Consider the following 72,089-nt stretch of genomic DNA (forward strand, 5'->3'; position numbering starts at 1 on the left):
TCCGGAGCCTGTGCTCCGCAACGGGAGAGGCCACAACAGTGAGAGGCCTGCGTACCGCCAAAAAATAAAAATAAAAAAGTGTGAGGTTTTATATGTTAAATGTTTATTTACTGACAGAGGGACTCCTGATAATAGCATAGCAGTAGTGCAACAATGCCTTCCTGAAGAAATTATTAACTGCATAACCACTTGTATAGAAACCTTTGTCTGTTTTTTCAAGGCTAGTACATTTACCAGACACCACTGACAATGATTGCAAATTTTATAGAAACAGTTTGTAGGAACTCAGCAGTAAAGGACTTTTAAAAGAAAAGGAGGAAATTTGATTACATAGTTCTAAGTAATCAGAACCTGGGAATTCCCTGGCGGTCCAGTGGTTAGGACTCGGCGCTTTCACTGCCAGGGCCGAAGTTCGATCCCTGGTCAGGGAACTAAGGCCCCGCAAGCCGTGCGGCGTGGCCAAAAAAAAAAAAAAAAAAAAAATCAGAACCTTAAGTTTAAAATAGGACACAGAACAGTAAGATTCTATAACTTGATGCTCTCTGTAACTTTTTCCCATGATGAACCAATAATACAGTCTCCTTAACTAATACTAATTATTTCTAGAATAATATTGAAACTTGAAGAACTGTTGATTTGCTTTAAATCAAACATCAAGGCTTCCTGTTCATAAATGGTACTAGGCTGAATTATTTAAAGTGTGGTTTAATTTAGAATAGTTTTGTGGCTTATTTTCATAGTGTACTAGTGAATGTTTTACATATGTATATTATGCTGATAAAATTAATTAAGTTTTAGTAAGAAGAATTTACTTCACCTCTACTATTCAATCTTTGCTTGGAAGTAAGGTGAGATGCTCAGATTTGTGGACCAGAAAGATAAGAAAGAATGAATATTGCCCAAATACCAAAAAATTTCAACCCTATTTTATAAATTTACAGTATTATATTCAGCTATGATTCATAGGAATGACATTAAGTTTAAAATATTCATGTGTATCATTTTTTAAAGTTCTCCAAGAGTAAGTCATTTCCTTCTGTATTTTTGGAAAAGTGAATATTCATTTCTCCCTGGTAATATTAAATTTTGACAATCTTTGGCATTAAAATTAACCTGTCAAATTATACTCTCCAACATTTGCAGAGATATGAGAAACTTTTAAAAGTGAAAATATCAGTGATGGTTATGGACCAGACTAAAAAAATAGATACCAAAAATTATACCATTCCGTCATGAAATATTAAGAAAGAATCAAACACAACCTGAGCTTATTTTGGATCAATAATTATTATGAGTTTCTATAAATAAAAATCCTCCAGTGTTAAAAGACGTTGGATCAGCATTTCTGGAAATCTATGACTAATGCCATTATACTATCTGTCCCAGGGAGTTTTATTATGACATCATCTCTTGAGAAACTTTAAATATTAATCCATAGGTTATTCTCAGCATGGAATCCATTACTTTTTTTCCTCATTCAGAGTACTTTCTCATTTAGTGCACATAAGTTGATGTAATTCTTTTAACATGCTAAGTAGGATCAGATGATGATATTCAGGTTTGCGTTAATTTAAAGTGAATAAAAATGCTCTATGCAAAGACTATGCATTGCCAGTCCCTTATTGCCTTCACAGATTATTTCTGAAGGCATAGCATCAAAGGGCTATTATTTTTGACAAAAATTTTATAGTGTCACTCCCAGGAATATGTTCCTATAGTTTGAGTAATTTTGGAATAAATTAAATCATGATATTCATATTTTCCTTCTAAAATCACACGAATCTTTCTCTGCAAGGTAATTTCACTGTCTCCAAAATGCGATTCCCCTTCCCAGCTATGGCAGATGCTGTAGATGTGCTGTGTGTATCCCTTCCCCTTTACCACTTCCGTGCACACAGCCTAACTTCCAACTTACCAACCCCTGACCACCTTTTTTCCTCTTATTCATAAAATTATGTCTTCATATTTAATATCATCATTAGGAAGACCACTGCAATGTACCAATGGTAGACAACTTTTTAAATTTAAACCTGGGAGAATGTATTTGAGAATTGTCAGTATAGAGAGATGAAGAACCACAAAAAGAAGAGAAGAGTGGATTAAGAAAGGAATGCAAAACCTGGAGCAATAAGAAATATTGGGACCAACAGGTAAAACCGTTGCTTTTGTTTTTGTTTTGTGTGTGCTTGGCTTTTTGTTTGGTAAGCAGACTGATCTTTGTTTAGGGCATTCTGCTGCTGGTTTTTACATAGCAGGCCAGAAGTGCCAGGGAATCAGTGCCTCTCAAGAGTGACTCTAATGCAATGCCTGAAAGAACTTGGTATATAAATATCCCAGCTCCTTCTGTCTTTGGTGGAGTAACTGAGGTGTGTGTGTGCCTTACACTGGTTCTCAGAATTTCACCAGCACGATTAAGTTCCAGTCACCCATAGTGGCAATGGACTTAATAATTCACTCTATTGGCTGCCCTGCCTTCCTTGTCTTACTTTCCCAATAACTTCCTCATTCTCCTACTGAGGTGTTTGTTTGTTTGTTTTTCTACCTTCTAAATAAGCTACCTGCACTGGAATCCTTGCCTCAGGGTCAGCTTCTGGGGAAAACCAACCAAAGACCAGCCCTTACTGCTTTGGTTCATTCTATCCTCAACATTTGAATTTATTTGTCATTTCCTGGTTTTATAGTGCAATGAAGAGAACAAATATCACCTTTGTTAGGAAATGACTTTTCAGCTCCTTCTGAACATACTATCTTTTTTCTATTCTGTGTCAAGAATAGTCATTTTAATTCCTTTGCTAATCCTCCAAGGTATAGAAATCTACAATTAAATTTGGCTACCTGGAGAGAAAAAAATGGGGTCTCTGGTGTCCCTATAGTCAAATCAAGGTCCTAGTCAGTACTCGATTTCAAAGGTGCCTTCCAGCTTTAAAATTCTATGAGTTTTAGCACCAATTCTACAGAAACTCTTCCACAAAGTTGAAGAGGATGGAATGCTTCCCAACTCATTTTGAGGACAATATAATAATACCCAAACCAGATAAAATCAGCGCAAAAAGAAAACTATAGAATAATATCACGCATGAACTTAGACACAAAAATCCTCAAAAGATTTTTTAGCAAATCAAATCCTGCAATATATAAAAAGAAGTATATACACCATAATCAAGTGGGGTTTATTCCAGGATGTAAAGGTCAAATATTAAAAAATCATATGAACAGGCTAAAGTAGAATAATCACATGATAATATAATTGATGCAGAAAAAGCATTTAACAAAATTAAACACTCAGCAAATTAGGAATATAAGGGAACTTCCTCACCTGATAAAGAGCACTGAAAAAAACCCCTATAGCTAACATCATACACAACGGTAAAAAACTGAATGCTTTCTCCCTAGGATCAGGAACAAGGCAAGGATGTCCACTCTCGCCACTCTTATTCAACGCAGCACTGTGAGTCCCAGCCAGTGCAATAAAACGATAAAAGGAAATAAGATGCATACATATCAGAAAGAAAGACTGAAAACGATTCCTATTTGCAGATGGCTTGATTGTCTACATAAGAAATCCCAAGGAATCTACCACAAAAACTTATAGAACTAATGAGTTCAACAAGGTTGCAGAGTACAAGGTAAATACCCTGAAATCAGTCTATTCCTATATACTACCAAGAAACATGTGGAAACTGAAAAAGCATACCGTCTCATATCATTACCGAAGACACCCCCACCCAGGTGTAAATCTAAACAATCATGTAAAACATATGTATGCTGAAAATTTTTAAATGTGGATGAAAGAAACCAAAGATTGAAATAAATGGAGAGACATACTGTGTTCATGAATGGGCAGACAATATAGTAAAGGTGTTAATTATCTCTAAATTGATATACAGATTTAACACAATTCTTGTCAAACTCCCAGTAAGACTTTTTTGTAGATATGGAAAAGCTTATTCTAAAAGTTATATGGGACTTCCCTGGTGGCGCAGTGGTTAAGAATCCGTCTGCCAGCGCAGGGGACGTGGGTTCGAGCCCTGGTCCGGGAAGATCCCACATGCCTCGGAGCAGCTAAGCCCGTGCGCCACAACTACTGAGGCTGTGCTCTAAAGCCTGTGCTCCGCAACAGGAGAAGCCACCGCAGTGAGAAGCCCGTGCACCCCAACGAAGAGTAGCCCCCGTTTGCTGCAACTAGAGAAAGCCTGCGCACAGCAATGAAGACCCCACGCAGCCAAAAATAAATAAATAAATTTATTTTTTAAAAAATAAAAATAAAAGTTATATGGAAAGGCAAAGGAACTGAAATAGCTACATTTTGAAAAGCAGGTATAAAGTGGCAATAATCACTCTACCTGATGTTAACGTACTATATAGCTACAGTAATCAAGGCAGTGTGATATTGGTGAAGGAAAAGACACATAGATCAATAGAACAAAATAGAACCCAGAAGTAAACCAAAATAAATACACCAAATTGATTTTTTACAAACATGTAAAAGCAATTCAATAGAGGAAGAATAGTCATCTCAACAAATGGTGGTTGAACAGTTGGACGTCCATAAGCAAAAATAGAAGAACGTTACCTTGAACCTCACATCAATGTTTCCCATATTTTGAGCTTGCTTCACTCTGATTAATTTTTCATATGCCATTATTATTGCTTCCAGTTGTCTTTTCAGAAAGGGACATGACTCCTTAAATGTCTGAAATGTTTGCCTTTGCACATGAAGAATAGCTGGAACAGGGGCTGAATTATAGAGTCACATTCCTTTTCGGACAGAACTCAATTTTTTTCTATCATTTGATTCTAGACTTGAAGCTCCATGCTAGTGAAATTAATAATACTTTAATAGTATTTTGGTCAGATTGAGATGAGAGATCAACGGTGATAATGGACAAAGCAGTATGGTAAAATTTTTCAAATTTAAGTTTTATCTTTCATTTATTTCCTTCCTGACTTTACTAAAATGTTTCACATTTTAGCCAAATGTTGAAGTGCATTGATTGAAGAAGTTTAATTCTGCAAATAAAAGATGAATAATTTTCAAAGAGGAGAAAAATATCTTAGCCTTTGAATCCCTGTTTTTCTGCCTGTGATAACTAATAAATGGTGAGTGCCTGGTCAAGCATGACTATGGTTATAATCCTCACATAGAAAATTGGGCCAGGGAAAAATATTCTCAATACACAGTACAGGGACTTCCCTCATGGCGCAGTGGTTAAGAATCCGCCTGCCAGTGCAGGGGACACGGGTTCGAGCCCTGGTCCATGAAGATCCCACATGCCATGGAGCAACTAAGCCTGTGTGCCACAACTACTGAGCCTGTGCTCTAGAGCCCGCGAGCCACAACTACTGAGCCCACATGCCACAACTACTGAAGCCCACGCGCCTAGAGCCTGTGCTCTGCAACAAGAGAAGCCACAACAAGGAGAAGCCTGCGCACCACAAGGATGAGTAGTCCCCGCTTGCCGCAACTAAAGAAAGCCCGCGAGCAGCAACAAAGACCCAACGCAGCCCAAAATATTAATTAATTAATTAATTAATTTTAAAAAACTACACAGTACACAAATCTTAATTTTAAAAATTGCAACTGCTTTGTTGAGGTGTACTAGACATACAGTAAATCATACATATTGAAAGGACAATTTGAGAAGTTTTGACCTATGTATATACCCATAAAACCATCACCACAGTCAAAGTAGTGAACATGTCCTCCATCCCCATAGGTTTCTTCACGCCACTTTAGTCCCTCCCTTATGCCTTTCCCAGCCCCCATCTCCAAGCAACCACTGATGTGCTTTCTGTCAGTATAAATTCGTTTGCATTTTCTAGCGTTCTATATAAGTGGAATCAAATGACATGTGCTTTTTTTTGCCCAGCTTCTTTCACTCAACATAATTATCTTGAGATTCATCTGTGTTGTTGCACGTACTCATCTGAGTAGTATTTCATTGTTTGGATAGACCACGATTTGTTTATCCATGTTGGGTAGTTCACCTATAAATGGACATTTGAGTTGTATCCAGTTTTGGGGCTATTACAAATAAAACTACTGCTTTGAACATTTATGTACAGTCTTTGTGTGGACATAGACTTTCATTTCTCTTGACATCATCAGTCTTTTTAATTTTAGCCATTCTGATAAGTGTGAAGTGATATCTTACTGTAGTTTAATATGTATTTCCTCAAGGACTAATGATGTCGAACATCTTTTCATGTGCTTAATTGCCATTCATATATCTTCTTTGGTGAAGTATCTTGCCAAATCTTTTGCCCATATTTTTATTGGGTTGTTTTCTTATTGGATATTGAGAGTTTTTATATACTCTGGATACAAATCCTTTATCAGATATATTCTCTGAAGAGATTTTCTCCCAGTCTGTGGCTTGTCTTTTCATCACAAGTGTCTTTTGAAGACCAGTTCTTTTTTTTTTAATATTTATTTATTTGGCTGCATGGGGTCTTAGTTGTGGCACGTGGGATCTTTTGTTGCCGCACACGGGCTTCTCTCTAGTTGTGGTGCGCAGACTTAGTTGCCCTGCAGGTGTGGGATCTTAGTTCCATGACCAGGAATTGAACCTACGTCCCCTGTATTGGAAGGTGGATTCTTAATCACTGGACCACCAGGGAAGTCTCCTGAAGACCAGTTCTTAATTTTGATGGTCTAATTTATCAGTTTGGTTTTTAATGGATTATGCTTTTGTTGTCCTATCTAAGAAATCTTCACCTAACTCAAGGTCACAAAAATTTTCTCGTATGTTTTCTTATAGTTTTATAGTTATAGGTTTTACATTTAGGTATATGATCCATTTTGAATTAATTTTGGTATATGGTGAGTATATAGTGTGAGGCATGTATCCAAGTTCCTTTTGTTTTTTTGGGTTTTTTGCATGTGAATAACCAACTGTTACAGTACCATTTGTTGAAAAGGCTATTCTTTCTCCACTGCATTGCCTTTGCACCGTTGTAAAAATAAGTTGTTCATATATGTGTGGATTTATTCCTGAACTCTCTATTTTATTCCATTAATCTATTTGTCAATATTTTACCCAAAAAAGATCCTGCTAGGACTTTGGGATTGCATTCAATTTTTGATCAATGTGGGAGAGAATTAACATCTTAATATTGAGTCTTCAATATTAAGAAGACACATACCATACATTTCACCCATTTATTTTTTTTAATTAATTAATTTATTTTTGGCTGCACTGTGTCTTCGCTGTGCATGGGCTTTTTCTAGTTGCGGCGAGCGGGGGCTACTCTTCTTCACTGTGGTGTGCGGGCCTCTCATTGCGATGGCTTCTCTTGTTGTGGAGCACGGGCTCTAGGCAGAAGGGCTTCAGTAGTTGTGGCGCACGGGCTTAGTTGCTCCGCGGCATGTGGGATCTTCTGGGATGAGGGCTCGAACCCGTGTCCCCTGCATTGGCAGGCGGATTCTTAACCACTGCGCCACCAGGTAAGCCCCAATTCACCCATTTAAACTAAGTATATCTTGTCATTAATTGAGTCTTTTTAAATCTCTCTCAGCAATATTTTGTAGTTTTCAGAGTGTAGGTCTTTCACATCTTTTGGCAAGTTAATCCCCAAGTATTTAATGTTTTATGCTACTATAAATAAAATTTTTTCAAAATTTCAATTTTCAACTGTTTATTGTGAATATATAGAAGTAAAATTGATGTTTGTGTATTGTTCTTGTATCCTACTACCTTGCTAAACTCATTAGTTCTAGTAGCTTTTTTTTGTAGATTCCATCAGATTTTCTACATATATAATCTTGTACAAGACAATTTTACTTCCTTTTTCCAATCTGGATGCCTTTTTAAAACAGCTTAATTGAAATACAATTCACATACCATACAATTCACCCATTTAAAGTGTACAATTTTATGGTTATTAGTATATTCACAGAGTTGTGAAACCATCACTGCAGTCAATTCTAGAACATTTTCATACAGCAAAAGGAAATCTCATACCCGTTATCAGTCACTCTCCATTTACCCCCTACCACTGCCCCCACCCCCAGCCTTAGGCAACCACCAGTCTACTTTATGTCTCTATAGATTTGCCTATTCTGGGCATTTCATATAAATGGAATCATATAATATGTGACCTTTTATGTCTGACTTCTTTTACTTAGCATCATGTCTTCAAAGTTAATCATGTTGTAGCATGTATCAGTACTTCATTCCTTTTTCCCCCATTTTTTTTTATTGTGGTAAAATACACATAAGATAAATTTGCCATCTTAGCTACTTTGATGGTAAAGTACAGCTCAGTGGTATTAAATACATTCATATTATGCTACCATCACCACCATCCATCTCCAGAACGCTTCTCTTCTTGTAGAACTGAAGCTGTATACCCATTAAACAATATCTCCTCATTCCTCAATTCCCCCTCCCGCCCCATCCCCTGCCAAGTCCCTGGCAACCACCATTCTATTTTCTGTCTCCATGATTTTGACAACTCCAAGTATTTCATATAATTGGTATCATACAGTATTTTTCTTTCTGTGACTGGCTTATTTCACTAAACATACATTACCGAGTCCGAGCTCATACTGCTTGCTGCCTGACAGGCCGATAAATCGAGAGAGGAATTGTCAGGGCAAGGAATAGCGACTTTATTCTGAAAGCCAGCAGACCAAGAAGACAGTGGACTAGTGTTCCAAAGAGCCATCTTCCCCAAGTTAGAATTCAGCCTTCTTTTATAGTCAAGGGAGAAGGGTAAAGTCTTGGTTCCAGCCAGACTCCAGAGGGGGTGTGTTAATTTCGTCCTTCCTGCAGCCATTCACAGGTAGGCCTGGCCACGATGTTTCCTGTGAGCTAAACAAAGGTATTTTAGCTTAAGGCTCATTACCTGGGAGGCAGGGTTCCCAGATATGGGCCACTATGTATAATTTAAGTTTATAGGCAGCATCCCTTTAGTGATTAACTTGTAATAGAATACAAAGGTTCTTACCTATTACACAAAGTGTCTATCCTCGAGATTCATCCATGTAGCATACGTCAGTATAGTATTTCATTCCTTTTATTGCTGAATAATATTACAGTGTATGGATATATGTACCACATTTTTTTATCCATCTATCAGTTGATGGACATTTGGATACTTTTCACTTTTCGATATTAAGAATAATGCTGCTATGAATATTTGTGTACAACTTTTACCCCTTACCAATGGAAACCACTGATATCTATTCTGTCTTCATGGTTTTGCCTTTTTCCAGAATGCCATATAGATGGAATTACACAGCGTGTAGCTTTTTGAACCTAGATTCTTTCACTTACCATAATGCATTTGAGATTCTTCCATAATGTTGCATGCATCAGTAGTTCCTTTTTTTTTTTTTTTTTTTGTGGTATGCGGGCCTCTCACTGTTGTGGCCTCTCCCGTTGCGGAGCACAGGCTCCGGATGCGCAGGCTCAGCAGCCATGGCTCACGGGCCCAGCCGCTCCGCGGCATATGGGATCCTCCCAGACCGGGGCACGAACCCGTATCCCCTGCATCGGCAGGCGGACTCTCAACCACTGCGCCACCAGGGAGGCCCAGTAGTTCCTTTTTAATGCTGAATATTATTCCATTTTATTGATGTACCATACTTTGTTTATCCACTCAGCAGTAGAATGATATCTGGGTTGCATCCAGTTTTTGACAACTGTGAATAATGCTACCATACACATTTGCATGCAGGGTTTTGTCTAAACATCTGTTTTCATTTCTCTTAAGTAAATATCTAGGAGTGGAATTGCTGTGTGGTATGGCAAGTTGTATTAGTTTCCTATTGCTGTTGTAACAAATTACCAAAAACTCACTGGCTTAAAACAACACATATTTATTCTCCTACAGTTCTGGAGGTCAGAAGTCCAAAATGAGTCTTTTTTTTTTTTTTTTTTTAGTATTTATTTATTTGGCTGCGCCTGGTCTTAGTTGTGGCATGCAGGATCTTTACTTGCGGCATGTGGGATCTAGTTCCCTGACCAGGGATTGAACCCGGGCCCCCTGCATTGGGAGCGTGGAGTTTTAGCCACTGGACCACCAGGGAAGTCCCGAAAATGAATCTTAAGTGGCTAAAATCAAGATGTCAGTAGGGCTGATTCCTTCTGGAGGCTATGAGGAGAGATCCTTTTCCTTGCCTTTTTCAGTTTCTAGTGGCCACTTGTATTCTTTCTTCAGGTGGAATACAGAAGGATGGATGAAGGTCTCTTCTTCCATCTTCAAAGCTCATCACTCCAATTCTCTGCTTCCATCATCACATTACCTTCTCCTCTTACTGACTTCTCTTGCATCCCTCTTATAAGTACCACTGTGATTACCTGAGCCCCACCCAGATAATCCAGGATTATTCCCTCATCCCAATAGCCTTAACTTAATCACATCTGCTTGTTCCTTTTACCATGTAAAGTAACTTTCACACATTCCAGCGATTAGGATGTGGACGCATTTGGAAGGTCATTATTCAGCCTATGTGTGTTTAACTTTGTAAGTGTATGTTTAACTTTATAAGAAACTGCCAATCTCTTTTCCAAAGAGGCCATAACATTTTGCATTCTCACCAGCAATGTATAAGAGTTCTAATGGCGCCACAGCCTTACTTTGCGCTTGATATTATTAGTTGTCTTAATCTTAGCCATTCTAGAGGGAGTGGAGTGGTATCTCATTATGGTTTAAATTTGCGTTTCCCTAATAACTAATGATGTCAAGCAGCTTTTCGTCATCCATATATCTTCTTTAGTGAAGTATCTGTTTAAATATTTTGACCATTTTTTAGTTAGGTTGTTTGTGTTCTTAGTGAGTTTTCAGAGTTCATTATGTATTCTGCCTACAATTCCTTTATCAGATATGTATTTTGCAAATATTTTTCTCAGCCTGTGGTTTGTCTGTTTCCTTTTCTTAAAAATGTTTTTCAAAGAGCAGAATTTTAGTGAAGTCCAGCATCAATTTTTTATAGATTGTCCTTTTAGTGTCAGAGATAAGGATTCCTTGTCTAACAAAAGTCACAAGAATTTCATTCTAAAAGTTTTCTGCTTTAGATTTTACATCTAGTTCTGTGATCTATGCTTAATTCATTTGTGTATATGACGTGAGGTATACAATGAAGTTCTCTTGTTTGTTTTCCCTGTGACTGTTCAGTGGTTCCAGCAACATTTGTTGAAGAAATTATCTATTTAAAAATTGCCTTTGTGCCTATGTTAAAAATCAATTGACCATATATGTGTGGGTTTATTTCTGGATTCTCTGTTCTATTTCATGGGTCTATGGATCTTTTTTGTTTTGTTTTGTTTTGTTTTTGTTTTTGTTTTTTGTTTTTTGTTTTGGTCTATGGGTCTTTTTGCCAATACCACACTTAATTACTCTAGCTTTATATCACATCTTGAAATCAGACACTTTGAGCCCTCCAGCTCTGCTCTTCTTTTTCAAAATTATTTTGACTATTCTAGTTCCTTTGCTTTACTATATCAATTTTAGAGGCAGATTGACAATTTCTACAAAAAATCTTTCTGAGATTTTTGGTTGGGATTGCATGGAATCTATCCACCAATTTGGGGGAAATTGACATAGTATTATCTATTACTACATAACAGACTAGCCTAAAATTAACCAGTCTACACCATCAAATATTTATTACCTCACAGATTCTGTGGATCAGGTGTCTCAGCTTAGCAGGGTGCCTCTGCCTCATGTCTTTTCACCAGCTTGCAATAAGTTGTCAGCCAGGGCTTGGTTGAAGGCTCAACTTGTGGAGGTTCTCCTTCCAAACTCACTCATGTGGTTGTTGGCAAGATTCAGTTCCTTTTGGGGTGTTGGCTGGAAGCCTCCCTCAGTTCCTTTACCCATGGGCCTTTCTGAAGAGCAACTCACAACATGGTAGCTTGTTTTCCTCTGAGCAACAGGGTGAGAGAGTGCTCAAGACAAAACCACAGAATCTTTGCAACCTAATCTAGGAAGCCACATCATTTTTGCCCTATTCTGTTCATTAGATGTGCATGACCCTATGTAGCCCACCTTCAAGGGGAGGAGTTAGTGCAAGGGCATGAGTACCAGAAGGCAGGGATCATTAAGGGCCATCTTTTTTTTTTTTCAACATCTTTATTGGAGTATAATTGCTTTATAACAAAGTGAATCAGCTATACATATACATATGTCCCCATATTTCCTCCCTCTTGCATCTCCCTCCCACTGTCCCTATCCCACCCCTCTAGGTGGTCACAAAGCACCGAACTGATCTCCCTGTGCTATGCAGCTGCTTCTTAAGGGCCATCTTAAAGGCTGCCTACCACAGACATCTTAACAATGAGTCTTCCAGTTTATGAAGATAATATATCATTATGTATTGACGTCTTCTTTGATTTCTTTCACTGATATTTTGTAATTTTCAGCATACTGATCTTGCACATATTTTATAAGAATCATACCTAAGGATTTCGTGTTTCTGGTGCTCTTGTAAATAGGACTATTTTCAATTCTCAATTTCCAATTGTTTATTACTAATATACAGAAATATAGTTGATTTTCACATATTGACCTCCGGTCCTATGACCTTGATAAACTCACTTATTGTTTCTAGCAGTTTTTTGTTTTTTTTTTTTTGCGGTACGCGGGCCTCTCACTGTTGTGGCCTCTCCTGTCGCGGAGCACAGGCTCCAGACGCACAGGCCCGGCGGCCATGGCTCACGGGCCCAGCCGCTCAGCGGCACGCGGGATCCTCCCGTACCGGGGCACGAACCCGTGTCCCCTGCATCGGCAGGCGGACTCTCAACCACTGCGCCACCAGGGAAGCCCTGTTTCTAGTAGTTTTTTCGTAGACTCTTTGGGTTTTTATACATGGAAGGGTTGTTTGTCAATATAAATGATTTTATTTCTTTTCTGATATGTATGCTGTTTATTTCTTTTTCTTGCCTTTTTTCACTGGCAATGTCCCAGATGTTCCTCTTAGAATCATTTTTATCCTTCTGGGATATATTCTTTAAAAGTTCTTTTAATGATGTCTGTTTATGTCTGAAAATATCTCCATTTCACCATAATTCATAAAAGTTTATTTGCTGGTGGAACTTCCCTGGTGGCACAGTGGTTAAGAATCTGCCTGCCAACGCAGGGGACATGGTTTCCATCCCTGGTCAGGGCAGATCCCACATGCCGCGGAGAACTAAGCCCGTGTGTCACAACTACTGAAGCTCGCACGCACCTGGAACCTGTGCTACGCAACAGGAGAAGCCCGCGCACCTCAATGAGAAGTGGCCCCCCACTCGCCGTAACTAGAGAAAGCCCGTGCACAGCAACAAAGACTCAACGCAGCCAAAAATAAATTAATTAATTTTTAAAAAAGTTTATTTGCTGGTATAAAATTCTAGGTTCACAGTTATTTCTCTTGCCGCTTCAAATATACTATTTTATTGTCTTCTGGCTACCATTACTGGAAAGTCTTCTGCTTGTCTTTGCTATACTGAAGTTTTATTACTACGTGTTTAAGTGTGAATTTATTTTAATTATCCTGCTTAGAATTCTTAGGTTTCTGCATCTGAAGATTGGTGTCCTTCATAATAACTGAAAACTTATCTCTTTATATATTGCGTTTTCCTCTATTATCATTCTTCTCTCCTTCTGGAATTCCACTTGGAACATATATTGGACCTTTTCCTCGCTCTATTTCTCTTAACCTCTAATTAGTATTTTCTATCATTGTCTTTTTTCCTATATTGGTAATTTATTTAGATCTCTCTTCTAATTCTCTGATTTTATCTTTAGTTCTATCTGCTGTTTATAACATCCTTTGAGTTTCTAATTTAAATTATTACTTTTTTATTGTATAAACTCCTATTTGATTTTGTTTCAAACTTACCCTAGTCAGTTTTGATAGTCTCTTTGCCCTTAATTGTCAAGCCTATTTTAAATTTTTTTAAATGTATTTATTTATTTATTTTTGGCTGTGTTGGGTCTTCGTTGCTGCGTGCAGGCTTTCTCTAGTTGCGGTGAGCGGGGGCTGCTCTTCGTAGTGGTACGCGGCCTTCTCATTGTGGTGGCTTCTCTTGTTGCGGAGCACGGGCTCTAGGTGCTTGGGGTTCAGTAGTTGTGGCTCGCGGGCTCTAGAGTGCAGGTTCAGTAGTTTTGGCGCACAGGGTTAGTTGCTCCACGGCATGTGGCATCTTCCTGGACCAGGGCTCAAACCCGTGTCCCCTGCATTGGCAGGCGGATTCTTAACCACTGTGCCACCAGGCAAGTCCCTAATTCTTTATATACAACAAACATTGCTGTTTTATAATTGGTACATGAATATCCCATATCTATTGTTTTGTGTGTGTATGTAGCTGAGTCTGAATTTTGATGTTCATATTGACTCTCATGGATTTAGTGATTTAGTTATTATTCTGAATTAGTAACTTTATGGTAATTCTTTAAAGCTGGTAAACGTGTTCCTTCAAAGAAAAATTTTTGTTTTCTTCTGGCAGTGTTCTGAGGGCACTACCAAGGACCACTTTGAACTCTATTTTGGACATGGTGTTTATTTTGGCCACAGCGATTCAGGTTTAGATCTGGCCCATACTCATGTGAGTTCGCTTGTGCGTGGCTGTTCCCATGAAGTTTACTTCCCCCAGTTCCATCTGCAGGGTGGGCTTTTTCTAGCTGAACTTCTTGAGGCTGTTGCTCTTTGGCTCTCCGGCCTTTATGCAAACGTCTCCATCCTGACCTCTCACACTGCTTGGGCTCTAGGATTTGTCTCCTGTCCCCCACAGCAATGGCTCATTAAAAGCTGGCTCTAGACCATCAGGAATCAGCAGATACCTCCAGAGTAATATGATCTCTAACTCTTGTGGATTTGTGCTTTCTTATCATTCCTGCCCCCACCCCAGGAATTCCCGTACTTTCCCACCACTACCCTATGTATTAAAATATTAAAACTAGGGGACTTCCCTGACGGTCCAGTGGTTAAGACTCCACGCTTCCAATGCAGCAGGTGCGGGTTCGATCCCTGGTCAGGGAACTAAGATCCCACATGCTACACGGCCAAAAAATAAAATGTTAAAACTTCTTTTTTTGGCATTTAATGTCTTCTGAACTAGGAGTTTCTCTAAATACCTAGTTCAGCATATTGCTGGAAAACACAAGTTCTGCTGTGAAATTATTAGTGTTTTCCTTACGGAAATTTTTTCCATGCAGATATGTCATCAGTATAATAAGAAAACACCATGCATACTGCTTTATAACTTGTTGTTGTGTCATTTAGCAATATATTTTGAACGTCTTTTTCACGTGAATAAATGTGTCAGCAGTGCTGTGGGCGGGGTTCCCCAGGAAACGGACTCTGAAGAGATTTGAGCGCAGGAAGTTTATCTGGGACAACTCTTAAGATCAACACCATAGGGAAAGGGAATAAAGTAGGACTAGGCAGAAGGGGAAGTTAGGCAATGGTGCAGTAGTCGCAAGGGCTCCAGCTCTGGAGCTGGGAGGGCCCTGCAAATCGAAGAAAGAAGGCTGGGTCTTTACACTTCTGTGGACAGGTGGATGTGGGCTGCCTCCTGGGAGGGGGAATGTGACATTGAGCAAGGCAGCCAACTTCAGCTGAGTGCAATTCCTGGAGATAGCTGGCAGGTGAAGACTGGCAGCCTGGAGCACTCCTAGTATCTGGGAGCCCTGAAGGGCGATCTGAGGAAGCACATCACAACATCCATCAAGTTAGAGACACTTTGGGCTCCAAAAAACAGAAAACCCAAGCAACTCTTGCTTAACAAATAGTTAAAAATTTCTCCCTTAATATAAGGTCTGCAGTAGATGATTATTGGCCTCAACAGAATCTTTCCCTTTGATTAGGAAAGCAAAAAACTTCCTCAAAGCCCCCAGTAGACTTCTCCTTAGATTTCATTGACCAGAACCGGATCACATGTCCACTCCTCGGTGCAAGGGAAGCTGGGAAAGTGGGAACAGGATTGTCATGATTTTCTGCCTTCGAAGTGAGCATTGCTGCCCTGAAAAATATCTGGGTTCTGTCACTATAGAGGAAGAGGGGAAAGGATTTTAGACATGCAATTAACAAAGCCTGCCACAATAGACCTCAACAAAATTATTTTGAATAATTAGACATGTATATAACTTAGTGAAGCAGTCCCCATATTGCTGGACATTTTGATTATTTCCAATATTTTGCTATTATACACTGCACTGCAGTAAACATCCTTGCCTGCCCACATCCTCAGTTATTTACTCGAAATGCCAAATATGTAACTTCTGGGCCAAGAGAATCCTTTTTAAGGATTTTGATGTAGATACCAAGATGTACTTGAGAAAGGGTCTACAGATTTATGTTTCCAGGAGCAGTAAATGTAGAAGCCTAGTTCCCCTGGATCCTTACTAACACTAGATGTTAACATTCTTGTGACTTTTCATCAGACTTACATTCTCAAAAATGTACCTTATTATAATTTGCATTTTTGATAACTTTGTACTCATCGTATTTATTCATTTTTTGAATTATGGTCCAAAAATAGGGTTTGTATGGTTTCAGTATTTTGGAAATTATTGAGTTATACTTTGTGTTTTGCTATTGCACTATAAAGGTTAATCACAGCAGATCTGCAATTAACCTGAGCTGTTTGGTAAAATTAAACCTCCTGATTGACACTGACTCCTGGTCACGGCAGGAAACACTGATGTGTAGTGTCTCTATGTAACCATGAATCCAAAGAGTTTCAGGGTAGTTTGGCCCAGCTTGTCTGCCTTGTTTATTAACAGTGAGATTGAAGAGTTGCACCTGGTTTGGTGTGATACTCCCCAGCCCCCGCCCCAGGGTTCTGCTGGTTCTGCAGCAGGGCTATGCCTAGGTGGTGAGCAAAATGTAAACAACCTCAGCAAAGACTTCATTTTAGTCTCCCTGGTTCTGAAGTGTTCTGTGCATACATCAGTGGTTCCCGATCCACAAGACATCTGGCCTGGCCTTTCCAGCAAGGGGACAATAGGAGCCTGCACCTGGCCTCTCCAGGCCCCTGCTGTGAGTCATATGCTCTGATGTATGTTCTGACTTTCACGCTCTTGCTATACTGTGTCCTTTCCCTGTAATAAACTGTACATTTGTAATCTTTGCCATTTTGGGTCCTGTGAGTCTTCTTCAGCAATTGAACCCTGTTTAAGTGTCACTGTTAGTGCAGCATATATTCAATTTTTGTAAGTGTTCCATGGGCACTAGGAAAAAAGATGTATTGTTTGGTATACATGTTTCTTTCCAGGAAGCTATTAAATAAGACTTACTGTTATTATTGAGGCTTTATCCTTCATATTTTAGTTTTATACATTTCCAAGCCATTTCATTCAGTTTTTGGTCTCAAATTCTACTAATTCAAGTATCTTGATCTTGGTTTCCCTTCATTTGTATCTGTTTTGCATGTTTCTCCAATTCTCTTTTTGTGCCATTGTGTGATTCTTTTAAATAACATAGAAATGATTTTTTAAAATCCAGTCTGGGAAATTTTATTTTTAAATATGGGAGCAGATTCCATTTATATTTATCATTATCACTAATACATTTAGTTTATTATGTTTCATCTTTTTCTAAGCTATTTTTAGTGGGCTTTTTTGCCATTTCCTTTGGTTTATGATTTTTCTTTTATGAGTATTTCCTTTGCTTTAACTTCTTCATGCTTTGGAAGGCATATATACTCCTTTTAGGACTAGTAAGTATGCCCTTTAAGCATTCTGTGGATCTGGAGAAGGACACATACAAGGTGTTTTGATAGCAATAAAACTATCAGAGACTACTAGATCATGTCAAAAGGATTCAGGAGCCAATTTCAAGTTCCCACTAGCTAAAGTGGGGATAATTTTAGCATCAATAAAGATAATTGCACTGGTGTGAAACACATCAAATATGTTTGAATCCATGAGTTCATATTACCAAAAAACCTTTACTGTTTATCTTTTTAAAAAAACTTACTGTTTTTTTTTAAGAGCTGTTTCTGGCCCCAGCTGTATTTGGAAAACTGCTAAATAAAATATGCAAGCAGAACAACAATTTTTTAAAAAAGCATTCTGTGGCCTGTATTTCTTAAATTATCAGAATTTTTTAAATGAAATAGTAATCTTTTAGTTTCTCCTGATTCAGCCAAGTTGAGCTCACTTTTACTTTCCTCCCTCTTCTCTTTGTTAATAAAATCTTACATTTAGATGCAGATTAATCATTTAGACTTTTAAAAATTTTGTCGTTTTTACACGATTTTGTAATTTTTTTGAACTCTGTTTCTTTACTCTCGTTATTGTGGCATATATTTTTATTAAATTTTTTTTCAAGAAGTATGTGTTGGGACTTCCCTGGTGGTCCAGTGGTTAAGATTCCGCACTTCCAATGCAGAGGGCGTAGGTTCAATCCCTGGTTGGGGAACTAAGATCCCACATGCCACACAGCATGGCCAAAACAAATATAATAAAATAAAAAGTGTGTGTTGATGATATGCTTTTGAACCCTGACAGTGTGGAAGAGCGGTTCCCAGCATGGGCTTAGAAGATCAGATTGCCTAGGCACCATCCTGGCTCTTAGATAAGGTACTCAATCTCTCTGGGCTTCAGTTTCCTCATCTGTAAAATGAGGATAATAAGAATTTCTGTCTTACAGGGTTGTCCATAGAGTGGATGAGTCAATATATATAAACCACTTAGAACAGTGCCTGTCACACAGGGTGTGGTTTTCTTTTTTGGGGGGGGGCCGCCCCGCGTGGCATGTGGACCAGGGATCAAACCTGTGCCCCCTGCAGTGGAAACATGGACTCTTAACCACTGGACCACTGGGGAAGTCCACACAGGGTGTGTTTAATATCTGTTCCATATTATTGTGAAAGACAATTTGGCAGGGCACGCAAATCTTTGGTTACAATCTTTTTCTCCACAAAGTCTAGCTGTTGCTCCATTTTCTTCTGAAAGCTGATGTTGCAGAGAAGCCTGAAACCAAACTGGTGTTGTTGCCTTATAGCACAGTGGTTAACAGCCCTGGTCAGACTGCCTCGGTTTGTGTCCTGGCTCTTCACCTTACCCTGGATGTGCGACCTTGGGCAAGTTACTCGACCTCTCTAATCCTTACTGTCGTCATCTGTAAAGTGGGGCAGCTCCTAGACCTCCCTGTCGTGGACCCTTTGGATTTGTTAGCCGAACCATCCTTCCTCTCTTTTATTTGTCTATTTTTTCTCACTCTAACCTGTTAGTTCTGGGACGTCTAATCATAGTGCCCTCAGCCCCTGGCCAAGGATCCTCCTCCCTCCTCTTGGCCACCGTGGTGGATCCAAGGGCAAGCACAGAACATAAAGACAACCGGTGTCCTTCTGTGGTGAAACCAGAAGAGGGACCCTGCCTTTCTTCTGGGGCAACTGAGCTGGGACAACGTGAGCCCGGAGCTGCGTGTGCCGCTCTGGGGGAAGCCTGCCTGCTCCCACGCGGAATGAGAGAGCTGAGGCAGCTGGAGAGCACAGGGATCCTGACAAGATCGTCCGAGTTTCTGAATCCAGTCCACTTAAAGGCCCGCACCGCCACTTTACTGGAATGCTATGAGGGTTAAATGAGCGCGTCCACGGAAAGCACCGAGTGGCGTGTGGAACTCCAGGTGAGCCCTCGGTTAATGATGACTTGTTTTCTCCTGCCGTAATGATCACAGGGTTTTTCCCCCTTGTTAAAAGTTGTTGCCAACTGTGTCTGCGTGTAGGTAGTTCATTTTCCCTGAAGTGTGGCAAGTTCTTGCAGTCTGCAGATACAGATCTTCCTCAAGCTTAGGAGGACCATTTTCTCAGAGACCTTTCATTGCACGTCTTGGCTGGGAACAGCGAGTACCTGGGTGCTGGTGCTCCCTCTCTGTTCTCCGTATCGATCGATCGTCTCTCTCTCGTCGTTCTCTCCTCCACCTCTGCCTGATGAGCTCCTGGGGGCGTGCACGTGGGGGACAGTGTTAATCCCGAGAGCGCTTGACTCCTTCCTTGTTCTACCCCCAACCCTCCTGGGCCACAGAAGGCCTGGGAGGACGAAGCCCCTGGCTGCCTTGAGGCAGCCCCTTTATCCGGAGGGGTCCCCGGGACGATGGGCTTCGGCCATTTCCCGGGCCAGGGCCTCTGTCCTTCTAGCAGCAGTGCTGGCAGGTACCTGCCATACGCGACTTCTGAGTGCAGACTTCAGGCAGAGTCGGGGGAGGAGCGGCGGCTCTGCAGGATCCCACAGACCACTGCTGCACAGGCCTAGCCTGGGCGCTCAGAGGAAATGCAGAATCTCAGGCACCATTCAGGACCCACTGCATCCCAAGGAGCGTTTCTCACAACATCCCCAGGCGATTTGTGTGCGCATTAGCCTCTGAGAAGCTCTGCTCCAGAGCACAGGCCACTTTAACCCTTTTGTTCATGATCCTTTTTTTTTTTTTTTTTTTTTGGTCTACTCACAAAGTCATTCTTTACAGCAAAAACCTTCCCAGACTTTATCACCAGACCAGATCACGTCATGTTCTCTTTATTGCTTACTTCATCTTCATGTGAATTTTCCCTTAATGGAATGTTATTATCATGAAGTGGGGGCTCCATTGCCAGGGACTAGGAGTCTTATATGCACAGTCCACACTTCACTGAAACTTTAACTTTACTAGGTCAGATTCCTGCTGTGTCCTTGGCTCGCCTCACCTTGCCATATTGTGTCAGCAGCTTCTGTTTTGTTCTTCTCTCCATAAGAGCTCAATGATTTGAATACTTTCTCCTGGAGTTTAGAAAGGTAACTAATTTGTTTCTACTCACTAACCGTGATACATTTTCTTTCTCCAGCACTGGATCAATATTGCCCACCCAACAGTAACAAAATATTAATGGCTAACATTGGTTACCACACACCATTGACATGGTTAATCTCATTGTAACTCCATCAGGTAGGTTCAAATATTCCTATTTTTTGGATGAGTTGGAATTGGGATCTTTCTCTCTCTCTTTAAGATACTTCCATTCTCATGACAAAATATTATGTGTACTATAATGGGTATATAGAAATTCAATATACAATTTTGTCTACTTCTGTGTACCTCTGCATATTTCCATCAGGAAAAGGTACGTAAAAGCAAAATAAATAAGTACTGTCTGTAATAGTGGATGACTGTCCAATGTATCTCTCCAGCTCTGACCTCTCTTCTAAACTTCATCTAGATTTATATCTAGGGACTTTTTTGACCTTTACACTTGTGAACACCTCACAAGCATTTGAGACCTGATGGGACTGAACCTGCACTCCCGCTACTTCCTCCCCAAATCGCTCTTCTACCCATCCTTCCCACTGTAACTTATGGCATCATCATATGTCCTGTACTCAAGATGGTCCCCTCTCCAGCACCTCTTGTACCCAACCCATCACCAAGTTCTGTCAGTTGTAACCTCCAGAGGATGTCCTAACCATTCGCTTCTCTGTCTGCAGTGTCAGCCACCACTGTTTTCCAAGTCATCATCACCCTTCACACTTCCCTGACCCACTCAGTGAGAGTCCCAGCTCCATCCTTATTGCCATCTGGGGACCAGACGAACCTTTAAAATATAAATCACATTGGCCACTTATTTAGAGCCCTTCAATGACTTCCCATTTCCCTTAGAATAAAATACAAACTCCTCACCCAGCCTTAGGTGGCCTTGTGTGATCTGGCCCTAGTACCTCTCCCATCACATCTTGCACCACATTTCCCACCTTCCTCTCCTCAGTCCTCTTTTAGTCTCTCTGCTGCCCCACATGCTTTTTTGCTGCAGAGCTACACACCCCTGCCCACTCTCTATTTTTCGATCTTCTCTTACTCATCCTTTATATCTCCAGCTATATATTCCTTCTTTAGAGAGACCTTTCCTAACCACCCAGTCAGAACTGGCTTCTCCTGAGTAATCTTTATAGTGCCAATTGTGGCAGCCATCACAATTTGCAATTACATGTTAACTTGTGTTTAAGGGTTTAGTGGCTGCCTCTCGTACTCTGAAGATAGAGAATATGAAAGCCTTTAGATCCTAGCACCTAGCACAGTGACTGGCACATAATAGGTGTTCATGAAGCATGTGGTGAAGAACTGAATCTCCTTGTCATTTTCTTCTGCACTCTGGGAAAGCATCTCAAAGATGTCTTTCACGTGAGCAGGTGAATTTTCTACCACTTCCTTTCTATTCTTTACTGACTTCATATGGATTTTAATTCTCTTGTTGCCTTTGGAATTTTCTTAGTCTTTGAGTCAACTACCTTTTCGTCTTTTGCTCTTCATCTTCCTGTGACCTTTTGCTCCTCACGCACAGAGGTTATGATTACTTGCAATCTTTTGAAGATGCCAAGTAGTGTGACTTCCTTCTTCTGGACCTGAAAGCAAATAATTTCCCACAAATATTTCCTTTCTCTGAGTCTTCCAACTACTTCTCTTATCCCATAGTCTTTGTTTGTAAACCCCAACTTGTTTTTTCACCCAACTTCTTTTTTCACTTAAGTCATAAACAAATAAGGGAAGACCCTTCCAGACTCAGTGGGTCAACAGAATGCATGGGTTGCCTTTAGTCTCAACTTCTATCTGTTTGGGTAGCGGTTCCATCCCTTTGATACATCTGTAGTTGGAAAGTGGGTGAGTTGATGAGCACAGCTTCCAGTCCTCATTTCAGCTTCTAATAGGCTCTCATTGCACCTGTTGAATTCTGGTGATTATTGCCCTCCTCTCATTGTCTCCTTCTCTGGTACTGGAAGCCAGTGGCAGTAAGTGAAACTGTTCTTCCTATGTCTGTGGTCGCCTACACTGAGTGAGTAATGGGGGAGGATATGCTTTATACCACGGCCACTTGGTCCTTACTTCCTGCCTAGTTGATTGCTGGGCTTGTTCTGTCTCAATGTGAAAATGTAAAAAGACAGTTGGGTAGACTGAGCGGTGGGGATGGGGGCCGGAGGGGTCAGAGGGCGCTGGTGGGGGTGAGGGGTTTCAAGGCAAGGGGCAAAACTCAGGAACAAAACTGCCTCACTTACAGTGTAGCTCCTTGGAATCAAGAGAATTGAATGCCCAGTTCTCTGGCTAGTAAAAGTCCGAATCTCTGAGTCAGGACACAGTTGGTGGAGCAATAACAATATACCTTAAAAAATATATATTTCTCCACTTGCTCTCTTTCATGAAGGGAAGCCTGAGTATTCCATAATGTGAAGTATGGATCTATTTTTCTCAGTCTAACTCCATCTGCCTTAAAATTATTTTCAGGGCTGCTCACAATTTTATATTATGTTGCCTGTCAATCTTTCATTATTTTAATGGGTTTTTATTCTTTTCTGTAAGGTCATGGGATATTAGTGAAAAGTTGTGAGGAGTTTCACTGGAGGACTGTAATATCCAATTTTTCTCTTATCCGCTTTCAACAAAGAACTCTGTAGATCCACAGAATATTCATGAATATGATTTTTTTTCTTAACATCTGCTCCCATAGCTCTGTCAGTGAGGAATTCATCATTCCCAAAGCATTCCATATGCTTTTCCACTCTGCATTTACCCATGCAATTTCCCCTGGCACAAATCCTCTTCATTTTTTGGCCTCTAGCAATTCAAGAACAGGATGTTTCGATCCTCCTCTTCTTTTGAGCCGAGGACACTGTGACTCCATGTTTGTGAGTACAAACATTCTAATCAGAATCATGCCAACATTGATGAAATTTAATGAAGAACATATTTTCCTGAGCAAATTCAAATCAATTTAATTCCTTGATATCATTTTTCTGTATAATGCAGGTAAAATGTTTCTAGTATATATTTAAATTTATTTGCTTTTATTTTACTAATTATTTTCATCTGGAAAATTCTTGTTTATAAAAATGTCACCATGGAGACCTCTTTTAAAATTTGTCCCAATAGGGCTTCCCTGGTGGCGCAGTGGTTGAGAGTCCACCTGCCGATGCAGGGGACACGGGTTCGTGGCCCGGTCTGGGAAGATCCCACGTGCCGCGGAGCGGCTGCACCCGTGAGCCATGGCCACTGAGCCTGCGCATCCGGAGCCTGTGCTCCGCAACGGAGAGGCCACAACAGTGAGAGGCCCGCGTACCGCAAAAAAAAAAAAAAAAAAAAAAAAAAATTGTCCCAATAAAAAAATTTAACCTCTTACAAGTGAGTTTACTTTTATGGCAATTTTGTCTACCAATTTCCTGAGATGCAAATTTTGTGTCCCTGAATTTTGCCAAGACGTGATTCTTCTGATAGTTTTGAGCCAATAACAAATGTAGAAGATAGTAGTGGTGACCCTCCCCATACTCCCTTGGCACTCACCCTTCAGTATACCTGCAACTCCCCACCTGAGGGCTTTCTCTCAGCCAGACACCCCAGGCCAGAAGTGCTGGGGGGTTAATGTGCCTGGGAGTAACCCTGAGCCAATGACGGACAGCAGTTGGAGGATAAATATCCTAGCTTCCTTGTCCTCTGGTGAGATGACTCAGGTGAGTTCTACAGTTTTTCCCAGTACGCCGGGGAAGGGGGTGGGATTGACCCCCAGTGAAAAACTGCTTGCTGATATACTCTTTACTGGCTCATCCCCAGCCCTGTCTTATTTCCCACCTCCCTACTGATGCTTTCTGGAATGACCTCTTAGATCATTCTAATACTCTCATTCTAGTCTCAGATGGAGTCAGCTTCCAGGGAGCCCAACCTAAGACTACAAATATAATTGTATAAAGTTTTTGCCATTGTCAGTTATATTGTGTTGATTATTTTTATGGAGTCTAAATTTTCCATGGTTGGTGTTTTTTTTTTAATTCCCAGGGATAAAAAAAATTTTTAATGAGTTAAAATAAATGAGCCCCTAAATAAAAATGAGCCATTTTTTCATCTTAACAAATTTTACTAGGTGCTATTCTATGTTGATTATTTCTACCAGAACTAGAATCTACTTGAATAGAAAACTGATAGATTGGATCTGGGTGCATGCCTGGGTCAGAACCTCCTGCCTCATGTGACATCCTGTGCTTTTTTTTTTTTTTTTTCCGGTACGCGGGCCTCTCACTGTGGTGGCCTCTCCCATTGCGGAGCACAGGCTCAGGAGCCATGGCTCACGGGCCCAGCCGCTCCGCGGCACGTGGGATCCTCCCGGACCGGGGCACGAACCCATGTCCCCTGCATTGGCAGGCGGACTCCCAACCACTGCGCCACCAGGGAAGCCCTTCATCCTGTGCTTTTTTGCACATCCTTTCTTAAAAAGCCTTTTTCATATTCTCCACCTAGAGAAATCCAACTTAATCTCCATGACCAAGTAGAAATGCCAATTCCTCCATGAACCTTTTACTGATTCTCATCAATAGTAACTATAACTCTGAGCTCCCACAGCATTCCTGTTTTTCCTTCTACTTGGCACCTTGTCTTAAGTGATTTTTAGGTGTTTCTGTTTCCTCATTAGATTGAGAGCAAAGTAGATCTTTTCTTTCACTCCCACTAGCACCCACATAGCAGGTATTTAATAAAAGTTTGAACGTATGTTTTCATTACAGAAGATGGAACCCTACAAAGAAAATTCTCATAATCCAGATCTAAGGAGAATGCTATTTAGGGTTTCTTTTGAATCTGTAATGTATAACACGCTTTTCTCAATATTTTGTCTCTCAAATATATTTGATTCTTAATCATTTTGTTACATTAGTATATTTTCCATCCTTTTTCTCTAAATTGTTTTATTTGCTTTCCATATTTAATGAAATGTGATGATATGATTTTTAATAATTGCCAATAATTAAAGATACCTAGTCATCATTTGAATTACTATACTGAAGAGTGACAAAGCATAGTTGAAGAATCCTTCAAAATCCATAATAAAACACCAAAATATCATTGAAAAATGCATAAATGACATGAACAGGAATTCATAGAACATAGATGACAAATAGACGTGAAAACTACTCAACACTCACTATAATCAAATAGTAATTAAAATACAATTTTCATCTATTAAATTGCTAATTTATTTATTTCTAAGTACAGGGTATGGTAATAGAGAAACTCAAATTCACTGCTGATGTGAGTTTAATATTGTACAACTTTCCTGGAACTTAACCTAGCAATATTTGTCAGGGACTTCAGTTCATTTTTTAATTCCATCTTACAAAACTACATTTAGGAAACAACTGTAAGTCTGGAACATATCAAATGAAAGAAATTTTTTAAATGTAGTATAGGAACAAGAGGGGCATGGTTAGATAAATTATGGTACAGCCATATTATGGAACACTAAGCAATCACTACAAATATTTTCAAAGAAATTTTAATGACTTGTGAAATTGTTTCTAATAAAATTTTATGTGGAATACAGGGTACAAATACAGGATACAAAACTAATCTCACTCATCTCCATAACACTCTGATCCCCAAGACAGCTTTCTATTGACTCCTAGGTATGAGTCACTTTCCTGTTTCTTAGCATGTCTCACAATTTTTCATTAGAAACATTTTAGATAATATATTGTAGCAACTCTGGATCCTGTGGGGTTGTTTTGCTGTTTTTTTGGTTTGTTGTGTTTGTTTAGTGACTTGCCTGGAGGAATTGTGGTGGCTATTCCCCGCCCCCCTCCCCCACCCAGGTACAACCACTGATGTCTCAGCTCACTTTTTTTTTTTTTAACTCTTGTTTTTATTTTTAAACTGGGATGCCCAGGGATCACCGGAGTCATCACAGCTTTGTGGTCAGCCAGTGATTGGTCAGAAGTTACACTTAAACACCTTGAGCCAGTAAAGCTTCTGCCCTTTGCTGAGCAATCTGTGTGTGGCCTGGGGAATGCATTCAAAGTCTGTGCAGTTTCCAAGTCTATTACAGCTTTTATTTTCTGTGTTTGCAAGGCCTCACATCCAGCCAGGGACAAGTAGCTTGCTAGGGCCCTCTTAGGTCTCCCCTTAGTTACACACAGCCTTGTCCATGAGCACAGCTTCCTAGACCACCAGGGTTAAAGTAAATATCTCATTCACAAGATCTCCTGGTCTGTCCACTAGTCTATTGCTAAACCCAATCACTATTGAGACCTCAGGCTAGCTGCAGTGTCGGCCACACTGACACATGGGATTCTCCACACTCCATTCCAAAGAAAGGCAGACCCCTCCAATGGCCCTGGTAGAATTTCCATGCCACAGAGCTGGGGGACAAGGAGTTAGGATGAGAACAGCCCCAGGCTAAAACATCAGACTCCCACTGTTCTTACTGAGGTTCAGTACATTTTCTTGAATACGTGCTTCTCAAGTTGTTGGATGCCTTTGGTCAATTTCCAGAGTCTTTACATTTTTTTTTGACAAGATTGTTCACTTTTATCATTGTTTTTTAGGGAGAGGATTTGCTGAGCTCCTTAGTTGGCCATTCTGGAAGTCCTGCTCCTTAAATCATACAAGTTGTACAAATTAATTACACAAACTTATCTTACTCCTGGGGGGAGAAGGTGGGACCTTCCTTGGGATGTGAAATCCCCAGGGTAATGTTGCCTTGGCAAGATTTTCACTTCAAGCCTGGAAGCTAACTGGAGCTGCAGGAGTTAAGTCCTACTTTGTAAACCAGAGTGCCTGAATCAGTGGTCCTCTGTGCTTGTTTTCTTTCAGTTACTCCTTAGCCAGGCTTTCTCAAGAGCATTCATGGATCATATACATTCCATGAAAAAAAGAGCTCCGTGGTCAAATGTTTGATTTACACCTAGCTAAACGAAATCAAATGAATTTACATAAGGACTTCTCACAGCCTTTTAACATGCTGTTTGAGATTCTCTGAGAAACGATATGTAGGGTTTCCTCAAATTATCGTGACCACTGAACACTATCCCCCCCCAGAGCATTTCAGGGGATTAATGATCTGCAAAACACCCTTTGGTCTTGTTTCATTTGACATTTTCAGCCTGGGTCAGAAATACTGGATATTAAGGGAAGAGCTATCTGTTGACAACTGTGATAGCTGTATGCATCAACCTTTTAGACATAGGAGCGATGGTGGTGGAAACTGAATGGAGGGAAATTCCTCTGGGAGGTCAATTTTGGCAGACAATCTAGCTCTCTAATACAGCTGCCCCTCCTCACCAGGAGTATTTCATTGGTGATCTTCCAAGTTTCTGGGTTCTATTTTTATTAAGGCAGACTTATCATGTGCCAGACATTAAGTCAGACTCTTGGAAAATAAAAAGACAGCATCTGTCCTCAATGAGTACAGTTAAAGGTAAGGTAAAGAAGACATTTATAATCAAGTTTTAGAGGAGGTGGGGTCTAGGTATCCACAAGGTGCTATGGTAAGACCAAGGGGACATTTAAAAAAGATGACAAAGGCCATGATGCCCAGGCTGGTTCTTGAAGGCCAAGAAAGGGTTAGCCAGGAAAAGAGGGACAGATCATGTGTGAAGGCAGAGACTCTGGAGAGAACATGGCATGTTCAGGGAACTCCCAGCAGCTTGCATAGCTAGAGAATAGGGCACAGGAGAGACTGAACAGGTATGAAGGGCATGCTAGGTTTGAATCTTATTCTCATGGTGAAGGGGGATTATTAAATGCTGTTGAATCTCAGGATCAGATTTACCTTTTGAAAGTTCACTCTGCAAGCAGTGTAGAAAATGGATTGTGGAGGTAGAAGATCAGAGAGAAAGCTCCACGAGGCCAGTATGGATGGCAAGGTGAGGGCAGTTGAGAGTTTAAAGTGATAGGAGTGGGTGAAGTAAGACGTTGGGGTGAAGCAGGAGAGAGGCAATGGTAGCGCCACATAATAATACATGGAACACAGGACAAGGGGCAGGTTTGGGGGGGAGAAGATAATGTACTGAGGTTTGCACTTGTTCAGTTTGAGATTCCGATAAAACATGTGAGAGATGTTCAGAAGATGGTTGGAACTCTGGGTTGAGAAATAGAGATTTAACAGGTATCAGAATAAAAGTGGTAGGTGAAGCCATAGATGTGGGTGAAACTGGACAGGGAATGTATAGACTGAGAAAAAAGCAGAGACAAAAACCCTGAGGAACTGTATTATCTCCCTCTTCCAAATGCCTACAGAATCTTTTTGTAACTCATATAGCAATAAACATTTAGCTCAGTGCCTATTATGTACAAAAAGTATCATGCTAGATATGAGGGTACAAAGAGGAATAAAAGAAGGTCCCTTCATCCAAGGAGACTATGTTCTAATTGTGGAAGGAATTACACCCAACTAGTATGCAAAATGAAATGAAATAAGAGCTATAAATGTGTTGAGCATAGAAGAGGCAATTAATTCAATGGAAGAGATAAAACATGTTTCAGGAGAGGAGGAGAGCATTTAAGTTGGGCTTTGCAAAATAAGTGGACTTTGCAAGCAGGGAAGGGGAAACAAGGCAAGCGATTTGAAGCTGGAAATTAGCAAAGATCACAACAGAACAGAGTGCTGGAAGTGATAGAAAGAGGTGGGAAAGGTGGCTTGAGGCCAGGATCCAGGGAATCCTGTCCAGGTTTCTCAGGAGTCCATTTTAAAGAAGGCACACATGTGCCTAAATATATCCAAGTGCTTGTGTTGCAGGAGATTCATTTCTACCGGATTCCCTAATTTCAGAAATGCTTTTAAGAACAATGAATCAAAAATGCTAAAGGAAATCTAAAAATCACCAAACTAAGGCTTGAGGGCTTATAAATGCTTTTTCTCAGTTCTCTATTTCCATTCTGCAAAACTCTGTTAGTGGAACTTTAATTACTTGGCTTCACTATAAAATTTCCATTGCATGTAAGTGTAAATAATTTCACTCAAATGCTCTCATTTCAATCTGTGGCTGAAAGCATCGGTAGAAATTACATTTTTGTGGCACTTCCTTGGCACGTTGAAGGAAAACAAAATGTATACTGTTAATCAAGTCATGAGCGACTTTGAAAGTGATAGATTATATCAAGATAGTAAATAATAAGAGATGAAGTATATTTTAAAGATTAAAAATATTTTATTTAAACTTTTCTTCATAAACACTTTTAACATTTTTTTCAATTTAAAAACAGAATGGATAGCATAAACATGTTTTGAATAGATTATATTCACGGCTTGGGAAAAATTACCTGACAAAAATGTAAAGGCTTCCAAAACAGGTATAAAAGGCAAACCTTAAATTATTCTAAGATTTTTAAATCGGCCCTAGGATTATTTGACTACTGGCCCAAAATGTACCTAAAGGTCAAAATATTTTTTCTATAGACAAAATATGCCCAAGGGGTATAGGGCATATACAAGTTAGATAGAAAATAACCTCTCTGATCACCTCACTGGAACATTCCTTCAGAAAGCAAACACCTAATCCTTACTGATATACTGATTAATAAGGTTTTTAATGTAGTTGTTCCCAAAGATGTAAAAAGAAAATCTAAGAACATTAAGGAGGAACAAACAAAGCTGATGGCATTCTCTCAATGTTACTTGTGTAATATTGAAGTTATACTGGTATACTGAAAGGAAACGACTTCCATGAGTTTACCTATTCCAGTCTATGTCTATTGAATATTTGACTTTATAAACTCTTGATAAACTAATTTTTCAGAACTTTCATTTTTAAGATAAATCTCTTTTTAGAAGATATTTATCCCCAAACCAACTCTAATCTGATAGAATGCATGATCCCTAAAAATGTTCAGAGTACAAAAAAAAAATGTATAATAGGCAAACAGGAAAAATGGCACTAGCAGTTTTACTGCCATATAGCCCTCATTTATATCTAATTTACACTATTATCTATGTTGTGTTTTACTTCAGTCTAAAATTTTAAATTACGTATTCTCAAAAGAGCTAGTCTTTTCTGAGAGATAGCTTATAAACTGAAATAACAAATTATATTATAAACTGAAATGTTATGACCTACAACCACATATACATATATAAAAATAGTCCCACTGAACGTCTGACATGTTTAGATAATGCAGCTCAAATAATTTGTTATAAAATATTTTAAAGCTTAGTTTCATGTAATTAAGACAAAACCATTTTTACCACTTCTCCCCACACAAATGTGTGTGTCCTTTCCTATGACTCGAGCAGGCTTCCCAGAATGAGGTGTCCAAAGGTGCTGCTTTAGAAAAGATAAGTGAAGGGCTCAGTCAATATTTCACAAATTATAGTAACACTCACACAGAGTAATGAGGACACAGAGAAAGCTGTCTCAAGAAAAGCTAATAATTCTATTAATTAAGCTTTACTTTTTAAAAACCAGTAGTATTTCTTCCAATACAAAACCTTCAACGTGAGAATCTTGAATTTTATGAAAAGGTTGTAGTGCAAGGATTTTCTTTAAGCAGATTAAAATAAAAACTTAGAAGGTCAAAGACATGGAAGAGAACTTTCTAATTAAGATGCAATTAACAAAAATCAGCTATTTTTGTAAAGTCTGGCATTTAAAATGTAAAGTGAAAATTAACACACAAAGATCACAGCAATCACACTGTATAGTTTTAAATCTTACTGAATTTTTAAAAAGCTATTTTGAGCACATATAATGTATATAAACAAAAATGGTTCCAAATGAAGCACACAAAAAATAAACTTGAAAAAAATTCTATGAAAAATTTTTCCATAGTTTAGTATAACAAAAATAAATCTCTTTCAGCAATTAAACCATAATTTTAAAAGGGAATGTACGTTAATCATGGATTTAAAATAACCTAAATTAGCACTACATATAAACAGAAGAGTTTTCTCATACATTCAGAACCCAAGCAATAACAACTATTCTTAAAGCTCAAAACTGATTACAGCTAACATCAGGTCAGACATGACTTACGTGTGAAGCTAAACCCAGAGTTAGTTCAAGTTAAAAGATTTCACAAATTTTCCAAAACATGAACTTTGATCTTGGCCTTGTGTTTTTACAATGAAGACCAAGAATATTCAATTGTTTGCCCAGATCTTACTTTAACTAGGACTACGAAGTCATATCTAAGCAATTAAAGAGAACCACCACTGGAGTGTAAAAGCCTGATAGGGGTACCCTGTCTCGGTCTTTTCCAGCAAAAGACAACAATGAGGAAAATAATGAAGACGTTACTGTTATTTTCTTTAAAGCAAGATGGCACACATATAAAACACTAAGCCAACTAATATATTAGAAAAAGAATTAAATGGCTAATCTAACTCCTAGTTTTCAAAAATAAAACGACTAAAAATGATTTTTAAGATGTAGAAAAAGACTTTTACCCATATTACCATGGGAAACATGATACTGAATTTCATTTTTAGAAACTGAAAGTAAATGATAGGACAACTTAATAAAAATTTAAGTCTCATATACAAAAGAATATTAACTTGATTTCTAAAGCCAATCCCAATGTTTTGCTTTTTTAAAAACTACTTATGTACCTGACTGTTTCTAGCCTCCAGTTGTAGAGTTTTAAAATCAGGTTTTTTTCATAATTGTCTATTTTAATTGCAAAAATGAAACAAGTCTTCACATTTCCATGACTTCACTCTTCCATTTCATATTCAGTGGTGGCAGCAGCAAAAAAAAAAAAAAAAAAAAAAAAGTGAAACTAGAAAATTTATACAACAGCCATATAGAAGGCATTGCAATATTGCACCAATATCCTAAGATCTGGCAAGTTTTGCCAGTGTAGATCTAGACTGTATCATGTATAGAGTCTACTCAGAAGAAAATGGCATCAATTTGAATGATCCACTCCCTGGTTATTCTTGCTTAATTTTGACAACTATATGTTTTTTCTTCGAGTTTAAAGAGTTGAAAGGTGCGGCTAATCCTAAAACACTTATTATAAATGCTTTAAAACAGTTATTCTTGATCCATCCTGAACTTTGAGGTTACTGTCCTTCATGCTAGTAGCTTTCAGTAAATAAAACAAAAGCTGAGGGCTTACATCCCCAGTGCCACTAAATATTTTGTACTAAATAAACAAGTAGATATGACCAGTTAAGATTATAATTCTACTCCTTACCTCTAAGTCAAAACTGAGCTCAAATTTTCCACAAGTTGCTACTTTCCATTCAATAACAGATGCAGCAGCCTTATTGAATGTAAAGAACGGGAGTTGCACTTACTTTTAAGGGGCCTTTATTTAGGACTCTGGTATTACCTAAATTCTCTTTAAAAGTGCTTGCACGCTGCAGGGCCAGGGCTTGTCATATACCACTCCAATTCTCACTAAAAACAGGGTAACATTAAACAGACTGCAAAGAAAAACATTTTCAAAAAGAAGACATACATCGATAAGCAACATTAATGTTTACTCTTGAAAATAAAACATAAAATGTTAGTTTTCAGGGCTTCCCTGGTGGCTCAGTGGTTGAGAGTCCGCCTGCCAATGCAGGGGACACGGGTTCGTGCCCCGGTCCGGGAAGATCCCACATGCCACGGAGCGGCTGGGCCCGTGAGCCATGGCCGCTGAGCCTGCGCGTCCGGAGCCTGTGCTCCGCAACGGGAGAGGCCACAACGGTGAGAGGCCCGCGTACCGCAAAAAAAAAAAAAAAAAAAAAGTTAGTTTTCATAAAACCATACATGTTTCAGGAATATAAGCAGTTTGAATATTACTGAATCAGTATGGACTGAAGATAGGCTACTCTGATACCAAACGAGGACTCCAGTTATTTTAACTTTCTAAAAATGTTAATACATGAAAAGACATTACATCTAGAATACAACAAGTACGGCAAACCGTGTGTGCAAGTGCACTAGCTTAAAAATATAGAATCCTAACCACGCATAAGAGGGGATGTGCCTTATATATTCGTAAGATGTAAGCAAGTATGGATATGCATTCACTAACACAATGCAGATAAGAGAAGGCAGCTTAGAAATAGTGTTCTGAATATAAAAAAGTTAAATTTATAGAAAATTTATATTTTTGCATTTTCAGCAAAAAGCCATGCAAAAAGGTCAAGAGTGTTAAACTTAAAAAATAAAATCAAAAAGTCTAACAGACTGCAATACACCGAAATAAATGTTCAAAAAGATTTCAGATAGAGATAGGAACTGAAATTACATCCAGTGACACTTATCAGGTCTTCTCTTAGAAGATGCATGACTCCTACACTGACATTTGAAAGAAATGTTTAAAGCATAACATCAACTTCCCAGATAAGTGAATCGTTCTATTAAACTGCTTCTGGAAGTAGTTTCAAGAGCTAGTGCTTAGAATTGACTTATTGCATGAGTTTGAGGCCACTAAAAAGAAAAAAAAGGATGTGAGAACAGAATGAAATTATTTTTATATATTAGACCAATGGCTTTGATAGCAAAACTAGTGAGGTTTTTCTTATGTTTCTTAATTAACTACTTTGTCTCAAACATTTTTTGTTTGGCTATTTTGAAGGGAGAAAGATGCCATTAATTGCAACGTCTGACCTCGTCCAGTATATATTCTGGAAAATGCAGGTTGCATACTTGTAAACCATCCAGCTTGCAGGGCATCCGCGGGTACTCATCTTCCTTCCATTTGTTTTCATCCGGATCAAAAGTGAGAATAGAATCGCTGTAATGACCATTGTAGCAAAGACCTCCAAGAACCATTATCTGTTTGTCCAGCACAGTCACACCATGGCCACTTCTACCAATTGGCATGGATGCCAAGATGGTCCACTGATCAGTCTCTGGGTTGTACACTTCTGTGGAAGGGCATCCCTGAGACTCAAAAGAGGCCCTCAAGATCACACAGACACCACCAAAGACATAAAGCTTGCCGTTGTAAGAAATCATCTTGTGAAAGCATCTAGCGTAATTCATTTTGCTCTTATTCTCCCAACAGTTGGTAACTACTTGAGTTCTCCTGGTCCGCTGTTCTATGGTCCCTTCTTTACTGGGGTCAAACACGCACACTTGTTTGGAGGTGGAAGATGAGGTGATTCCACCAGTGATAAACAACTTGTTATTGAGCACTGTCCCCTCATGTCCATATTTGTTAACTGGATAAGGATCCACAAATTCCCACTTATCATTCGTGATATCATATCTCTCTGTTGAATAGAAAGTCTCATCTCTGGTTCTGCCTGCTACAGCGTAAATAAACTTTCCAATAACACCAACTGCAAATTCTGAACGTGGTACAGACATGTCTGCCATCCGGAGCCAAGAGTTTTGTCTCGGGTCATACCTGAACACTTTGGAAGAAGCATGGAATTCGCCATCTGGGCCCAGTTCTTCCCCACCCAACAAGAACACGAAGTTATTCACGATAGCAAGGCAGTCCGGACGCAGAGGTACTTGTGGGCCCTCCAGTTCCCACCAGACTCTTGGTTTCTTTAAGAGAAGTATTTTACTGTTAACCATGCTATGTCCAATCATGCCTCGGAATACTGTAGTTTGGGGTTTGGCAGAGCGGATGCGGCTTGATTTCATGTCCAACAGAGGCTGCTGGTGAACGTTCTGAAAGTAATTCAAGGCTTGATCAACTTCATAGCGCAGCTGTCGGGAGTATCTATAAAATTCTGATGTCTTAACCTAAGAATACAAGTAAAATAATTTAACAACAAAAACAAAAAACAAAAACAAAACATCAATGGCAAACAAAATATCAAAGCCCACTAAGATGATTAGCTTATGATTTTAAGCTACTTTACTAAAACTGATTTCCTGTTAAGATCACATACTTTCTTTTTATTATTTTTTTTACACAGCTTTTATCATATTTGTTTTTGTAATTTGTATTTGTACTAATTTATGCACATTCCCAATCTTTTTAAAAGTAAACAAGTTATTTTCCAGGCACAAGCTAAATTCCTCTAACAAAAAAATGTATTAATCATCTAATATATGTCGGGACCTGGGCTACAAATGATGGCTATACGAGGACAAGTAGAGGTTTCACAGTAGAGGAAACGTTGGCCTTGCTTTTCTTAACCACAAGGAACACTGTAAGAACACCCATGGCTGAATAATTTGGGGAGTTAAGTTAGTGAGTTAGTAAAAATTTAAATACACACAAAATTCTCAGTTGGTTTTTGACATAAAAACTTGGTCTGAGGGGCTTCCCTGGTGGCACAGTGGTTGAGAATCTGCCTGCCGATGCAGGGGACACAGGTTCGTGCCCCGGTCCGGGAAGATCCCACATGCCACGGAGTGGCTGGGCCCGTGAGCCATGGCCGCTGAGCCTGCGTGTCCGGAGCCTGTGCTCCGCAACGGGAGAGGACCGCGTACCACAAAAAAAAAAAACAAAAAAAAAACAAAAAACTTGGGTCTGATATCATTAACTCCTATAGTAATAATTCAGTTGACAAGAAAAGGTCAAACTTTTTCCTTTTTTTGCGGGGGGTTGGAACTACCGAATTATAATGACTGCTAACATCTTATGAAGCACTTTTAAGTATCATGCTAACTTCTGTGGGGAGATTAAAAAAAAAAGAGTATAAGATGTGGTCCATTTCCTCAAAGAACTTAGAGTATATTTCAGGAAATGAAAACAAATACACATCTACCAGTTTTAAGTAAATGAGGCAATTGACAGTTAGGTATGAAGCTGTATAGCACATCTGTGAGTGCTACGAACTTTAGATACAGAACATATCAAACTGGTCCAAAACATTCAAGGGATGTTTTGTGAAAGAGGTAGGAAGTTGGAAACCAAGCAGAAACAGCCTGTATCATAATGACAAGGGTGAGATAAGAGGGCTAGGACTTGGATGGTTACCATTTGGATCCTGTAGAGATAAAATCGACAGATTTTATACTTTTTCTCTTTATTGAAATTGTTCACTATTATTATTTGCTGTGGTTTCTTTCACAGTTATTTTGCTAGGAAGAATTAGACTGTATGTCCAATCATTGTGATCATATGATTAATTCTTTGTATTAAGAACAATTATACTATCTTTTCTCTTAGAGGGGTCATTAGGCTAACAAATTAAATATTTAAGTGCCTACTGTGCACAGCCAGTAGTCTGACTGCTACACAGGTTTTGAAGTAACAGAATCAGCATAGTAATTAAGCACCACATCAAGCAGCCCAGTATGGTGATTAAGAATTCGATTTAGGAAATATCTGACTTTGCCACTCACAAGCTGTGTGATTTTGGGCAAGTGACTCAGTATCTTTAAGCCAGTTTCCTCATCTGTATTACTGGGACAATAGCACCTACACCTTATAACCCTAAGGTAGGAGACAGGCAAGATAATCCTACGTGGAAAGGACTTAGTATGGTGCCTGTCATGTGGCAGTGCAGAAAAAATTACAGCTGTTATTAGCTATTATTACTGACCAGGGGACATCTGTGGAAGTGTCACTCAATTTACATTAATGCATCTGATGATGTGCGTTTGTTTGTGTAAATATTAAGTCTTCCAGAAAGTAGAGGAGAAATGAGAAAAACTGTTACTTTGTATCTAATCCTCACCAGAAAAGCATGACTGATGACATGCAAGTAGGAGGAAGCTTTAGAGGAAGCAGCCATGTTGTTTGGAGATCAAGAAAGAAAGGAAGGGGAATGCTGCCCATAATGGATAGGCAGATTTCAAGATTTTCAAAGGAAAAATAGGATCAATTCCAAGATCAGAAACTGTGTAAAGAAGCTCGAGAAGGCTTGGAGGCTCTCAAAAGCATAATGCTGACTGCATAATTGCAAAACATACTGATGAGGGGAAGAAAGGGGGAAAGTATCTAAAAAATCTGATGTGCTGCAGAGAGCTTTCTGGAATTCGGATGTTAAAAAACCACTTACGACAGATGGTAAAAAACAGGCACATAAAACAAGTATTATAAAGAGTGAAATGGAGCTGTAAGAATATTGTGAACAAAGCTAAAGCCTAAGGGGGAACTGTGACTTTACAAAGTGCCAGATAGTGAATAAATGGCATTTTAGAGGTTAAAGTAAAAAAACAGTAGAGGAAAAAGTGAATTCCCCCCTGGATGAGGTGGTTAATGTAATATTAATAAAGATAAAGAGAAACAGCCTCCTATCTTATTTCCATTCTTGGCTAAGAATATTATATTCTTTCCAATCTGAAGATCAAACACAATAACTAAGAAAAAACTTAAATCCAAGATGGCTGAGAAAAAAGAAAAACCAGCTAGATATTCACACCGAGTTCAAGTCATCTGATCTCACAAATCACGTCCTGGGATCCTAGGAGCCTTCACAGATAAGGCTGCTTAACTGCTTTCTGTAATCTGTGTGGAATCATGAAGGATGGCAGAGGACTAGAAACCAGACAGACTTCCGAACTAAGACTGCTTAGCTTGAGCCTGATCCTGCATTGTTCAAAACTAGTTAGCACTTGCATATAAGAAAGCACTACAAACTAGGAGGCAACACAGACTCACCAAGTAATGCCAAGACTGACCATTTCTGGTTTAATTTTTGATGATGTAACAACACTGCTAGAGAATGAGAGAACCTATGACTTCAGCAAAGTAATCAACAAAGCTTAGTCATAAAGAAAACAGAAACACTAGGGACCCATGAACCACCTGAAATTGCAACAGTAATTATGTTAATGCATTTGGGGGGGGAGGGGGGAAGTCCAAAGCTTTTATCAGATGTTCCAGGGATCCACAAACTCCAAATGTAAAGCTTTAACTGACTCTATCCTCACTACGAACCAACAATGTGATATGACAGTCTTAAGAACTAATAAAATCATGGACTGAATTAGACAGTCCCACCCTCTCTGTTCAGGTGAAACCACAACTAAGACAGTGTTCAATTCCACCAGTGTACTTTAGACAACAAAGTGGATCATGTCGAGAAGACAGCAAAGAGATCCAAATCACAGGAAGAGTGGTCAAACAGATGAAGAATGTTTCAATTCAAGAGAAGACTCAGGAGAGAAAGATGGCAACTGTTTTCAGGACCAATAAGTAGAAGGTAAGAGAAAGACTTTAGGCCAATATAAGGAAAAGCTTTGCAATTAGGACTGACAACATAATGGATGTTCACTGCATTATTATTTGTAAGAGCACAAAAACTGGGCACAACTCACATGTCTATTAATATGAAATTGGTTGACCAAACTCTGGTATATAACATGCAATCATTAAAAGGAATGATATTAATCCACATGCAGTAACAGACATTCAAAATGTCAAAATGACAAAACCTGCAGTACTGTATATATAATACTCAACAAAATAAAAATGGACTCTTTTGCACAGTCAGCAGTATATGCAGGGGAAAAATGTATATAATACGTGTACAACATATAGTTACCAGTGAGCTCTTGAGGGGCTTGCCCTTTTTAGATTTGAAATAGGTCTGTACTGGGCTTTTCTACAGGGACTACAGTAAAAAGGGTACGGGTACATGTTCCCAAAGTGAAGAACTGCCTACTTCTGGAGTCTAGCATCCTGCCACTGAAGGTAGTCCAGGTGTGGCCACCTATCAGGATGGCTGGAGAGGAATTCCAGCATCACACGAGGACTAGGCAGAATGGCCTATAATGGCTTTCCACCTTCCAACCCCAGGTTCTTGCAGATCACGTCAAACTGGGCCAGCTTAATGGCTTCCTAGAGTCACTTCCTAGTCTTTCCTTTTTTTTTGTATACCCAATCTTTGGTCCCTTTGTCCTCTCCCTATTCATTCTATTGTGCTCCTTTGATATTTGGGTTCCAATGAGTTTACAAGAATCACTTCAGCACTATGTTGAAGTCCCAGTCAAAGCTGCATCTTTACCTGATCTGTTCTACCTCTAAGCCCACAATAATGGAAGTTGTGCCTTTTGAGATAGCTATTATACCCTAAGAGATATTCTAACCAAAGAAATTTAGCTCCTACTTCTCTCTGCCAAGGCTAGAAGTTCTAGACCTACCTTGCCTTTTTCCAGGGCTACTTATTGCTGCAATTTTCCTCTAAAACCACACAATATCAATAAGCATAACTAGCTTCTCCTTTCATGATAGGAACAGAAAATTAATGAATCTGTGATAATCCTGGACAAAGTAATTACAGATACACTCTGCTTTAAAACAAAAAGTGTAGGGCCAAAAGCTTCTTTGTGAATGGAATCACTTAAAATGCATTAATGAAGGGAGCTATCCAAAAAGAAGCGTGTGGCTCATTTTTTCACAGAGAAAGCATTTCTCTCATCATTTGCTCCTCATATAACAGTTTAACTATCTGTGTATCAGGCTCTTTCAAAAGAAAGATACGGAAAGAATGACATTTCTTTCATGTTCTGAATTACTTTCCTTATCCTTTCTAGGATTTAAAAAGCTGTCTTACGTTAAAACTTGGAAAGATTATCACTTTTCTTGCTTTGATACTTAAAAAAATTGTATTATGGGGCTTCCCTGGTGGCGCAGTGGTTGAGAGTCCGCCTGCCGATGCAGGGGACACGGGTTCGTGCCCCGGTCCGGGAAGATCCCACATGCCGCGGAGCGGCGAGGCCCGTGAGCCATGGCCGCTGAGCCTGCGCGTCCGGAGCCTGTGCTCCGCAATGGGAGAGGCCACAACAGTGAGAGGCCCGCGTACCGCAAAAAAAAAAAAGAAAAAAAAATTGTATTATGAAAAGCATTTTGAAGTGAAAGTATTTACTACCTCTTAAAAACAGTGATCTGAAAATTTTAAATGGGCCATTTCCTCCTCTAATCTTTTGGTTTAATGAAATTGTGTGCATGCACATATGCATGTAGAGAAAATGTGAGAATTAATAATTTTGAATGTGATTCCTCTAAATATGTTTATTAAGTCAAAGAAATAATAGCTAGCCATTAGCACTGGGTAAAAATTCCATGATTCTCTTCTCACTGTCAAAATGTTATATAATCCACTTACTAAATTTTTAACTTTTAAAGGTAATTTGTTTATACAGCTCTTAATTTTGAAAGAATTAAAATGAAGCAGGCAATATAATTAAAACAGGCATTTCCATAGAGCTTACTACCTTTATTTGATTAAAAATCTACAATTTAAAAGTATCTACTAAAACAGGCTATAGTTTAAAAAATTATTTTAGGCTTTCAGCCAGCCAATTTAAGGTACTATCAGCTGTTTCACCTTTCAAAAGGATTTTTAAATGCCCAATATACTAAACCAAAGAAACAAAAGGCCTTTTATTAATTTACCCAGTTGTAGGGAGGTGAGAGGGGTGAGAACTGAGGGTCAGAATAATCTCTGAACTCAAGATCCCAGGTCTTAGACTTGGCACTGTCCCCAAGTCACTGTGTGACCATGGAGCCTCCAGTTTAGGTATTTTCCCTTTATAAAAGGAGTAAGTTGCATGAACAGACATCTCTCTGGCCCTCCTACATCCCAAACTGCTAACCTAATTTTTGCAATGGTGACTATAAGGTGTCATGTGGAAGGAAGACTGAGTCCTGGCTGTCAGTTTTATCATCCTTCCTCCATGATTCAGTATTCTCAAAAGAAATACCCAGAAATAAAGCAGTTACTGTCATGGAGCTTTAGTGCGAAAACAAATTATGTCTTTGGGAACCACAGCTACACTTGATATTAATTTTGATATTCAGTAAAATGTGGAAGTCTTTATATGTTTTACTGCAAAAGCATCTACCCTGATATCAGAGGCTTACTTATAAAATCATGCTCAGAACTGAAGCTTGTATTGATTTATGTGACACAAAAAAAGCTAGTTACAAAGTGCCTTTAATTAATCCCTTTGTCCTGAAAAACTGAATAATGACCAGGGATAAGGCTATTTAAAAAAATTAGTTCCTGTTAAGCACAAATCCTCTCAATAACACTATAATTGCAGTCAAATACCAAACAGTTAAAACAAATTTGAAAAAGGATTTACACATCCTGTCTTCTCCAAGTAGGCAAGAGTCTGAAGTATTGACAGCTTCAGAAGGCAAGTGACCAGGGCAAATGGGGGAAAGGGAAAGGACTCCCTCAGGACAATCTTCTTTTACGAGTTTCAGCACAATTTGGTGAGTCCTCTGTCCCTTCAACTTTTCTATAGATAGTGAAAAACATTTAACTCAAAAATAAACGTGCTTCATATGTAGGAAATAAACTTACGGTTACCAAGGGGGGCGGGGGGGAGGGATAAACTGGGAGATTGGGACTGACATATACACACACTACTATATATAAAATAGATAACGAGTAAGAACCTACTGTATAGTACAGGGAACTCTACTCAATACTCTGTAATGACCTATATGGGAATAGAATCTAAACAAGAGTGGATATATGTGTATGTGTAACTGATTCACTTTGCTGTACAGCAGAAACTAACACAACATTGTAAATCAACTATACTCCAATAAAAAATAATTATAAATAAATAAATAAATGTGCTTAGGGAATTCCCTGGGGGTCCAGTGGTGAGGACTTGGCGCTTTCACTGCCAAGGGCCCAAGTTCGATCCCTGGTCGGGGAACTAAGACCCCACAAGCTGCGCTGCAAGGCCAAAAATAAATAAATAGATAGATAAATAAATGGGCTTAGAAAGTCTAATTTCCTCCCAATTTTGGTACAACAGTAATAGAGCACCACTAGAAATTAAATGAGTGCACAAGCCTAAAAGGTAGAAAATAATGTAAAAGACTTAAGAATATCTTATCACCTGATTACACTAATATTTAGATAGTACAACTAAGTTCTAGAATTCACAACTTTTTTTACACAATTTTTTCCGTACTTATGGAAATACTCTCAACTATGTCAATATTTTATTTATAAATACGGAAGAGCAGAAGGAAAGTCAAATAAAAGGTTTAATCCTAGAACTAACTTCTGAATGAGCAAGGCTTACCTATGACACATGTAACATTTTCTGGGTAAATATTAAATTTGAGAATTAAAACTTTAAAGCCTAAAATCTTAATATACCCCCCTGGTTCCTTTCCTGCTCCTAACCTTTTCTCCAGTCATTTTCTGAATTCTCTGATCCTTTTTGATTTCTGCTTATCATTTGGTTTCTCTCCCTCTCTTTATTTCCCAATTCATTAAAAAGATTTTCTCCTTTTACAAGTAAATATGGCTGTCCCCATTCCATGTCTTCCTCTCCTGTTACTCCACAGTCAGTTTCCAATTCTATGCTTTTGTTTTCATCTCCCTTTTATTTAAAAGGAAAATCAGCAAGTAAGGTTGAATTTTTTAACTCCCATTTTCAATAGGTTCCTACCAGCTTAATACAACATTCTAATAGTCTCTTTCCCAGGGGATTTCACAGCAGTCAACACCTAGTCAACTCTAGGAACCTGGAATGAATGCAAGTCAAAGGTGGAAAATAAGAGCACTCCAAATCTATACACAAAGGGCAGAAGACTGGAGAGGAGAAAAACACCTTGGGTGATTTTTAAAGAAGCGCACATGTATTAATTACAATCATCCAAGTCCATGGGGCTGGGAGGGAGGGGTTGATAAAAAAGAGACTGATGCAAAAAAAGACATTGACTGAGAAAGTACGCTTAACCCACTGACCTAGTTTCAAACAAAAACCTGCTAATCTCTGTGCTTTCACTCCAAGGGGCAAGTGAGCTGATTGTTAAGTAATTTCATGTTTATAGCTGTATAAGTACTATTTAATATATGAAGGGGATTTTAAACTTTTTCAAAAACAACTCAAGCTTATTAGAAATTCTAATCAAATTTCACATTGGAAATCCAGGTTACTGTCTTCTAAAAAATATTTTTATTGTCAAATACAGCACTGCTTGTTTCTTCTAAAACTGTGAGGGTTAGAGGGAAGTTTGGTTTTTTTTCCTCTAGATTTGTCTGGCTGTAGTATAAGTCATTAGAAATAATTACTTTTTTTGAGTTTTTGGGCTGAACTGTGGTAACACTGAAGTTAATGGTTTGGTTTCTGGACAGAAATTTTGGATTGGTCAAGTGCTAGATTAGTCAAAACATGTTGCAGTGCCTAAGTGAAGGAATTCTGAGGGGTACACAGCACCTACATTTTTACATAGATGTGTCCTTGCCCAGGCAACTTCATTACCAAGTGGGTTGTGCCTCAACCAAAATATCGCACACCCAAGCACGACACATGAAGAATAAATTTCCTTATGTGTCATAGTCCACTGTTAATGCTATATAAACCAACTATGCTGATAGGGAAATATTTGGAAGATTATCAGTGCTTTGTGAAGACCAGTTCTGAGAGCTACCACGTTCTTCAGAAAGTACTAAGGGTCTTAGTAAGGTATACTTGGATACTTAATTTGTAATCCTTAAATTCTATCAGTTTCAAGGTGAGTCCAGGACACCTTACCCCATTTTAAACTGTAGCTTTTAAAGCCACAAATTCTGGTCCTTAAGTAAAAGACATTAAAAAAAAAAAAGGTGTTAGCCTTTCTGAAGCATTTTCACTCTGATCCTAGGATTAATATTCACTAGTAATGAACTTATCTTTTTTCAATGGACTATCAAAATTATCTCAAGGCTGTAAATATCCTTATAACAACAAACTTTTATAAAATGCAGATATGATTTGCTAAATCCAAATATATTCTCAGTGAAGAACATCTTTTCTCATTAAAACATTAGCTTTGCTCTTCAAAAGTTGAATAAACGTAATTTGGGGGGATATGGTGAATTACATTTAACAGGTTGGGGAAAAAAAAGCACATTATGGTATCTGAATATCATGAGCTAGTTTATAAAACAAAATATTTGGAATAAAGCAGAATTCATCTATATAATCTGATTCCTTAAAAAATAATTTTCTTTCCTTTTGAAAAATTGTAAGATCTTATGATTATGATTAATATAATTTCTAAGGGGATCATTGGTATGCTAAATCTTACCTTACACATATTTATGATACTGAAGATGCCCTGCATTCAAAAATATTAAAATGTCACTTTACTAAAAAATCAACATATGGGTATTTTAATGAATAATTTAACAATTTTGCTAAAAAGATCTTTCCTGTACAAAAAAGTAAAAGAGGCATTTTGCCAAATATACATTTACTTAATAAAATGTTTTCAATAAAGCAATAATTGTTTTTTAAAAACCAAAAGACCAAAGAGAGCAAAGTTTAAACTATTTAAATCTTCACATCACTGAAATTCAGAATGACAAATGTCGGGCCTCATCTCTGTTAACAGATGCAAAGACCATTAGAGTTAGTAAAAGTACATGACACAGACATTTGCATTACGTAAAAACTGAGATTGAAGTCTAGTATTAAAACTGAGAATGGACTATAGTTAAAATCAATCATACTCCTAACCAACTATGTCAAAAGGACAAGATCCTTAATTTTCAGCTTTCCTCGATTATACAGTGAAAACCCCAGAATTCTGCTTTCACACCTTACAGTGTTCCCACATCTTATACTTTTTTCAGTGCCATTAAAATTCTTAGGCTATGTTTTGTTCATGCAAACATATTAGAATTTTCACAGCTCTGTAACAACTTCTAAACCACCCAAGCAGGCCCACAGGGTTAACTACATGCTTCCTGCACATGAGGGTCCTCTCCCTACTCTAGTAGCTTGGACTGAGAAGCAACCAGACCCGGGTTCCAGTCTAGACAGTGCCACTTACTCTGGGATAAGACTCCTAACTCTTCTGAGCCTGTTTTCTTACCTACAAAACAGAGATAACCTGCAGACTCTACCTATGTGTACAGCACTCAGTGCAAGGCCTGGCATATAAGTGTAAGGTGTTCTGATAAGTAGAATCACTGCCTCTAAGGAACTTGGTGCAGAAATCTGCAAAGTCTTGGTCTCTTGGTTGATGATCCTGTCCCACAGAGTCAGTACAAAAGTTAAGACAGTCTGTTTTCAGCTGGGGAGAAAATCCAGTAGACGACTAGGGGAAAAGATACCGTAGAAGAAAAACCCAAAGATTTCCGCACAGCTAGAGGGCATGATTCAGGTCCCTGGAATCAGTGGGGGCTATTCCTTACGGAGAGGCGGAAAGGCCCTACAAAGCCATTGCTCCGATCTGATCGTTACTACCAAAGGAAGAATTAAAATCTCTAAAGGTTTCTTCACGAAGCTTTGTTCAATCACTTTTTATTTTCCTGAGGCCAGGGAAAGGATTCTGACAAAGAGATGCTATACTTAAGTTATCTTCATCAGCCATTCCACAGAATAGTTAAGTAGGAAGGTTCACTTAACACTAAACTGTACAGAACATTTCTAAAGGCTAAGGCTCCAGGAAAGGGTTAAATAAGTTAGAAAGGCTGTTTAATGTATGCATATTTAGAGTTTCTAGAGCACAACGTACTCCCTGAACTTGTAGAGCAGCGCTGTGCAACGGAAATATAATCTGAGCCACAAATGTGAGCCAACGATGTAATTTTTACACTTTTTAGTGGCCATAGTTTAAAAAGCAAAAAGGTGAAATTGACTTTAATAATGTATTTTAGCCCAATATATCCAAAATATCATTTCAACATATAATCAATATAAAAGTTAGTAATTTATATCCTTTGTGTCATCTTAACCTTTGAAATCTCAAATCAGACTTGTCACATTTCAAGTATTCAAAAGCCACAAGCAGTGATTGTATTGAACAGCATGGTTCTAGAGATACACTACTTTTTTAATAAGAAAGAATAATCTTTTAATTTTGACATTTTAGCTAGTTTTAATTCCAATAAATTGAATGGAAAGGCTGCAAATTTTTTTTTAAAGGGAGGGAAATTTTATGAATCTAAAAGGAACCTAATGCAGAGTAGTGTGAATAAAGTCCTTGATGATTTTAGTCATAGGATTGGGCTACTTAGCCTCTTAATACAGAAAAGAATGGCAAATTCTAAGTTTGATCAGAGTTGCTAAGTGGTTTTCCAAGACTTTCTCTGGCATTACAACAATATTTTCCTGTAATTGTTCCTGAAAATACACGATGCTAAAAAGTAGGTGTGTTAACAGGAAATATAAGGAAGAGAAGAACTAAGTTAACACCAACACAAGGAAATAATCTGATAAATCCAGAATGTGGGGACACACTAGGACAACTGGTAATCTGATCTTTCTAAAAAAAAAAAAAGTGGGGGACTGTTTTAGATTCTTTAAGAAAGATTAAACAGACATGATAACCAAAAGCAATGTGTAAACCATGACTGGATTCTAGGGCATTTGGGGGACAACTCTGAATATGAACTAGCTGTTAGATGATATCAGGGTCTTACTGTTAATTTTCCTGGGTGGAATGGTATTGAACTTGGGTAGGAAAAAGTCCTTATTCTTAGGAGAGGCATGCTAATAAGTATTAAGGGATGAGATGTCATGATGTTTTCAACTTATTTTCAAACGTTCAGCAAAGGAAAAAAATCTACATAAAGAAAATATGGTAAAATGTTAACAGTTCTTGAATCTAGGTGATAGCTATATAGGTATTCATTTTAATTTCAATAACGGTATTATGGTTATGTAGAATTTCCTCACTCTTGGGAGATAAGATGCTTGCTGAAGTAGTTAAGGAGGAAATGTCACATCTACAACTTTCTTTGAAATGGTTTAGCAAAAAACAAAAATTTTACATAAAGGCACACACTCTCCTCTCTATCTAAAAACAGGGTGGCAAAATGACAACAACTATTAACCTACAAGATATGTTTATGGGTGATCAGTCTACTGTTCCTTCAGCTTTTTTGTATGTTTACAAAGTCTAATAGACAGTTTTTAAAAATTGAAAGCTAAAAAGTGCATATTAACATTTCATTTTTCTAAATTTCAGCAAATAGGATAAAACCACAAATCAAAACTGCCTACACTTTTCCCCATGTAGATCCTCATACTAAAAAAGGACCAGCACAGATGTACTATGTCTTTATTTCTGTGCCCTTTCTGGTTCCATGCATATATAATGGTTTTAAAACGGCCTTGTTTGAGACCTGCAGAGTGCTGAGTACAGGAAAAATAGATGGGCCCTATTTTCAAGGAGCTCGTAACAGTATAGTGTAAAATAGTCCAAATTCTTATTTCCCAACCAAATTTTCCATTTTAGTTTCTGAAGTTTAATTTCTAGAGATAAGGTCTCAAATCTGCTTAGTGTTTTACAACACATTCCTTTGATAAACATTATCTCTCACACACTGCTAAGACAAGAATCACCAACTACCTTCCCTTCCATTTACCTTACCAGTATCACAAATAAAACTGGAAGATTTATATAAAAAACAGAAAGATTTCTCTGTAGCCAGGGCCTTATTAAGTTTTCGTAAGAAATTAATTCAAGAAGGAAGCCTTAACAACATTTTTATTCTGATGAGATTCCCAATACCTGGCCAATAAGTAATAACCACATCCTACGCTATATATGCAAACAGAACCATCAGAAGGTACAAGTGTTGTTTTATATGATTTACAAAATTGGGAGTTCCCTGGCGGTCCAGTGGTTAGGACTCCATGCTTCGATCCCTGGTCAGGGAATTAAGATCCCACAAGCCGCGCAGTGCGGCCAAAAAAAAAAAAAAAAAAGAAAGGAAGGAAGAAAGAAGATGATGGGAAAAAAAAAACTACAAAATTACCTGATGATATTAACTTCCATCCACTGTCACTATTGACCACACTGAACTGATAGTTGGAATATAAAAAGGCTCTGCAGCTCAGCACTTAATCATTTACTGCTATCAATTATCCATCATAATGTCCTACAAGAGGGAGAATTTTATTCTCTATTTCATGAGCACTTCCATCTAGACTGAAGTTGAGGGGTGTTTGTTTGCTTTAATAGTGGGAAAGCATTTCCATCTAACATGTAAAGACAAAACAGGATTCCCCAGGAAAAGAGAGCAATAAAAACAATAGTAAGGAAAAAAATCAAAACATCAGAGAAAAATGATTTACATTGTTGATGTGGGGCTGATTATCACTGAACAAAAAATAATTAAGAAATGTATTCTTTAGTTTCAATTATTTCTGTCATATCAGTACATTCTGAGAATAAAGATAAAATCCCACAAAACTGAGTTATCTAGTAAAAGTTTAAGTTAATGATATTTCACAGCATTTCAGAGGGGAAAAAAAAAGACATGCCAGGCTGCTGAGTGTTATTCGAAGGCGCAAATTTGTTTATTTTTCAAATGGTGTAAACAACCCTCCTTTGCAAATATTATATTTTTATCACCAGGTCTGGTAACTAAAGCTAAGGAACCACCTAACATGAAAGGTGTCGACCAAAGCTTTCAGTGTGCTTTCTACAAAGAAGAAAAGATGCAAGAGGTAAACAGAGCGCCAGAGGTAACCATGTGATTAGAAACCAATTAAGTTAAGTAATTACTGAAACTGCTTTCTCTCCTTTGGGCAAGAGAGCCTTACAACCGAGACTCTGATATAAAAATGAAAAATGCTTACATGCAAAAAGGCCAAGGCTGTTTTGGAGAAAGACAATTTTAAGACAGCAGAACTATTACATGGTAAAATGTGCACAGGGATGTTTGATCAATGTAGGTAGAGGATCTATAGTCTATTTGTTTAGAAATGCCAAAACAACGGTTTTAGACAAACATGTTTTCAAGATTAAATTTAGTTAGTATTCACAGTGAAGGGGGGTGGGGGAGACGGACGGGGAGGCGCAGAACTAGGCAAGAGTAGGGAAGAAAATCAGCGCCAGGGTCTACTGGTTTTCAAGAGCTATTTTATGTTTCCTCACTACATTTTAGAGGAATACGAAATTGTGTTAATACTTATCATTCAGAACTACAAAACTCCTCTCAACTCTAATTTCATCATGTATCACTTAAATTCATTTTTAAAAAGAGAGCTAGACGGACCCAGTTCAATTTTAATTACTCTGTGAAAAGAAAGAGAAGCTAAAGCAAACTTATAATATTTGGGGTTAAATAATTATGCTTCAACTTTAAAAGTACTTTCAAAATGAAACTATTCTACCACCTACCTGGTTCATCTTTCACCCACAAAACGTGTTTTAAAAAACCTAAATACACAAGCTACAACAAATTAGACTTCTTACATAACTATTCTTAAAAACTATTCATTCTTTCTGGCTCCTGACCAAGCCTGAGAATCTTATCTATAAAGACATACTGCCTTATTAGCTAAATGATGAGTCCTGTCTATTGCTTTCAAATGTACCAACCTTCTCAAAAACACTGGATGGGGTCATCAAACAAAACCTGATGTTCTGAATGATGGTATCGGTATGTCTCCAGCGTCTTCTATCATGCCGCAGCCAAGACTGCACAGCCTCGTACAGCTCTATCTCTGGGAACCTGCTCAGATGATCATTATCCAAGTAAGACATGAGCTTCTCAAAGCTCAGATAAGACAGGAAGTCAGGCCTGGACATGAGTGGTACGAAGTTGTCTAGCAGAAAGGCGTCCAACTTCTCCCTGACTCCCTCGATGTTTACACCGAAATCATCTAAGAGTCTCATAATTTCTGCACAGTTTTCTAAGCAGATTTTTGCTAATAGAAAAGAGCAGCAGAACTTCACCACTTCTATAAGTTGAACATACATGGCAGCCTGAAGAATCTCATGAACAGTACTCATACTCAGTTCTATAGTTCCATAGTACATAAACTGAAGGACGTGGCTGAAACCGGTAGCAGTTAGACCTTTTAAATGAATTTTGTCCTGATCTCGCTCCCTCATGTCTGCGGTAAACATAATTCTGAAGTAATCACTCTGGGTGGCCAAGAGTGCTTTATGGGCCTGGAACTGATGATCTTCAATAACCAGAGTGACATCAAGAAGCAATCCCTCCTCATACAGTGCTCTGAACCCAGCAGAGACACTGGTGTCATGGATGGAGGAACAGAATCCTTCCACGTCCCCTGCCATGAATCACCTGGAAAAAAAGTAATCAAAGAAAACTGTGTTAATCATTTCCATGCATTCTGAAGACATTATTAACTTAGAGCTTAAAAAGTTTTTATAATCATCTCAATTCCACTGCCTAAGTCCTACATGTACAAACCCTTTGGGAGAAAACAACTTAAAGGTTTGTGGGCTAATATTTTTGGCTTCCCTACCTGGGGGAAAAAATCTATTAAATATCTATTCAACAATGGTAAATTGTTAACTTACAAATATATGCCTATCCCAGTGATTTTACACTGTTTACCAAATATATTTAAACATGTCCCCAAATTATCAACCAAAAAGGATTTCTCAGCCAAATACTAAATCATGAGAAAAAGAGGTAAGAAATTAAACCAAAAAGTACACTGTTGACCTTGAAACCTCCTAGAAACTTACCCAAAGGAAATAATCAGATACATATGCCAACTTGCACACACAAGGTTTTTCTTTCTAACCTTATTTATAATAAAAAACTGGAAAGTATTCAAAAGCCCAACAATAGAAATAAATACAGTACAGTCCTACAATGGATTACTATAACAACTAAAAATGATGGCAGCAATCTACCTATTCTGAGAAATAATATTTACTAGGTATTGTTATTATGTGGGAAAAAAAGCAGGCAATTGCAGTATACTCAGTATATTTTCAAAAATTAAATATACATATATATATATATATGTTTAGATGAGAAAAAGTCTGGAGGAATATATACCAAAATGATGTCCCTGGGGTAGTGGGACTTCAGGAAATTTTGAGGTTTATCTTTTCCTTCTTACTTACCTCATTAACCTTATTTTTAAAAACAATGGCCATGTATTCTTTATATATTTAAAACATAAATACATAATTTTTAAAGGAAATTAAACCGCATTTTTGCATATCAGAGAAATGAAGCCAAATAGTGGGATTATAATTAGATCTCTTAAGCAGAATAAACTAATTCAGTCTACTAGACTGTTTATGAAGCAAAGTAATTTTCTTTCCACACAACCCCCCCCCAGGCCAACTATCTATCCTCTCCTCAACTCTCATCCTCACACAGCTCCAAGCTTCCTCCACGATGACACATCATCCCATCCACGAATTCCCTCCCAACCCTTTCCACCGTGCCCTGTGGAACCTTGCTTCAGTGTAAACAAACTCCCCTACAGGCTCATGCCGGTCACAGAAAGTTTTCTCTGCTTTCTGATTTAAAAACAAAAAACAAAACAACCCTCTTCTACGTTCTTCTTAGAACAAAATGCTCTTCTATAGCTTACGACCTACCTTCTAATAAGCCTTCTTTTAGCTTTCTACTGTCCTTTTTCTAAAATATGGCAGAGGGGATTCCTGAAAGGCATATACCACTGTATCTAACGTAACGCCTGGCACACAGAGGTGCTCTTCTTTTGGTTAACAAAGGGGAAGGCACTGGTAATAGAGCGGTGAGGCTGCCAGGATGGCCTCCCTGAAGGAGGTAGAGCAGGTGCCAGCAGTGACTGTGGTGCCAGCTGCTTCGCTGTAGGGCTCGTGGTCCACCCAAACACTCAACCAGGGAAAGGAAAGAAGGTCTAAGCTGGAGAAGGACAGAGGTAAAGTTTGGAGATGACAGACCAAATGAAAAGAGAGGAGATTAAGCCAGAGACTGGGAAGCCGACAGTTAAAGATTTCAGGTGTGGATCAGTTCCTGATTGTGGCAAGGCCCAGCAGGTTTGAGAATAAGGTTTTAAAATGGAGCAAGGCGGGGAGGTTATAAGAGTTTAGGTGGTCAGGGAACTTTGCCTCTCAGTTTTTGGATGAGTGGTCTTATGTGAACATTGAAGAGGTGGAGAAAATGAGTCTTAGCCAGGTACCACAGTCATCAGTGAATATGGAGGGGAGAGAGAGAGGTCAGGATATGTGTATATGGTAAGTAACAAGGAGCAATAGAAGGTGGATTTTTATCTAAGAGAGCTATCCCTTAAACACTGGTGTTCCCTAGGATTCTATTGTTGCACCTTTCCTCCTCTCATCTAAACACTGTATTTCCCTCAACGATCTCATCTAAACCCATGGTTTCTACTAATACCTACCTTTATCAGTGCCTTCACCATCACTGTCCCAATCTCTATCCTTACACTAGTACTGTACATAGCAAATGTCCTGTTAGATACCTCTGGGTGCCCCACAGGGATTTCAAAATTGTGTCTAAACAGAATCATAACTCTACTCTCTCCCCAATCAGTTCTTTCTTTTGTATTCCCCGTCTTATCAAGAGGCATTCTAGGTGCCTCTTTCTTCCCCTTTGTCCTTAACTTACCTGTAAGTCTTACTGATTACCCAACATAATATGTTCACTTACCTAACACAGCAAAGTATGCACAAGATGAAATTAATATCAAAATTTTTATCAGCACTCCATTAATCCAAAAGCTATATACTTTCACTTTGCAAAGACAGAACACAAGAGGGCTGTCTATAATTTGGAAAATAGATATATTTTAGACACTGTAATCAATGCTTGGCAGAACTACTTTACTAACACATTCAAGACTAAAGTAAGCTATCAGATTTTATTTCCTGAATTATTTTTAAAGGTAAAATGAATGAACTTAGAATTTTCCAAGTGTACAAAAATGCATACTGCGAACAAAAGGAACATATCGGAATAATCAAATATTCTGGTTAGTAGAAGGCTATCAACATCACACTAATTCTCAATTTTCAAAATAATTAGAATAAAAAACAAATTAAACTGGATGAAATTTTGATATTTCATTATCTTTCTCAGGATCATTAAGGACACCAACTATCACTCTGACTCATCAAGATTTATTGGTCACAGTTAATGTAGATTTAATAGTAGAAGGTTGGACATGAGCATTTATACACTTGAGAGGAAACTGCTTTGTTTCATTAATCTGTTATTTTGACGGTGCCTAAAATACCATACATTTCACTTCTTGTCAAAGTAACCCTCTCTATTTAACAGTTATCACTATGTGATATGGTCTCAAACAGCTAATATTCACCTTTTGGACAAAGATTCCATCTAAAGGAAAGATTTTAAAGGAGATACCATGCTTTCTCAAAAAAAGTAACCTAGGTTCCAGATACTTAATATGGTGGTAACATCATAGGGCAAAGAAGCTGGGGTGGGGGGGCGGGAATGAGGAGGACTGATAAGCTGTGAGGCAAAAGACCCTAAAGATGTAAGGAGAGCACCCACTCTCCTCTGGGCACCCAGCCCACCAAGTGGGATTCCTAGCAGACAGGCATCCACCCTGTGATCTTGTCCTGTTACATATGGTCAGATTGGGGTGGGAAATATGAATCAAGATGAACGCTCTTGTGTCAAGAATTTAGAAAGAAGAGGAGAGAAAAAGAAAAAGAGACGTGCACTGACTATGTATGACTGGAACTAGAACATGTCAAATAGCAGTTGTGGGCACCAACTTCTGCCTGCCACGTGGGCTGAGTATCAGAGAAAGCCAGTCAACTGAGAAAGAAGAGGAGAGCCAAGACGAGAGGACAGGGAGTTCTCCCTAACTCCTTCATTTTTCCACTTCGTAGGCCCAGCTCTATTCCTACCCATGGGTGCTGAGAGAAATCCTTACATGCTCAGAATAGATCTCCCCCCTTACTACCTCAGGTGGGTTTTTCCTACATACAACCAAGGTCCCTAACTAATACAGTTTTAGAGCAGAAATAGCTATACTTTGAGTAAGTTACTCAAACTTTCTTGGCCTTATCTCTGCACCTATAAAATAAAAGCATTCAACACGATAATCTCTAAAAATTTTTAGTCATAAAACTCTTATTTATTCTACTTTTTGTATGATTTTACAGATGTGTAAAGCACGTATAAAGGCATGCAAAGTAAATAAACTATAGCTATTTTTTAAGTCTTAGCAATGCATTTCTGAAGTTTATCTGATCTAAAGTTCTTCTAAAACTAATTTGTAATAGCTGGGAAATTTGCAGTAATTTTTTTCTACATGAAAAAGCTTGGTGCGTCTATCAATAAGACAGCTTTAGAGAAGCAGCAGTATCTTACACTTTTATAGGAAGCATGTATGTAAGTAGAAAATGATACTCAGTGATTAACTGACCAACATGATATAGTCTGTAAATGGTAGTGAGTTACGAGTACAGGACTCCAGACCTGGAGTCTCTTAATTCTGGAGAAACCCTTCTCCTTAGCAACAGCACTTCAAACCCCAGCTCATTTTCTCAGTAAGGTCTCTTAGGATGCAGGCCAACTCTAACTTGAGAGATGAAGATACTAATGTCCACAGGTGAAATTTTTCTTCAAAGTCATACAACTAGTTAGAAATAGAGTTAAGACTAGATTTGCAAGAAGTACAAAATAGTATGGTTAGGAAGAGCAAAATCTTTGAAATCAGAGCGCTTTTAGTACTTACCATCGGTGTGACCTGGAGAAATTTAACTTCCTGACCTCAGTTTCCATCCATATATTAGGAATAATCATCATTATTACTGAGTTGGGGTGATGATCAAATAAACTGACGTAAGTTAAATGTCTAGCCCAGAGGGAGGCACCCCACCAGAGGTCAATCAACGCTGCCTTCCCTGTCCAGCTCTTACCTAATGCTCCTTATCACCCACAGAACCACAGGAACTTAACACCCTTCAAACTTCCCTCTACAGACGCCATACCTCCCAAGGTTTATCACAATGCAAGTTTATAAGAGATCAGGAGATGTACTGGTAGTCAAAACACTGGACCTCATTTGCAATGGCATTGTTTTCCATTTTTTTCTCTTCACACAAGTATAATTTTCTAGCTTTTCTGGGCTCCTTAGGCTTTTCTGCCCTAACAAGAGTAACTACTCTTTGTATCTGTGCTGTTCAATATGAAAGCCACTACCCATAGGGCTTTTGAACACTTGAAATATGGTAAGACCAAACTGAGATGATGTGCTTTAAGTGTAAAATGAACACCAGATTTTGAAGACTTAGAAAAAAAAAAAGTAAAATATCTCATTATACAAAATTTTAATACTGATTACATGTTGAAGTAATATTCTGGATATACTGAGTTAAATAAAACATTAAAATTAATCTCACCTTTTTTTACTTTTTAAAGCTGCTGCTATGAGAAAAATTTAAATTACATATTGTGGCTTGCATTATATTCTGTCGGACAGCACAGATCTATAACATAAATGTTTAAGGTGTCAAACAACCAAACTTACAAATGAACATGTGAAACAAAACCAACTTGTCCACAATCCATACCCTGGAAGCTATAAAGAAAAGAAAAAAAAAGTGAGGCTTAGATTAAAATAAAACAAAAATAACACAAAAACACACATGTAAGCAAATAAAATAAATAACAAGAAAAAGGTAAGTGTAAGAAGAATACAAAAAGAAAAATATACAAAATCTTAAGTGCAAGATAATTATAGGAATTTAAGGAATAAATTAATAATTATAAGAACTAATCACTGTAAAAGTAAACAAAAATAACTATAAATCAATGAGGGCTAGAGAAAAATAATCTGCTAAGGGGCTTTGAGAAAAGATATTTACTGACATACAAAATGCTCAATGTACAAAAATTATGTATCCTAACTTTTCAAAACACATCATCAAGTTAAGAGAAATCATGGTTTATAAACCTGTATACCCTTGGCTTTCTACACTTCTGTATTCTACACCTGGCCTTCAGAATTTCAAACGGTAGGGTTTTTCAAAAGAGGAACCAACTTAAACTAAATGATAAGGCATACTGATACTACGAGGAAAGAAAATACTGGAGTTTGTCCTGTTCCATAAACTTGGCACTGACTAAAGAAAAAAGAAAGCCTCACATTTTCTATGCATGAGAATGACTGGTATAGCATTTCTCAAAGTGTGGTCCAGGTATAACTGGGACCTTAGTCCCCTAAGAGAACTTAGTGAGATCAAAACAATTTTCATAATAATTATTTTATTTTATTTATTTATTTTTTTGCGGTACGCGGGCCTCTCACTGTTGTGGCCTCTCCCGTTGCGGAGCACAGGCTCCGGACACACAGGCTCAGCGGCCATGGCTCACAGGCCCAGCCGCTCCGCGGCATGTGGGATCTTCCCGGACCAGGGCACGAACCCGTGTCCCCTGCATCGGCAGGCGGACTCTCAACCACTGCGCCACCAGGGAAGCCCATAATAATAATTTTAAAAGCGATTTTTCTTTTTTACTTTCATTCTCTGTGTTTTTCAGATACTACATGTGATATGAATGCAGAAGCCAATAAGAAGCCTATTGTCTTTTATTAAGCCAGACATTAAAGAGATTTGCAAAAATGTAAAACGATGCCGTTCTTCTCACCAAGTTTTTCGTTGTTTTGGAAAATATTTATTTTCCATTAAAAATGTTATTTAGATTAACAGGTAATGGGTTTTTTTTAGAATGAATAACAAGTAAGTATTTTTTTAACTTCCCAATTTTAATTATTAACATGTAATGGGTTTTTAGAATGAATTACAAGTATTTTTTTAAACTTCCCAATTTTAATTTCTAATATGGTCAATATAAATAGACACAACCCACATAAACAAAAGCTCTTTGAGATCCCAGTAATTTTTAAGAGTATAATGATGTTCTGAGACCAAAAAGTTTAAGTACCACTGACTGTACAAGAGATAAATAACAACACACACACACACACACACAAAGCAACCTCTTCCTACCTCTGCCCTGGAAGACCATTACTGCTATTTGTATCACAGAAATTTCCAACAGTTCAAACTCTCTAGTGACCAGTAAAGAAAGAAGTCTGGTGGGAGTAAAATTGGACAGGAAATTAAAGGCAAAGAAATTAAATGCTTCCTTTTCAGTTAGAAGGCTGTCATTCTGATTGGAAGGCAAAATTCTGGGCAATTAAGTAGAAGATATTTCAAAATTAACTAACCTCCATGTTTATGCCATAAGCAATAATTTAATGCTTTCACATTCCTCCTACAGCTGCTTGAAAATTCATACTAAACCCTAATTTATTCAGTACAAAGCTAGATTCTCAGAGGTTGATACACGTATCCCCAATGAAAACTTTGAATTATTTCAGACTACCTTCATCCTCAAACTGTTAGCCTACCAATGTTGATGCCTATGCAGAAAATGCCATACTTGCATACTAAAAAGAAAATGCAAAGCTTACTACGGATAAAAATAGAATTAATGCCTGAATCGTAAAATTTCTCACAATTTCTGTAACCTGTAAAGTAAAATTTTTATTCAACAATCTCAAAGCAACCAACTTCTCAATCTAAAAGGAAAGAAATTCCAAAAACAGACTAACTTTATTAGCTCTATTAGCAGTCATTTTACCCTGAGATATGCTACTCAAATTGAGAAACAACTAAGGCTAATACTAGAGGAAAGGCTGCATAAGTTAACTAATTTGTTTAGTACTGGAAATTCTTTCTTGTCCATCAAAATGTTTTTATAACTCAGTACCAAACTGCAAATGACCATTAACTAAGCTTTTAGAAAGGCTCTGGGTCCTCCAGCCTCCTGGTTGGCACCTAATATCGAAATTACTTCACTTTTCAGGTATGTTTAGTATTTAGTCATCCTATAATAAAAGAAACCTTATAAGAAAAAGCCACTCCTGTTTCAATGCTACTTTTTCATCAGAAGATTTTAATTTAATGCTCCTCTGCTTATTCCTCACTACAAGTAAAAGTAGTCCAAGAGTGATGTCATGGAAAACAGCTTCCCTAGCCTTTAGAGATTGGATCCAGTGAGAATTCTAGGAAAAGCCTCTATTGGGGAATAAAACCCCAAATCTTCTACTAAGTTACTTCCTAACATGAAATCATCAATACTATAATGTTAACACCTTAGTTTTACATAAGAAATAAACAACTAAACTGAACCTTTCGGAAGGTCCTGATGTTATGATACAGATTTCCTGCAAATCTTAAAATGATGCAGAATCATTAACTAAATTCAATGATCTTATCAGAGACAAAGAATACATCTTCTATCTGTTTTTATCTGCTTCAATGATTCAGCCAAATGAGTTTTAAAGGTCTTCTATTAAAAACAAAAAGTCTGAGGAAATATCTTGCCACTTGCCTCCTTGCTGTTTCTTGAAAAACAGCCATACACCCGCCTTAAGACCTCTGAACTTGCCATTCCCTCTGCCTGGATCACTAATCCCAATATACATGGCTCCCTTCAGGTCTTTACTCCCGTGTCTTATCTCAGTGAGGCCTTCCCCAAACCCCCTCTTTAAAATCGAAAACCACCCACCCGCCCCACCCAACAGAAAGTCCTCCTGTTCTTCTCCTGCTTGATTTTTCTCCATAGTATATTAAATGGAGATACAGGCTATTTTCCTTATTTAGTTTACTTTTCTGTTTTCTTTTTGTTTTGTTTTGTTGACTGTTGTATCCCCAAAACCTTTCTAGGAACGGTGCTTGGCACATAATAAGTGCTTAATAAATATTTGTGGGATGAATAAACAAATTTAACCCTCGCAACCCTCCATGTTCTGTTACCATCCCTGATTTAGAGATGAAAAAAAATCAAAGCTCACAGACGTTAAGTAACTTGCCCAAGGCTATGATTCTTCATAAGCTGGGGTCAGTTTGACTTCAGAGCCTTCGAGTTTAACCACTATCCTGCAGTGCTTCACCAATAACTGCCTTTCATTTCTCTTCAATAAAAAAGCCCACAACAGCTACAGCATTCCAATTCAGAGGAAATATCTGCTAATAAATTAATCCGACCCTTCATAAGCTATAGATTCATTCTCTTCACAGTTAATCTTATTCACTCTGAAAACGTTTAAAATAGGAAAGGGCAAGTTTCAGAACAGGCCAGCTACATCATTTTTGGGGCACAGGGCAAAATGAGAGTGTGGGGCCCCTCGCTCAAAAGCAGGAAAAAAGTGTTGTTAAAGGTAGTAAAGTACAAAGCTTTCTCCTTTCTTCTGAGGTCTCTCTCGACATGTCATGGTGTTTTTTTATTTGCTGTTTAATGCATTCTAAGTAAAGAAAAATAAAAATTTACATTATTACCACGAATTTCACCATTCACCTTTATATTGTACAATGCCAGTTTTACGCGCAGATTATTAAACCAAGTTTGGGGTCCTTCTGGACACCCATGAAGCCACGCCAGCCCTGGTTCCAAGGTTTTAGCCCCAGGTAACCCAAATCAAGGCAGAGAGAAGGCCAAACCTTGAAATTCCCAATGAAGCACCGATTTGCCAAAATTTTATCTTCAGGACAAGCGATAAGTCCAATGTATAAAAGCTAGCACATTAAAATAGGCTCTTCCTTTTGCTAATTTAATCCTGCCCGCCTTATATTATTCTGCTTTAAAAAAAAAGCATATTCGGAAAGACAACTGGTATTGGATTATAAATTTAATAAAACATTTCAGAAAAAAACTCAGAAAACCATTTGTTAGCTAAAAATAACAATATACTAAAAAAAAAAAAAGCTTCTCTTTCACTTTTTGTGGACCATTTTAAGAAGCCATACATTTTTGATGTGCCAAATAAAAATGATTTCATACTGATCTGTTACACATATGTATCATAAATTCTGACAAATAAGCCCGATTTTCAAACCACAAATATTTATGGCTTATATATCCTAGTATCCCCCCCCAAGTTAATCGGCAATAAAAAGTGCAAATTAACATCCTTTACCACTGAAAAACTGGTTCTAAGCACCTACTAAGTGTTGTGATGATTAAAAAAGAGAATTAAATTACATAAATATGAAATTAAGTGTCCCAAAATTGAAATTCTCTATACATTTCTAGATCTATTAAGTACAGAAATCTGAATGCATTTACAAGCTCTCCAAAAACAATTTTCAAATTACTAGAGATATTCAGGCATCTTGTTTCCTAGATATGAAAATCAGGCATTAAAATTAGGGTATATATCTTAAAAGCATTTTCTAAATTACAATTTAATCAGATTACCAGAAGAAAATGTAAATTCAAAATATAGAAAAGACTAAACAAATGCAAGGTGCTTAATATTCCGAGTAAGAAAAAGGGCATAAGCGGCCTAGAAAAATGAAAAGCAAAGCACTACAGTAACGTTAAATTTGAATTAAAGAATACCGTTATTTAAATAAGCAGTTAGCATTTCGTAGGAAGAAGGCCAAGCAACGTGACTATTATATATCTAGTCGATTCATAGCACTGCTTCGCTATCCCGCACTTATTCCTTATACTTATAATATAGAAATAAAGAGGCAGCAACAGTTAGCCACTACAACATTCACCACTCTGGCAAAGGTTACTTTTAAAATTGCCTTGCATTTTTACAACACTTTACAGCTACAGATTATTTTCACATATATGGCCTCATACAGTCCTCACTACCCTGTGATGTGGCTATAACTGACTAGATTTCATAGATAAGAAACCGAGGTTCGGTAAGCGATTTTCTCGGAGTCACCCAGTCGAACCCAGACCTTCTGATTCCGCGTTTTATGCCTCGCATTTCGCACAGTTCTATTTCAGGCACACACAGAATTTTTAAAGGGAAGAAACGGGTTAGGGAGAAGATAATCATGGTACCTGCAGCTGTGTGCTGCAAAAAATGGCTGAATTATGCTTCTTTTTTTTTTTCTCCTTGAAAAAAATTAAATTTCAAACAATTTAAGTAAACTCAAAGACAAATTAGATCCCGGCGTCAACCAAATGTGTGACTCCGGTCGGTACGGAAAGGGCTACCGAATCCGTGCCTAGCGCGGGGCCGCGGACGAAGCCCGGGCTCCCGCAGGCCGGAGGGCCAGGGGCGGCTACGCACCTCGGGGGTCCGTCCAGCCTCTAGTGGACGGCAGTCTGCATCAGGAAGAAGCGGGCCAGCGGGCCGGACGGTGGGCGGTCGGGCGCCGGGACGGCACTCAGCAGGCTCCTCGAACGTCTACAAGGGGCCGCTCCGGCGCCGGGCCGGGGCGCTCCGGCGGGGGGCGAGGCTGCGCGCTTGCGGCCCCTACGAAACCAGTCCTGGGAAAGAAGACAGCGCTGAGACGCGATTCGAGACAGTCGGGATCTGCGCGAGGCGGAGCGGCGTCGGGGCCGGGCCCGGCCTTGCCAACGCCAGGGGCCTCGCAGCGCCCGGCGGGGGTCGGCGGTAGGGCCGACTCGGTGCCTCGGGCGGAGAGAGGGGCTGGGGGGTCGCGGGCAGCAGCAGAGGTGCAAGCACCGGCGACGTCGACGACGGCGTCTCTGGGCTTCTACCCCGAAGCGCGCCGAGCCTCAGGATCACCCACGCCGGGGGTGGAGGAAGGCGGGAAAGGGGCGGGCAAGGGGCGGAGCATGCGGGGCCACGAGCCACGGGCCGCTCCGGGCCGCGCGTCCCCTGCGGGCCACGGGAGCCGCCCGGGGCCCGCCCAGGGAGGCGGGGCCCGCCGGTATGGGGCTCCGTCCGCCGTCGTCGCAAAGCGGAAGCCTGCCACGCGGGTAGGGAGGTCGTGGGGTGGGAAGCCGAGAGTTGGAACGTAGGCCTGGGAGGCACCCTCGGCCCCCACCGGCGCCTCGAGGGGGCCCGCGCGCGGGGAGCGGCCCGGAGGGTGTTTACCTCCCCCCTGGTCGAGCGCCAATGCCGCCATCTTTCAGCCAGCGCGCGTCACTTCCGGCGCCGCGGGAGCGGGAGCGCGTGTGGGAGCGGGGTGGGGGCAGGGCTGTCCCACGCCCGCGGGGCCCCACGTTCTACAGGCCACGCCAGCGGGCCTCACCGAGGGAAGAAGGCGGCCCGACGCTGCCGCCGCGGGCCCGGCCCGACGCGGCTTCCCCCGCAGCTTCGCCGTCGGGGCTGGGAACTCTCGGCAATGCTGGTCCCCTCGCCGCGGTCCCACTCGAGCGGTGGGCTCGAGCCGGTGGGGTGCGCCCACCCTCGACAAGTTGAGGGTTAGGAAACCCGGGAAATGTCTTTTTACATCTTGTACACGGTGGGGGTGGGGGAATCAGGGATGACGTGGAGGGAGCTTTGCGGTACGTACCTGTGTTGTAAACGTGACTACATCTGCGCCAAATGATATCGTTGTTTTAAAGGCAACTTGCAGGGGATTGTTGCATCATAGTTCCACTTGGCTAGTTGCACAACAGTTACACGTTTCAGAAATACATTTCCCAGAGGTGAGAAAATTCATAGAAAACGGCATGTCTGCACCGCACAGAAATGCCGGATCTAAAAACGCTGTTCTGTTTCTATTTGCGTCAAAATAAGATGGCAAGAACGAACATTCAGAGGGCAGTGATTTTGGGGGTTGTTGTTCGCTTTTGACAAATCGGTTCTAGAGTTGTAGCTAATGCTTTTCACATACCGCCTTTTCTTGATTTAAGAATTTAAAACTACATTACAGGACTGTTTTGTAAATTTATTGTTGTGAAATCTCTTTGTGGGAAAAGTGTAGATGACAGAAAAACACAGTTGGAAGCCACTGGTTCTACAACTAACCTTAAATTAAGTCATCCATTGCCCATTTCTGATCCTAAACTGAGAGATTTCTCCTACCCCCACCCCCTGCCACCATTTTCTCTCTACACCAATATCCCGAAGATATTGGGAGATGTATGGCTAAAAACGATCATTAATCTCTTTCTAGCAAACTTGAATATGTCATGTTTCCCAAGAGGCCAAAATAGCACACTGTGTACCGTTTTGCTGAAGGAGACTACTCCGTGAAAAAATAGTGAATCACTTTAATCTTTTGAAAATAGGGAAATACGTGTCCCTTTTCTGATTTAAACCATAAAACAAGCTTTAAAAAACTGTAAGCCATAAATAACTTTTTAAAAAATAAATTTATTTTTGGCTGCGTTGGGTCTTCATTGCTGTGCGCAGGCTTTCTCTAGTTGCGGCGAGTGGGGGCTACTCTTTGTTGCAGTGTGCGGGCTTCTCATTGCTGTGGCTTCTCTTGTTGCGGAGCACAGGCTCCAGTAGTTGTGGCTCGCGGGCTCTAGAGCGCAGGCTCAGTAGTGACGTACGGACTTAGTTGCTCCGCGGCATGTGGGATCCTCCTGGACCAGGGCTCGAACCCGTGTCCCCTGCATTGGCAGGTGGATTCTTAACCACTGCGCCACCAGGGAAGCCCCATGCGTTATTCTTGAACATCTAAAAGCGCTGGATTTTGATTTTTGTACATTAGCTAATAGACATACTTTTTTTTTTTTTTTGCGGTACGCGGGCCTCTCACTGTTGTGGCCTCTCCCGCTGCGGAGCACAGGCTCCGGACGTGCAGGCTCAGCGGCCATGGCTCACGGGCCCAGCCGCTCCGCGGCATGTGGGATCTTCCCAGACCGGGGCACGAATCCGCGTCCGCTGCATGGGCAGGCGGACTCTCAACCACTGCGCCACCAGGGAAGCCCTAGACATACATTTTGAACTATGTATTACATAGTGTGGCACTGTCCGGAGAGAGACTTGTTCAAGCAGAGACTGAAATGTGTCTGTGTCTGTGTTCTAAGTAGCACGTGTATATATAGTTACAGTGATGTCATGAGCTATTGTCATCACAGTGCTCCTTATTATGACATGACACGGTCTGGTGACATTCCATTAAGTCCAGCTTATGTGTGTGTGTATATATATACAGTTTCTGAAACTGGGCTGTGTCTTTCCACCAATCTATATATTTACTATGTAGAGCCCCCCCCCCCGAAAAAAAGTTATCTTTAATCACTGATGCCTCCTTTACTATCTTTTTTTAATGAGCGTTTTAAACAAAATTAAAAAAAAAAAGAAACATAAAAAATAAATTTAAAAAAATGAGTGTTTTATAGAAGGGTCTAGTATAATAAGAAGCATTCTGCTTCTCCAAGACCAAGCAAAATAAAACCACATCATTTAAATAAACTAACTCCTCCAGGTAATTCCTGTCTTCAATTACTTTTCCCACCAATTACTGGAAAGTAATGGGAGTTCCTAAATGCCTTGAGGGCATCCTTTCACACTGAAAAACCCCATGGGGCAACTGGAAGCTGTCTTTTCCTAGCCATCTAGCTTAAGTATTTGAGAGTACAGTCCTCAAACCCGATATCTAGCAGTCCAGAAATGTCCGGAGGCGTGCTAGAGGCTTGGGGCTGGGAGTGGTAGTGGAGTTAGAAGGAAGTTCATAGCCAGGGGTTCTGAGGATTTAGGATACTGTATACCCTCTCCCCTCCCTCTTTTTTTAAAAAAGAAGTTGAGGCTCTTCAGAAATCCAGAGTCTATGGTAATTATCTTGGTAATCACTTTTCAGGTAACTAGCCTCCACCCCAGTCTTAGGGAATCAAAGAGTTACACCCTCAGCAAACTCTAACAAAGCTGCATATGCATTTTCTTTCCTCGAAAACTTTTGCCAAGCATTCTGTAGCTCTTCAGCGTTTTTTTTAAGCCCCTCAGGGTACACCAGTATCCCCCAAATCAGTACAAACTTCTGCGGGTCCACACCAAGACTTGTACACTGACACATTCCAACAGGATGGTGGCTGTTGGTGGCTGTTGTCCTAGGCCTTATTTCTGGGTCCCTATCCCAGGTGGAACCTTCAAAATGCAGTCAGGATCCCCTGTTTGATGCCAAACTTTTCCAGCCTTGAAAGTTTGTTGTTTTAACAGCCAAACAGAATATTATGTTGCATGACTAATAGGAAATCGGCGTCTTCATGAGTGTTGGAGGAATCCTGGTTAACGTTTACACATCTTGGGCATCGTTGCTCACCTGTCACTTGGAATGACTCTTCTTAGCTTCTCTCCTGTTATTACCTCTGGCCTTCTGGTCTTTCACCACCTCTCCATATTTCTCCAACTCTCTCTTTGCACTTCGTGACTCAAACTTAATTCTCCCTCCACTTCCCTAGCAAAGCAAAAACCTAAAGCCATCACAAGGAAACTGCAATCTCTTTAAACAGGTCATGGCTTCTAGAGATCCTTACACAGGGATGTTCTTTCTGGTCATCTCTAAGTCAGATCTGTACTATTTGGTGGGAACCCATTCTTAAAAATATCAGTTGTTTCTCCCATCTTCTCTCTTCCCCAATCTCATGAGCCCCCAGACCCATCCCCTGGGCCCAGCTAGGAGAATACGAAATTCCTAAACATCCAAAAGCGATGTGGACACAAAAACAAACAAGCAAAGGCCCTTCACAGGGCACTCCCCCCATGAAACAGGCGTGTCTGAAATATTTTCATTTGTGTTATTTCACCAATGTGGGGAGCTACCTCAAGGAAAATGAAGTGATAACATATCTTTATGGTCAAGGGGACTCAACACTAATTCTTCCAGGAACCAAATGCTTCTTCATATTTCACTTCCATCCTTAAAGCCCTAGCAAACAATTCTCTGCCTGCAGTTGTTAGGGTAACTGCTTTGCACCTGTGGCCAGCCAACAAGGATTCAAAAACACTCAGCTTTGGTTTCAGAGTCCCTCACACATTGTGACAGATTTAGACAACATGGGGTGCTGTGTGAGCTAGCACAAACGGGGGGATGTAATCTGGGCTTCGGCATGTCAAGCAAGGTTACTTGGAGGCAGTGATTGCTAAGTTCAGTCCAAAGGGAAGGAGGAAAGGGAAAAAGAGTAAAGGATACTCACAGGGCAGTGCCTTCCAATCCTGGAAGAGGCAGTGAGGAACCTTTATTTAGAGAACCGCTGAAAATTTAGATAGGGTTACAGTAGGACCCGAAGGGCAGAGGGAAAAGAAGCAAAAATCAGGAAGGCTGGCATGTATAGACCTTGGCAGACAGGGCTTCTCCCCTCCTGTGTTGCCTCTCACCCCATGCTCTTTCCACTGTATTATGTTATGATACAGATTAACATATTCAGTGATCTTCACACTTGCATTTTTTTTACTCCTACTTAATTCAATAAATTGTTCACTTATAATCTACTATACTAATTTATTTATTTATGCCATAAATATTTATGAGTACCTACTATGTGCCAAGTCCTGTTCTAAGCACTGCGGATCTATCAGTGACCAAAATATATAAAAATCCTTGCCTTCATATAGACTGCATAAGTCAGGTAATAAACAAAATAAATAAGCAAATTATATGGTCTCTCTTAGAATGTGACCATATGGGAAATAATAGAGCAGGATAAAGAGATTACGAGTGTCAAGGGGGAGAGGTGTTTCAATTTTAACTGGGATGATAGGGTAGTCATTTTAGCCTTTTTTTTTTTTTTTTTTTTTGGCCACATTGCGCAGCATGCAGGGTCTTAGTTCCCTTACCAGGGATTGAATCCACGCCCCTGCAGTGGAAGGGCGGAGTCTTAACCACTGGACCACCAGGGAAGTCCCTTTTTTTTTTCTTCTATTATTTTAGCCTTGACTTGAAGGAGATGAGGGACCAGACTGTGTAAAGCCTTATTGGCCATTATAAGGTCTTTGGCCTTTGAGAAATTAGGAACCTTTGGAAGGTTCTGAGGAGAGGAGTAATATGATTAACACTCAGGCTGTTGTGTAGAACAGAATTTAGGTGTAATGTAATATACAACATGATGACTATAGTTAACACTGGTGTATGGTATATTTGAAAGTTACTTAAAGAGTGGATCCTAAGAGTTCTCACCACAAGGAAAAAAGCATTTTTTCTTTTTTTTTTTTCCCCTTTGTATCTGTATGAGATGATGGATGTTAACTAGACTTATTGTGGTGATCGTTTCACCATATATGTAAGTCAGGTCATTATGCTGTACACCTTAAACTTATACAGTGCTGTATGTCAGTTACATCTCAATAGAACTGAAAGGGGAAAAAAACACTGGAAGATAATACACACAAAAAAATAAAATGAGCAGTTTAAAAAAAGAATTAGGCAGACAAGTGTGGAAGCAGGGAGATGGGTAAGGAGACGGACTTTTCCAACGATGTAGTGGAATGGGGGCCACAGTGGAGACGGTGAGAACTGGCCAGAGTCTGTAAATATTGTTGAAGGTAGAACCAACAGAATTTCCTGGATGTAGGGATAAAGGAAAGAAAGGTAGCAAAGAAGGATGGAATTTTCATTTCCTGAGATCTGGAAGACTTCAAGAAGGAGCAGGTTCGAAGGGAATGGGGGAAAAAGGAGAAGGTGCAAGGAGTAGAACCTGGGGCTTGCCAAGGGTAGGGAGCCATCCCAGAGAACATCAGGAACTGGTCTAGGAGACTAGAGGGTGGTACACTACAAGCTGGGGAGACACGTGCTGTAAGTTGCTGAACATCCACCGTCAATAAAAGATACAGTGAATGTCACCATTTTTTAAAATTAATTTTTATTGGAGTGTAGTCGATTTACAATGTTGTGTTAGGGAATGCCCTGGCGGTCCGGTGGTTAGCACTCTGTGCTTTCACTGCCAAGGGCCGGGGTTTGATCCCTGGTCGGGGAACTAAGACCCCGCAAGCCACGAGGCACGGCCAAAAAACAAACAAACAAAAAATACAATGTTGTGTTAGTTTCTGCTGTACAGCAAATTGAATCAATTATACATATATCCACTCTTTTTTAGATTCTTTTCCCATATAGGTCATTACAGAGTATTGAGTAGAATTCCCTGTGCTATACAGTAGGTTTTTGTTGGTTATCTATTTTATATATAGTCGTGTGTATGTGTCAATCCCAGTCTCCCAATTTATCCCTTTCCCCCTTTCTCCTTGGTAACCATAAGTTTGTTTTCTACATCTGTGACTCTATTTCTGTTTTGTAAATAAGTTCATTTGTACCATTTTTTTAGATTCCACAATATAAGCGATATCATGTGATATTTGTCTTTCTCTGTCTGACTTACTTCACTCCATATGACAGTCTCTAGGTCCATTTTAACTGAAAATATTTACCTCGAAATGCAGTCTAGACAATGCCCCCTTGAAAATGAAAACATTAAAAAATAAAATTTTTAAAGAAATTCACCACTTTTGTGCTCCTTACAAGCTAATGAAAAATAACACTGTGTTTCAGAAGCCTCAACATGCAAGCCACATATTCATGAGGTGTTTGGGAGATTACCAAGGGGCTGAGGGTAAGTAGAGCAAGGGCTGGGCTCTGGGCCACTCCAACGTTAGGGAGTCATCTGGGAGAAGATAGAGAGCTGTCAAGGAGACAGAGAAGGAGTAGCCAGTGACATAAGAGTAAAACAGAGTGTGGTATGCTAAGCTGGCTAGAAAAGTACTGTAAGTTGTTAAACACCCACTATCAATCAAAGATGAAATTAATGCCATCATTTTAATGAAATGTATTTACTTTGAAACACAATGTAGACAATACCCCCTTGTAAATAAAAATGTTAAGAAGAACAAATCCTCCCCTAAAGTTAATCATTTTTATGTTCTTTAGGAACCAATGAAAAGCAATACTATACTTTAGAAGCCTCAAGACACAAGCCGCATATTCATCAATACTGCACTTCAGTAGATCTGCATGCAAACACACACACATCCTAAGTGTGAACGCCAGAGTTGAGGTGAGTGGGAGCAATGAAGAGCTGCTATATGGTGTTTGCTTGATGAAAGAAGTGAAGAAAAGCCTCCAGTAACTACTGTTGCCAGAGCACAGCTTTAGGGTTTGGGGACTGTGGTTAAGGATAGAGACGGGATTGAATCTAGGCTCTGAGGTTATTTATTGGTTCTAAAACTAAGTTCTTCAAAAAAACAGCTATGCATAGCTGTCTTGGGACAAAATGTCTTTGTCAGTACAGGGCACGGAGGGACTTCAGGTAAGTCAGTTCTGGCCTCTTCAGCTTGGGGCGGGGGTAGCTGAAGTGGAAGCAGGGGAGGTACATGTGAACAACCGGGCCCAGGCCTGGCTGAAAGGACGGCTGAACTTTCCGCTGTCCTGGGAGCATGACTTGGGAGGGACACTGGAATGCTAAACATAAGTGGGGCAGGATGGCCCTCTGGGAATGGAAGTCTCAAGGTTGTGAAGATGGTGATTTTCCTCAAATTTATCTACAGCTTTAAAACAATCCCTATCAGAAGTGTTCTCCTTATACAAGCAAACACCATGTGCCTGTAGCACTTTGGTCAGCTTCACCAGAGAGCAGTGCAGGAGACTGTGCAGCACAGTGCTTCAACATGTGGGTTCTGGGTCTGACTGCGTGGGTTCAAATCCTAGATCCTCCATTTTTTTGCTTTATGCCTTGGGGCAATTTATTTTAAAAATTTTTTTATTTTATATTGGAGTATAGTTGATAAACAATGTTGTGTTAGTTTCAGGTGTACAGTAAAGTGATTCAGTTATACATAGACGTGTATCTATTTCAAATTCTTTCCCCATTTAAGTTATTACAGAATATTGAGCAGAGTTCCCTGTGCTATATAGTAGGTCCTTGTTGGTTATCTATTTTAAATATAGCAGTGTGTACATGTCAATTAATTTCACCTTTCCAAGGATATGGACAATCTCCAAGGGTAATTGTTTTTCTTTTTTTCATATACTAAGTATTTTATTGTATGCTGCCACCAGTGTATATAAAATAATTACCCTTGTGAAACAGAAATTCATGAATATTCAGAGAGGTAGACTGACAGAAGTAGAAGTTTGTATAGTATGGCACGTGTTATAGAGACAGGCTTTTGTACAGCCTTCAAATTTAGCTTTCCTTTGAATATTCACCGGTTTGTGAAAAGTGGTTTAAAAACCTTGCAAAGATTCATTTTACTACAAAAAGGAACAGACTTTCTGAGTTCTGAAGGGATTTGTACTTGAAGATACTCTAGTCAGCAGGGGGTCATGTTGAGCATTCTGCAGACAGAATTGTTTCAAATCTGCAGCTGCCTGGGAACCCTTCACGCGGTTGAGCCTGGCCTCCAGCCGGAGCTGTTGAACCACTTTCTTCATAGCGGCGACGCTGGAGGAACCAGACATGGCGCACGTGAGAGCTGGGCAGATCGGCAATCCGTCGGTGGATCGGTGGTGGGTCCTCCAAGGGTAATTGTAAGGAACAAATGCAATAAGGACTGTAAACCACTCAGCACCATGCCTGGTAAACAGTAAATATTTATTTATATTGTTATTCCTAAGAAATATATGCTAAGAATTTGGGGGTATTTAGGAAGAGGAGAGCATCCAAAGGAATAAAAAGATATCCCCCCCAAAATAAAATCCCTATCAAAAACCCAGCAGGCTTAATTGCAGAAATTGACAAGCTGATCCTGAAATTTATATGGAAATACAAAGGCTCTAGAAGAGCCAAACCAGTTTTGAAAAAGAACATAGTTAAAGGACTTACACATTCCAAATTCAAAATGTACTATAAAACTACAGAAATCAAGACATTGTGGTACTGGCATAAGGATAGACATGTAGATCAATGGAACAGAATAGAGAGTCCAGAAATAAACATTTATATGGTCAATTTCTTTTCAAAAATATTTATTTGGCTGTGCTGGGTCTTAGTTGCGGCATGCAGGATCTTTGTTATGGCATGCGGGATCTTTTTTTTTTTTTTTTTTTCAGTTGCGGTGTGCGAATTCTTAGTTGCGGCATGTGGGATCTAGTTCCCCAACCAGGGATCAAATCCGGGCCCCCTGCATTGGGAGCACAGAGGCTTAGCCACTGGACCACCCGGGAAGTCCTTGGTCAATTTATTTTTGACAAAGGTGCCAAGGCAATTCCATAGGAAAAGGATTGTCTTTTCAATATATAGTGCTGGTACAATTGGATAACTACATGCAAAAATATGGAGTTAAACCCTTAGCTCACACTATACACAAAATAGATCACAGACCCAAAAGGTAAGAGCTGAAACCATAAACCTTTAAGAAGAAAACATAGGAGTAGGTGACTTCCCTGGTGGCACAATGGTTAAGGATCCACCTGCCAATGCAGGGGACACAGGTTCGAGCCCTGGTCCAGGAAGATCACATATGCTGTGGAGCAACTAAGACTGTGTGTGCCACAACTACTGAGCCTGCTTTCTAGAGCCCATGAGCCACAACTACTGAAGCCCGCGCGCCTAGAGCACGTGCTCTGCAACAAGACAAGCCACCGCAATGAGAAGCCACGCACCGCACAGAAGAGTAGCCCCTGCTCGCCACAGCTAGAGAAAGCGCGCGCACAGCAACGAAGACCCAATGCAGCCACAAATAAAAATAAATAAATTAATTAATTAAAACAAAAGAAAACATAAGAGTAAATCTTTGTGTCCTTGGGTTAGGCAAAGTGTTCTTAAATTTGACACCGAAAGCAAGATTCATAAAAGAAGAAATAAATTGGACTTCATCAAAGGTAGAAACTTTTGTTCTTCACAGATACCATTAAGAAAATGAAAAGACAAGCTACAGACTGGGAGAAAACATTTGCAAATCATGCATCTGATGAAGACTTGTATCCAGAATATTATAAAGAACTCTTGCAACTCAATAATAAGATAAACAACCTAATTTTAAAATGGGTTTAAATAGATATTTTACCAAAGAAGAGATATGAATGGCTATTAAGTACATGAAAAGATGTTCAACATAGTCATTAGAGAAATGCAAATTAAAACCACATCTACTAGAATGTCTACAATAAAAAGAAGAGACAATATCAAGCATTGGTAAGGGTGTGGAGAAACTGGAGCTCTCATATGTTGCTGCTGGGAATGTAAAATGGTGCAGCCACTTTGGAAAAATTTGGCTGTTCCTCAAGATGTTAAACATAGATTTAC

At 39.3% G+C, this 72,089-nt stretch overlaps 2 protein-coding genes across 2 annotated transcripts; both read right to left on the reverse strand.

The window, feature by feature from the left end:
- Positions 1-34,236: 34,236 nt before the first annotated feature.
- Positions 34,237-50,509, reverse strand: KLHL15 (kelch like family member 15; the record flags this gene model as incomplete). Its single annotated transcript, XM_079727573.1, has 2 exons — positions 34,237-35,346; positions 49,805-50,509. The coding sequence occupies 2 exons, from the start codon at positions 50,507-50,509 to the stop codon at positions 34,237-34,239; spliced, it is 1,815 nt and encodes a 604-aa protein (XP_079583699.1).
- A 19,587-nt stretch (positions 50,510-70,096) lies between these two features.
- Positions 70,097-70,303, reverse strand: LOC307069211 (guanine nucleotide-binding protein G(I)/G(S)/G(O) subunit gamma-5-like; the record flags this gene model as incomplete). Its single annotated transcript, XM_079727402.1, has 1 exon — positions 70,097-70,303. The coding sequence occupies one exon, from the start codon at positions 70,301-70,303 to the stop codon at positions 70,097-70,099; it is 207 nt and encodes a 68-aa protein (XP_079583528.1).
- Between the last annotated feature and the right edge of the window lie 1,786 nt (positions 70,304-72,089).

This window comes from Hyperoodon ampullatus (genome assembly GCF_949752795.1).
Source record: "Hyperoodon ampullatus genome assembly, chromosome: X".
Classification (NCBI taxonomy): Eukaryota; Metazoa; Chordata; class Mammalia; order Artiodactyla; family Ziphiidae; genus Hyperoodon; species Hyperoodon ampullatus.